The sequence below is a fragment of the Bos grunniens genome, chromosome 1 (genome assembly GCF_055505025.1).
Source record: "Bos grunniens cultivar Pamir isolate PY7600 chromosome 1, Bosgru_T2T1.0, whole genome shotgun sequence".
Lineage (NCBI taxonomy): Eukaryota > Metazoa > Chordata > Mammalia > Artiodactyla > Bovidae > Bos > Bos grunniens.
Window position 1 is genome coordinate 23,588,341 of NC_141165.1, and position 72,089 is coordinate 23,660,429.

Sequence of the window (72,089 nt, forward strand, 5' to 3'; positions counted from 1 at the left end):
TGTCACTGAAAGGAAAAGTTAACGTGTCTCCTTGCTTTTATCTAACTTTGACTGCATTACTTTTACAGTCTTGGTAATTAAGAAGATTGAAGTGCGTGGCTGAAGAAGTTTGAAAAAAGTTTACTTTTTTTTTTCCATTTTTGTTTGTATCCAGCTTTGGTTAAAAATATGAGGCACTCTCATATATGCTGTGCACAGTTGTGTTTGACACTTTGTGGCCCTATAGACTGTAGCCTACCAGGCTCCTCTGTCCATGGAATTTTTCAGGCAAGAATAGTGGGGTGGGTTGCCATTTCCTTCTTCAGAGGATCTTCCCAACCCAGGGATTGAACCCACATCTCTTGCATCTCCTTCATTGGCAGGCAGATTATTTATCACTAGCACCACCTGGACTCAGGTAGTATTACAAATACTCACAAGGCTCCCTGTCTTACAGATGGAGAAATGTTCACAAGAGTTTCTAGTTCATCTGTTTTTTGAGGCCCAGATTACGTTTCCTATAAGTAAAGGCTTCATTAATGGTGGTTCCCAGAGCAACATCAGGTGAGGTATGGCAGGAGTAGGAAGTTTTAACCTTGAACTAGCCTTGGGCCCATGAGGTCATCTGAGGATGACCAAGAAAGCAAGTGAGTCTGCCAGATCATAGACACTTCTCCAAGAAATCCTGTACTTATACAACCAAGAGGGAGGGGAAACAAGCTAGGCCATCCTCAAGACACCTCGACCAGGAGGGGACATCTGGCATCTGGTGCATTCTCCAGCTGTCCTTGGAGGTGCCACAGCCTGTCTTGAGGGCTGGGTCAAAGCGTGAAGGATAGGACCTGGGAAGACAGGCTGTCACGTCTGCCTGGAGATCCTGGGTTTTCCTGGGGAAGCTTTAACCACACTTTATTTAGCCTGCTCCTCAACATGAAATGAGTCATCATATCTGTACCCCCAGAGTCTAGCTGTTCTTTGTCGCCCAGAATAGTCTGGGAGCGTCATGGTTGGCTATTCCTAGGTACCAGCAAAAGAGAGAAGTGTTTCTAAGATGGGTGTACATCAGTAAATCCCCTCACTTGTTTTTGTACTGCCAATCTCCATTTCGTTCCTCCAGGAGCCCTTCTTTTCCTCAGGTGAGTGGCCCCTTGGGAACTCCCCAGAGAGTGAAACTGGGCTACCTTTAGTCACTATTGTATTAGTTAGGATAAACCAGGTTTTGATCCACCAACAAAAATTTCAAAATCTCAGTGATGTAATACAACACAAGTGTCCCAGGCCCATAGGAGGGTTCTGCTGAGATTAGACTTGGGAAACCAGGATGACAGAGGCTTTATCTTGATACGCGCTTCTGTAACCACTGAGGATGTCTGGCTCTTGAAGTGTTCTACTTGTAAGGAACACAGTTCATACCCACTCATACTGAATTGGCTAAAGCCAGTTACACAGCCCCACATAGAAGGATGTATTGAAGGATATATAGCCCCAGGTAGAAGCCCTCAAAGAAGCATGGTGGTCCTACTGTATGCTCAGAAGGTAGATGGTGAGCTGGAAATTTTAAGTGAACAAGTGCAACCACCATCTCATGGAGCCAACAGTACACCTTCCCAAGCACAATAAGACTATAGGTCCCTCTTGCACTGCATGCCAAGAACTAGACAGACCATGCTGATGCCTCCAGACACAAACCCAGTCTGTTCAGAGACCACATGCTCTCCCATCCCTCTAAGGGGGGATTTAATTATAGCAAACAGTCCTCCCATCTCTGTCATAAGAATCCCAGGATGTCAGGGAGAGTGAAAGGAATCTTTGCATCACATAGTATGCTCTGTAAGCTCCTTGAAGCAGACTTGTGCTTTTTAAGAAAATTATAAAAAGAAGGAAAATCCCCAAGCCTCCTCCCCTCACCTGCTCTAGTGCCAAATAACTATGTCCTTTCTGTCCCTCCCTTCCTGACTGTAGAAAGCACTTGGAAAGCAAAATAGTGAAAAACAAAACAAAACTACAATTAACAAACATTAAATATTGAAAGGAGATATCATAGTGTGTGTGTGTGGGTGAGTGAACAAAATAGATCTCCCCCCACCCACGTACTCTCCCTCAGAAAGGCTGTCTGAGAGACATACCCGGTTGGGCTGCAGGCTATGATATAATTAGAACAATATTGCCCAATTGCAAAGACATGTGCCTGTTTGCATGAAACAGAAGCATCTGCTGAAATTATTTGAGGTGCCCCATCACTAATTAAAAGAGCTTTCATTTATAGAGGATGCACCATATGGATGCTGCTGATTCTTGGGTTGCCGGATGTGAATGAGTGCTGGGGGAGCTGTTGGGGCAGGTGTATGGTGAGGAATATCTGGGAAAACATGACTTAGGCTTCCAAAATTTCTCCTTACAAGGAGGTGCAGGGGCGGGGGAGGAGCTGCTGGAAGTTGTTTCAGTGAGACAGAGAAACGTGACACACCACCCCAAATTGCACCTGGCTGTGTCTACGACCACTGAGGAGCTTTGCCTCTGGAGTCTCGCTACACCTCCTTTACTCACCAAGCCACTGCTTTGTCTTCAATGGACTTTCCATATAAACAGGATGAGCTACAGAATTCGGGTGGCTCTGTACAAAATGAAACCATGGGGCCCCATTGATAAAAATGATTAAGAATTTCCAGGCAGTGACAGCAAAGCGTTAAACTGCATGCAAACCATACTGAGTGCGGGGTCCTGTGCAACTGGAAGGATCACATACTTGTGAAGCTGGACCTGAAGGTAAGGAAAAAGGAAGAGCTGCTAGAGAAATAGGAACCAAGAGGTGGGGTGCTTAAACCAGAGAGCAATGCAAGACAGCAGTCACCCCAGCACATTATAACCCATAAAAGGCTTTCATATCCATGCTCTGCTCTGCAGGCCACACCGCCCATGCTCTTGGCAGGACAGACTCAGAGAGAAGAAAGGACTTGTTCTCTTATCTCCTCACTGTGCAGACTGTGGTGAAACCCAGAAGCTAACTTCTGGCCAAACTTGTCTTCTTCTTTATACCTTACCTACTCAGCAAGTTCTACCCTCTATGGATTCTACTCTGCATCATTATCCCCTAGTACAAGACTACTCTAGGAACTCATGTGCGTCTTATTTAGCACAGGGAACTAGTCTAAATAGGTACCACTAAAAACAAAGTCAGTCCCAGCTGAGCTGGAGACCTGGGCCTCCAGGACACACTGGTAAAAGATGATTCTTACAGTTCTCCCCAGCTAGAAGAGGGTAACAGAGTATTCAGGATGTGATTTCCAACCAACTTGGAATAACTGGTTCAATAACTGGAACATACTTGAAACAATTATAGAATTGGGGGCAAGGAAATAATAACCACTGTTCTAAAATGTCTGGTCTAGGCCTAGCATTCTTTTTTCTAGTTAGAGTACTCCCATTGTAAAATCACTCTGGGGTGCAGCAGTATCTTTGTTTCAGATTCCAGTTTTTACAAACTACTTAAGGAGACAGAAGACCCATAGCATCCAATGGATACAATGATCTTTTTGAAAAACAGCAGAAACACATAACCATTTGTCACATGTAGTAAAGTATTTTTGGAAAGAAAGACTTAAGAAGTAACTTAAGAAGTAACTTGAGAAGTAACTTAAGAAGTAAACCTAAGTTAGTAGAAGGAAGAAAAAAAAAAGTTGGAGCAAAAATTAATGAAATAAAATGCAAGCCGAAAGTAAAGAAAATCAACATGGGAAAAAGCTCGTTCTTTGACAAGTTCAAGACAATGGACAAACTATTCGTAGATCAAGCAAAAAAGAGAGAACACATTCACCAATTTAGTAATGAAAAAGATTGATCACCATAGATCCTACATACATGAAAAGAATAACAAGAAAACTATAAACAAATTTAAATCAATAAATTTATTTAGGTGAAACAGAGAACTTTTTGAAAAATACAACTCTCCACAATTGACAAAAGAAACAGAAAAACTGAATAATGCTATGTCTATTTAAAAAATTGAAAACCACATTAAACCAATCACACACACACACACAAACACACACACTCCAGCCTGAAACAGTATGTTAGGCAGAACAGTGGCTTTCCAAACATGTCTACATCCTAATCTCTGGAATTTGTCTACTTTATAGCAGAAGAGATTAGCATTTCTAATCAGCTGACCTTAAGGTAGAAAGAGTATCCTAGAATAGCCAGATGGGCCCAATGTAGTCATGGGGTCCTTAAATGTGAGTAAGAAAGGCATAAGGGTAAGATTTGTATTATTTTAAGCCACTAAGTTTGTGGTCATTTGCTACAGCAGCAATAAGAAATTAATGCGCACAGATTCCCTGGTGAATTATATAAAACAATGAAGAAAAAAGTAACACTAATATTACACAAGTATTTCAAAAAATAGAGAAAGAAGGATCAATGCTTAACTCATCTTCTGAAGTCAGTGTACCTTCAATTTCAAACTCTAACAAAGATGTAGCAAAGAAAAGAAAATTGTAGACCAGTACCTCTTATGAATATAGATGCAAAAATCCTTAACAAAATAATGGGGTTGAGTCCAACAATCTATAGAAAAGAAAATGTGTCATAACCAAGTAGGGCTTATCCCAAGAATGCAAGTTTAGTTTACTATGTGGTCAATCAACATGATCTATCATGTTAATGAAAGTAAAGAAGAAAAATACAATATTAATTATTAGATGTGAAAAAGAATTTGACAAAATTAAACACTCATTCATAATTTTTTAAAAAATCTCTCATCAAAGTAGGACTATAAGAGAAATTTTTCAGCCTGAGTGTCTATATCTAAAACCAAACAAAGAAACAGTTAACATCATACTTAGTGGTGAGATACTGGATGTTTTACCTCCTAAGCTAGGGATAGGACAAGAATGCCCACCTTCACCACCTCTTTTCAAATTTTTCTGGAGGTAGTTATACTAAGGCAAGAAAATACAATCAATACTGGAAAGATTGGAAAGAAGTAGAACTCCTTATTTGCAGATGATATGATTGTTCATGTAGAAAATACCAGGGAAGCTACAAAAATGAGTACTAAAATTAATGAATGAATTTAGCAATGGTATAAGGTTAATGTACAAAAAGAAAGTTTATTCTTATATACCTACAGAAACTACGTGGGGCTTCCCAGGTGGCACAGTGGCAAAGATCCCCTGGAGAAGGAAAAGGCAACCACTCAAGTATTCTTATCTGGACGAGGAGCCTGGCAGGCTACAGGCCGTGGGGTGCAAAGCCATGACTCAGTGACTAAGCCCAAGCACGGCAACTATGCAGAAAGAAAGTTTAAAAAAAACACATTTAGGGTGTTACCCCCCAAATATGGAATATGTAAGAACGCATAACAAAGAAGTCCAAAACCTTGATACTGAACCTAAAAAACTGCTAAGAGAAATAGAGACCTAAATGAATGGAAAAGTATATTGTTTTATTCTGTGGATTGGAAGATTCAATATCATTACCTGACAGTTCTTCTCCATATTCAATGTAATCTCAATCAAAATTCCTGTAGGCATTTTTGTAGAAGTTCGCAAGTTAAAATATATATGGAAATTCTATATAAATTCATATGAATTCAAAATTTATATGGAAATGCAAAATACCTAGAATAACCAAAACAATTAAAAAAAAAAAAAACATTGGAGGATTTATCTTGCCTGATTTCAGTAATCAAGCTTCATCAAATGAAACAGTCTGATACTGGTAGAAAGATAGACATAGAGATCAAACAAACAGAACAGGTAGTCCAGAAATATACGACACATATTTGATCAATTGATTTATGACAAAGATGTTGAGGAAATTCAACTGGGAGAGGAAAGTCCAGATAGCTATGTGGTATAAAGTAATAAGCATTGATCTTTCCTTTACATCATACAAAATAATTAATTCAAAATGGATTGCAGACCTAAGTATAAAGCCCCAAAGTACAAAACTTGTAAAAGAAAATGTAACATATATTTGTGATCTTGGGTTATACAAATGATTCTTAGAAGACAAAAATTATGACCTATAAAAAAATGACAAATCAGACTACATCAAAATCAAAACTTTCTGCTTTTTGAAAGCCATCATTAAGAAAATTAAAAGGTAAGCTGCTTACTGGGAGAAACGCTCACAGCACCTTTTTTTTTTTCGGCTATGCTGGGTCCTCGTTGTGGCATGGGCTTTTCTCTAGCTGAGACGAGCAGGGGCTACCCTCTAGTTGGGGTGCACAGGTTTCTCACTGTGGTGGCTTCTCCTGTTGTGGGGCACAGACTCAACAGTTGTAGTGCACGGGCTTAGTTGCTTGGTGGCAAGGGGGATCTTCCCAGATCAGGGGATCGAACTGGTGTCTCCTGCATTGGCAGGCAGATTCTTAACCACTGAGCCACCAGGCAAGCCCCTTCACAACACATGTTACAAAGCACTTGAATCCAGATTAGATAAAGAACTTTTACAAGCCAATAAGAAAAAGGGCAAAAATGTGAACATTCACTTCACTGAAGACACCAAAATAGCCAACACGCACAGAAAAAGATGCCCAACATCATTAGTCATCTGGGAAATGTAAATTAAAACCACGATGAAATACCACTAGATACCCACTGAAAGTGAAAGTGTTAGTCTCTGTCATGTCCAACTCTTTGAGATCCTGTGGACTGTAGTGCTTCAGGCTCATCTGTCCATGGGATTCTCCAAGCAAGAATACTGGAGTGGGTTGCCATTCCCTTCTGCAGGGGGTCTTCCTGACCCAGGGATCGAACCCAGGTCTCCCACATTGCAGTCAGATTCTTTACCATCTAAGCCATCAGAGAAACACATTAGAAGGGCTACAATTCAAAGGCTGACCATGCCAGTTTTGCACAGGATTTGGAGGAACTGAAACTGTCATGTACTGTGTGGGGGAATAAAATAGTTTGTCAGTTTCTTAAAAAGTTAAATGTACACCTACCATATGACCCAGCCATTCTACCTCTGTGTATTTACCCAAGAGAAATGGAAACATACATAGACTTATATACAAATGTTCATAAAAGTTTTATTTGAAATAACAACAACAAAAAACACTGAAAGCAACCCAAATATCTATCCACAGACAACTGATTAAACAAATGTAGTACATCCACACAACAAAATACTATTCAGCAGTAAAAACCAATAACTTGTTGTACACATAACACAGATGAATCTCAAAATAATTATGCCGAATGAAAGAAGCCAGATTAAAAGAAGACTAAAATGTATGATTTCATTTATATAAAATCCTAGAAATGCAAGATAATATACAAATAGTGATATGGAACATTTGTGGTTGCCTGGGAGATGAGAGAAGAGGGAGAAATAGGTTACAAGAAGGGAGAGAATAACTTTAGGGGGTGACACCAAATTTGTTATTTTAATTATGGTGATGGTTAAACAGGTGAAGGCAATCGGATCTCAGAGAACTGCAGCTGCCCAGAACGGGTACTCAGAGCTCCAGAGGCAGTCTACTCCTGATCCCAGTCTACAGCCATTTTCCTGTATCACCACACCTCTAAAAAGAGGGATTCTTTTAAAATCACATGCATAGTAATACCCAAGATATATCGACACAGTGAAACAGATCTTCGTGAAGCTTGTTCTTAGAGATCTGAAGTGGTTTTACGAGAGTAACAGGAAGACCAGTGTTTGCATGCTAGCAGAAATTGTGAGTGTGGGACTCAGCTACTTTCTGCAAGGTAGCAGGGGGAATCTTTAAGCAATAATTTCTATCTTTTGGATTCTCTGTTCTCAGCATCATTTTTTGATTACTTACAATGAAATGAAGGTATGTATAAGAACATTTGGAGAAGCACATGGCAACCCACTCTAGTATTCTTGCCTGGAGAATCCCATGGACAGAGGAGCTTGTTGGGCTGCAGTCCATCAGATCGCAGAGTCGAACATGACCGACTTAGCACAGCCTGTTGCCAATTTCATGCAGAAAATCCATGGCAGAATCCAGATTCAAATGCCGGCAGCCTGACCTGAGGGCTTGAGTGCTTAACCGGGATGCTGTCCTGCCTCCCTTCTTCTGCCCTGGGCAGTCTCTCCCCTGGGGCACCCAGTTATGTCTCCTTGGCATCTTATTCAGATTATCAATGCTGACTTTCCAAGAAAATAGACATGTGGGGTCGCACCTTTAGTCGTGCATTTATACAAAGACAGTAACAATATAATTGCAGCAAACAGTCATCTCATTCGTTGGCCATGTTAGTTCAACATATTGAACCAATCTCCTTGGATTGAGTCCCTTCAACAAGGACCCTTTCCCATTAGTGTAAATGCCAATGTCATGGAGGGGCCTATGGACCACTTCTTTATGTACCTTGATGGGACAGAACTTGTATGAATGACCTCAAGGAGTTTGTAAGTGGTTTGGAGTAATATGATTAGCATATAGAAAAAATGAGAGCCAATAAAGGAAGAATAGCTAAAAATGCTTGTAAGAGGTTCAAACAGAATTCAGGTGATTGAAACTGGGTTGGGAAAGAGTCAGAGGCTGTGAGGAGAAAATGGTATAGTCAGAAAGCTGCAGGCTTGATAAATAAAAAGGAACTTGTAATGCATGCTCATCTTCCTGGATTCTGTTTACCTAGAAGATAGTTTCTGATCATCCTTTCAGTGGATCTTCAAAGGATTTGCCAGAAAGCTCTGCCTTCTTCAAATTTCCTGGTCCTGAAATGCTGGAGAAGGAAAAAAGAAAACAAACAAAAAAAAAACAGCACCATTTGTGGGTCTTGAGTCTGAAAAAGAAGCAAATCAAGCAGCTGGGAGATTCAGATTTTGCTCAATAACCATCTTCAGAGATGAGAACAAAGAATCCTATAATCTGTATAGGCAATATAGGAAAAAGATTGTTTTAACCAATGTAATTTTATATATTTCTGAATTGAAATAATTATGTTTCTGAATCAATAAAGATTCCAATATAATCAACCTTGTTGATAAAATTACCCAGACTTATTTAAAGAAAACAAGGAGCACTTCCTTCTTTGAATTTAAAAGTATCAGAAATCAATTTCCAATTTGTCCTCAAAGCTTTCCCAGTTGGCCCAAGCCATTCTCTAGGGAACCAGCACTTCGTTGGAGCCATCCTCATCAACAGATGTGTCAGCTTAGCACAAACCAGCATCTGCTCCCTCCCTGTGAGCCCACTGCCCTCCAACATACACACACTCTCTCTGCCTACAGAGGTAGGTTAGAAGACAAGATCAAAGTGGCAGATGCTAAGAGGGCTTTCAACCACAGGGAAGGTACTAAGTGATCAAGATTTTTGTAGGGCACCAGTCAGGGAGATGGGCAGCCCTGAGGTTGTAGAGACAAAAAACACACAACAGAATTTGTTGAAAAAGAATTAGCAGGGCAAACCAACTATTTGTACAGGAGAGCAAAAGGCAGAAGCAGATCCAAAGTGACAACAAATATCCTTCCTGAAAGATGGGAGAGGTGTCTGCTCAACCAGCACAGTGGCGAACTTGGGATTGTGGAAAGGTAGCTGAGCATCTCTGTTGTCTGTTGGGAGGGGACTTCTGTGTGGGCATCTATGGCACGGCTTTTGAGTTTATATAGGAAACCAGTAGAAAAGAGCAAATGCCTATTGCTGAGTCTGGATGAGGCACATTCCCCTGCAGCAGGAAGCTTTGTCCTGCTGCGTCTTTGAATGACAAAGGGAATTTTTAAGGACAGCAGACTGTCAATGGGTCTCTGTGATTTCCAGAATAAAGCACAGTCTCCCCAGCCTGGCCCTAGAGATCCTCTGTACACTAACAATTGAGGTGATCTTTCACTGACCATTCAAAGTTGGTCACTAGTCATAGTGCTAGAGCATGCTGGACCTGGAGGGCCCCTGTAGTTCTGGGCATTAATCTTTTGTTCTGTGTTTGGGGAACTTCTTGTGGTGGAGATGGTTTGTCCCTGGTTAATGAATGCATGGACAGACTTCAGTACTTCAGTGATGAGTATGGTCTCTGCAGGCCATTCTGCACTTGACCCTCTGCCCAACTCACATTACTGCAGCAGCCCCTCAAGTTGAAACCTTCACTTCTAGCCAGATTGGTCTCCTCATACACACACCCCAACTTATCACACTAGGCCAAGCCCCTCTGACTTTTCTCCTGATATCCTCTTACCTGAAATGCCCTCATGTCATCCTGGGTTGTTGCTTAGAGCAGAATGTACATCCTGCTCCTGTTCTGTCCTTGCCTGAGCTAGTGCAATACCAAATGTCTATAACAGACAAGGACATACTGCATAAAGTGTCTTTTTTTTTTTTCCAGGTAAAGAGCTCCCTGGAGGTGGAAATGATGCCTCATATTCCTTGCTCTTCCTTTTAGTCTTCTATAAAATCTTGCACACTGATTGACACAGCTGGCCCTGTGTAAATGCTTTCTACAAGGAACTGAACTAACAAAAAGGGGTATGACCAAAATGATGAGAGAAATCAGAGATGAAGAAGTGAAAATCCCCTTCATCTCCTCTCCCATCCCTCCTGCTGTGGAGCTACTTTGACACTTACTGCACTTGATCCATGTATTATCAACAATATCTGATAAGTATTCAGCATTTATTGTCTTCTAAATGCTTTACATGTATTTTATCTTTATGAAAAATCTGTGTATTAGCTACTAAAATTATTCCCATTTCACAAATGAGGTATCTGACACGAAACAAAAAGAGATGTCTTGCCCATGGTACCCCCAGAATCCAATCACTTTTTTATATCAACTCTCTAAGATGAGTGAGGCTCTTTCCAGCATAGCTTGTTTCTTGGGTTTTCTTTATAGCTATTCTGGGATTGATGCTTCTTTTCTTCCTCCATCCCAAGATGACACTGATTTCTTCCTGGCAACACTGTAATGGCAGACAAGCCAGCACTCACATAAGATCAATTTCTGAACCAATCGAATTTATCTAAATTTGTTGTGGATTAGTGAAAGTCCAGTTCTTCAAACTCACAAGGGAAGCAGAATATAGATCACGCCCCCTTGCTGAAAATTCCAGACCATTGTCCACACACTTTTTGGGTGTGCTGGGAAGACCATGCTGATTGTGTTGATGACTCATTGGAAGATGTAAGATGCCTGTTGCAACTTAAAAATGTTTGATATTAATATTAATGGACATTTTTGGACACTTACTATGAATTAAGCATTGCCCTAGGAAATGTACATTCATTCTCCTCTTTAATCCTTCCAAGAATCTGATGCATATGTGTTCAGTCACTCAGTGGTGTCAGACTCTTTGTAACGCCATAGAAAGTCATCCACAAGATTTGGAGTCAACTTTTTCCAAATTTCTGTTAATGTTGATATTTTCACTTCTTCCCACAAATCACCAATGTTCTCAATGACATTTAGAATGGTGAATCCTTTCCAGAAGGTTTTTAATTGACCTTTCCCAGGTCAACCAGAGGGATGAATCACTATCTATGGCAGCTATAGCCTTATGAAATGTGTTTCTTAAATAATAAGACTTGAAAGTCCAAATTATTACTTGATCCATGATCTGCAGAATGAATGTCATGTTACCAAGCATGAGAACTTGAATCTAATTATCAGTCTCTATCAGATACCTTGGGTGACCAGGTGCATTGTCATCAAGTAGTGATATTTTGAAAGGCATCATTTATTTTTTCCTGAGCAGTAGGTCTCAATAGTGAGCCTAAATTATTCAATAAACTGTATTGTAAACAGATGTGCTATCATTCAGGGTTTGTTATTCCATTTATAGAGCATAGGCAGAGTAGATGTAGCACAATTCTTAAGGACCCTAGGATGTCTGGAAGGGTAAATAAGCATTAACTTCAGCTTAAAGTCACTAGCTGTATTAGCCTCTAATAAGAGAGTTAGCCTATCCTTTGAAGCTTTGCAGCCAGGCATTGACTTCTCTTCTCTAGCTATGAAAGTCTGGGATGGCATCTTCTTCCAATAGAAAGCTGTTTCATCTACATTGAAAAATCTCATGTTTAGTGAAGCCAATTTCATTATCTTAGCTAGATTTTCTGGATAATCTGCTGCACCTTCTACATCAGCACTTGCTGCTTTGCCTTGCTTTTTGTGTTATGGAGACAACTTCTTTCCTTAAACCTCAAGAACCAACCTCTGTTTGCTTCAAAGTTATCTTCTGCAGCTTCCTCACCTCTGTTGGCCCCAACCCTGGCCTTTAAATACACTTGAGACTGTTTCAGTGCCCTGGTGGGTAGGGTTCTCACCCAACCAACTGTGAGGCCTAGCTGAGGCACAGGGTGAGTGGGCTCTCAGCAGGCCATGTCCACTGGCACTAACAAGTTAGAGGGAGATTTCCAAAATGGTGCTCACCAGCACTGGGATTAGCAGGGTAGCCTGAGACTGCAAAACTGGTTTCCACCAGTATTTCAGTCTCCATGAATCATCCCAACTGGTTCCTTCCTCTCTAGCAAATACTTCAAATTTAGTAAGCATGTCCCCTTTATCTATGGTCCATGTGTTTTTCAGTCTGGAGTTTTTACACTGGTTTTCACATTTAGTGTGTGGGCCTTTTAAGAGTGAGTTTTCTATTCCCTGCAGTTCCTGGGTGTATTCTCTCCTGGTTTTCAAAGCCAAGTGTTTGGGGGACTAGTTTGTCCTGTGCAGGATCTGAGAATTGGGATACCTGTTGTGAGGCTCAAATTCCTTGTTCCTCAGGGAAAAGAGCCATACCTTTGTGATTCCTCCTGATAGTTTACCACTGTGGCTATTGTACGGTTTTTCCCTTGATAAGACTGTGTCACTGCCTCTTCTACCCATCTTGATGCTGTTATTTACCCTTTGTTAAGGAGACTCTGCTCATCCAGTTTCAGCTCCCTTTCCAAAGAAATTATTTCATATGTAGAAGCAGATTTGTGTGTCTTTGGGAGGAGATGAGTTCAGGATCTTCCTACATTGCCATCTTGAACCCTCTCCCAAGAATCAGGCACTCTTCAGATGCATAGTCTGTGACCACTTTGCTGATGGACTGTCACAGGCAAATGTCATGGGAAATCATTAAAAACAGAGAGAGCACTTGTTGTTTGAGATGACCTGAGGAAGTTGTTGCAAATAGTTTTTTTTTTTTTTTTTTGCTCATACGGAGCCTGGCACCCTCTCCTTTAGGGGCACCAAGCAGAAGTTATGACCTGCTCCACATCTGCTCTCTAATGTTGCTTTATGGCCCACATTTGCTTCTTTGAAAAAAGCTACAATTCTGTCCTTATCAAATATCCTTCCATTTGTTCTTTGTCAAACCTATGTTTCTTTATCCTTGAATAGTCAAATGTCAATGGCTCTGGAAAACCCAGCTGGCTGAGCATCTCTCCATCTTCCCGAGGCAAAGTGAATATCTTCCTCCTGGGAAGCCCAGTGTCACTGGGCATTCACCTCATGGGGTTCTCCTTGGTGTGTGGTCATGGCTTTAGCAGCACACAACAAAGGCCCAGGTCTCAAACCCCACTGCAAATAGCATTACCACCTTTATGATAGCAGAATTCTTGGGTTTGATTTCCAGCTTTTGCACTTGGTAGCTAAAGCTAAGTGACCTTGGGAAGGTTATATACATTTGTTGTCTTTGTTTTCTTAATCTATAAAACAGAGTCTTCTCATGAGGACTGAATAAGACAGCGCATTCCAAGTGCTTCATGCATTGTCCATCACAGAGTAAGTCCTCCATCAATGGGAACAAACTTTACATAATCCTGTTGCTGTTTATTATTTCCCTTCTAGCCCATGAACCCCTCTAAGGCAAAACCTTTTCTAATTCATCTCTGTTTCTGCAGAGCCTATCAAGGTGCCTCCACCTTGCATGTACCAGTAGATACATGATAGATGTCTGTGAAGTGACAAAATTAGATGACTTTGATTCTTTGGTATCTCTTGGACTCCCCCTCTTCCAATGCTCAGCCCTGGAGCTGAGGGGCTCCCCGACACGGCAGGCCTTGATCCCCTCCCCAGGCTTGGCAGGTGTTTCTTTGTCTGGCTCCAGCCCATAAGGCACCAACTCTCAGGCTCTCTCATTCCCTCTGATTCATCACACCCCGAGCTCCATGTCCAACATGGCTTTATGTAGCCACATAAGTGGCAGCTCAGTGGTGTGTGCAAGCTTTGCTTTCATTTTGAATCAATAGAAGTTAAAAAAAAAATCTTATCTTCTTCCTAAAAGGTCCATAAAGCCCTTCATTGGGCTCAAGAGAATTGTTCACTGTAAGATTTTAAAATTGCTTCCAAGTTACTTATCATTCATTCAGACTCACACTATTCTTTAAAATTCTTATTGATTTTGGAAACAGTCCTTTAATTGATATCAAAAAGCAATTACATTTTCCAGGCTGTAAATCTGTTTCACTCCCAGTATTAAATTCATCATCTCCGTAAATAATTTTCCCTTATTATGCATACGTATTAACCAAACTATAAATAGCATCATTATCATACCCACGGTTGCCTTAACAGTCAGTGACCCTTGAATTTGATTTAGAAAAATTGATTCCTGCTGAAATTTTCTCTTAAATTAAATTGCCATCCCTGCTGAATGTCTGGGCAAATGAAGGAATTAGAGAGTCGTTACCTTCCATTTCCTCCTGGACTTGAATATAGCAGTTTTAAGCAGGGATTTACATAGACTCACCTGTTGTTGAGCAGCCCTTAAAAATCACTGCTTTAGCAGAGTGCATATTATTTCTTATTTGATGCTCAAATTAGAATTTTTTTTTTAAAAAAGAGAATTCTCAGTCCTTCACTGCCTTCTAAACACAGAGAGGGACATGGAGCCCTCACCTTGAAGTCCAATGTTCAGCTGTGAAGAGGAACTGAAGAGCCTCATGATGTAAGTGAAAGAGGAGAGTGAAAAAGTTGCTTAAAACTCAATATTCAAAAAACAAAGATCATGGCATCCTGTCCCATCATTTGTGGCAAATAGACAGGGAAACAATGAAAACAGTAAGAGACTTTTTATTTACTTCAGCTCCAAAATCACTGCTGATGATGACTGCTACCATGAAATTAAAAGACTCTTGTTCCTTGGAAGAAAAGCTATGACAAACCTAGACAGTGTATTAAAAAGCAGAGATATTACTTTGCCAACAAAGGTCCATCTAGTCAAGTGTGTGCTTAGTCAATCAGTCATGTCTGACTCTTTGTGACCCCATGGACTGTAGCCCTCCAGGCTCCTTTCCAGACAAGAATACTGGAGTGGGTTGTTGTGTCCTCTTCCAGGGGATCTTTCCAACCCAGGGGTGGAACCCAGGTCTCCCACATTGCAGGTGGATTCTTTACCATCTGAGCCACCAGGGAAGCCCATCTAGTCGAGGCTATGGTTTTCCCAATAGTCAGGTATGGGTGTGAGAATTGGACCATAAATAAAGCTGAGTGCAAAAGAATTGATGCTTTTGAACTGTGGTGTTAGAGAAGGCTCTTGAGAGTCCCTTGGACTGCAAGGATATCAAACCAGTCCATCCTAAAGGAAATCAGTCCTGAACATTCATTGAAAGGACTGATGCTGAAGCTGAAGCTCCAATACTTTGGCCACCTGATGAGAAGAACTCATTCATTGGAAAATATCCTGATGCTGGGAAAGACTAAAGGAGGACAAGGGGATGACAGAGTATGAGACGGTTGGATGGCATCACCAACTCAATGGACATGAGGTTGAGTAAACTCCGGGAATTGGTGATTGACAGGGAATCCTGGAGTGCAGCAGTCCATGGGGTCACAAAGAGTTGGACACAACTGATTGACTGAACTGAACTTCAGTCACCTTCCATGGTGATTTTGGAGCCCAGGAAAATAAGGTCTATCACTGTTTCCATGGTTTCCAAGCCTCAGTTCAGTTCAGTTCAGTCGCTCAGTCATGTCTGACTCTTTGCAACCCCATGAACTGCAGCACGCCAGGCCTCCCTGTCCATCACCAACTCCTGAAGTTCACTCAAACCCACGTCCATCGAGTCAGTGATGCCATCCAGCCATCTCATCCTCTGTCGTCCCCTTTCCCTCCTGCCCCCAGTCCCTCCCAGCATCAGAGTCTTTTCCAATGAGTCAACTCTTCGCATGAGGTGGCCAAAGTACTGGAGTTTCAGCTTTAGCATCATTCCTTCCAAAGAACACCCAGGACTGATCTCTTTTAGAATGGACTGGTTGGATCTCCTTGCAGTCCAAGGGACTCTCAAGAGTCTTCTCCAACACCACAGTTCAAAAGCATCAATTCTTTGGCACTCAGCTTTCTTCACAGTCCAACTCTCACATTCATACATGACTACTGGAAAAACCATAGCCTTGACTAGACAGACCTTTGTTGGCAAAGTAATGTCTCTGCTTTTGAATATGCTATCTATGTTGTCCATAACTTTCCTTCCATGGAGTAAGTGTCTTTTAATTTCATGGCTGCAATTACCATCTGCAGTGATTTGGGAGCCCCCCAAAATAAAGTCTGACACTGTTCAAGCCTATTTGCCATGAATTGATGGGACTGGATGCCAGGATCTTAGTTTTTTCAATGTTGAGTTTTAATCCAGATTTAAGTCCCGCCTAATGGCTCAGACGGTAAATCATCTGTCTACAATGTGAGAGACCTGGGTTCGATCCCTGGGTTGGGAAGATTCCCTGGAGAAGGAAATGGCAACCCACTCCAGTCCTCTTGCCTTGAAAATCCCATGGATGGAGGGGCTTGGTGCAGGTTACTATCCATGGGGTTGCAAAGAGTCGGGCATGACTGAGTGACTTCACTTCACTAAATACTATCTAAATCAGATATGGGAGAGATCTGAGGTACAGTTCATCCTGAGGCAAAATTCTTCTCCAGCCGTGAATCTAAAATACCAGATCAGTTATGTGTTTCCAAATCACAATGGCGAGACAGGCATAGTATAGGCACTCTGATTCCAAAAGGGAAAAATCAGAAGAAAGGGGATACTGGGTCCCAGACTAGTCCTAAACTCTGCAAGGCAAATGGATTCCATGAAATCTTAAGGGTCAGGAATAATCCTCATTGATCTTATGCTCTGCCCTCCACACCCACAGGACAGACAGTATTGTGCCCACAGGTTGACAAGGGTGTCCTGCCCTTTCAGTTCCATGGGCTGCTGCACACATGGTTCTATGGGGTGGCTCTGTCCCTGAAGTACTGGCCCTCTAAATCACAGAGTTGGCCCCACCCTTTTAAATTAAAGAGGAGCTAGTCCTGCCCTTTGGGGTCCATGGTGGACGTGACAGATCTGGTGATCTGTGAATCACCTCAGGTATCATTCTCCCTTTTTCTTGAGAAGTAGCACATGTTTACAGTCTTCCTTTGTTCTGTCCTATTGGTCTTGTTTTTTTAGTCACAGTTTTCACTATTTCCATCTGTTTCTGGCTTCTGTTGAAATGGCTGATTAGGTCATTGGTTTATATCCACACTAATCTCCTTATTGGCTAGCCACACACTTAGGGTTCTCTTCCAAACAGAATTTCTTGGAGTGTTTTGTTTTGTTTTGTTTTCAATATGCATAGAGTAAGAATTTTCCAAATATTTAAATTCTTATTCCTTTTTCAATTCATTTCTCTCTTCTTGCATTTTACTATAAGCAGACAGGAGGAACCAAACTCTCTCACTTTGCTCTGAAATCTCAGCTTAATATCCAATTTCATCACTCACAAGTTCTACCTTCCACAAAACACTAGACTACAAACAGAATCCAGCCAAGATTTTTTGCCACTTTATAAGGATCACCTTTCCCCATTGTTCAATAACAGGTTTCTCATTTCTGTTCAAAATCTTGTCAGAATGGCCTTTATTGTCCAGATTTTTACCAACATTCTGTACATGATTGCTTATGTATTCTCTAAGGAAATGGAAAGTTTCCCTACAGCTCTTCTCTCTTCTTTCTGAGGTCTCATCAGAATTACCTTCAAAATCACTTCCTGATAATATTGGGGTTTTTTAGCACGTGCTGCAAAGCTCTTCCAGTTTTCACCCATTACTCAGTTCCAGAGCTGCTTCCATATTGTAGGGAATTCGTTACAGCAGACCCCACTTCTCATTCTGTCCAAATATTGTCTCACTCTGCTCTGGCTGCTATAGCAAAACACCATAGACCAGGTGGCTTAAAAAGCACAGTAGGTGTTTATTTCTCACAGTGTGGAGTTTGAGAAGTCCAAGATGCAGGTGCTGTTGCAAGGAAGAGTCAATTCTGATTTCCTGTTTTATCTGTTTCTCTGACTTCAACTTTTGCTTGCTGTTGCTTTTGTTGTTATAATCATATGTAATAGCCTGCCTTGGAGACTCCTGCCACTCTGCCTGACTGTTAAGCCAAAGTGCCTTTGTTCAATGCAGGGGGAGATAATTTGACCCTGCCTACCTGTGAACGGCTGCACGAAAGAAGAGATTATTAACACATCTCTCCCCCAAGGTTAGCCATTCCAGGAGATACTTGAAAGATAATGGCCTTTTAACTTTACTTCTCACCTCCTCTTCCTCTTGTTCTATAAAAGAACCTAGTATCCAGACCCCAACAAGATGGTTATTTTGAGACATTAGTCTACAATGTTCTCAGTCAGCCTGCTTTCCAAATAAAGTTGTATTCCTTGCCTCAACACCCAGTCTCCAATTTTATTATCCTGTGGTACAGCAAGCAGAATGAGCTTGCACACATTCATTGTCAGTGTATTTGGTTTCTGATAAGAACTTGCTTCCTGGATACCTTTTCTCTATGTGCTCACATAGATTTTCCTTAATGCATGGGGGGTAGTGGTGCTGGAGATTGAGAGAGCAAAATCTGCTGCTAAGTCACTTCAGTCATGTCTGACTCTGTGCGACCCCATAGACGGCAGCCCACCAGGCTCCCCCGTCCCTGGGATTCTTCAGGGAGGAACACTGGAGTGGGTTGCCATTTCCTTCTCCAATTCATGAAAGTGAAAAGTGAAAGGGAAGTTGCTCAGTCATGTCCAACTCTTCGCAACCCCATGGACTGCAGCCTACCAAGCTCCTACATCCATGGGATTTTCCAGGCAAGAGTAGCAAAATCTATTCCTCTTTTTAAAAAGGCACTAATCCTATCATGGGGGGTCCCACCCTCATGATCTCATCTAAATCTATTACCTCCAAAAGGCTTCACCTTCAAATATCCTCACATTGAGAATTAGAGTTTTAGCATATGAATTGTGAGGGATAAAAACATTCAGTCTATATGTTTCCCTGTGCCAGTTCTTTATGCCCTGACTCTGTATACCACAGGTAATGCACAAGGCTCAGGTGAACATCAACAAATATCATTTCAAGAAGGCTAGTATCAAGTAGCTTTTGCTACAGTGAAGCTGTGAAACAGAACCTTAAAATCTCAGAGGCTTCTGTGGGCTGAAAAAGACTGTACAGTGTGAGAGTTGTGAGTTAATGTTTATTCAGAGCCAATTGAGGGTTATAGCTTGGAGACAACCCCTCAGATAGCTCTGAGGAACTGTTCCAAATAGGTAAAGGGGGAGGCCAGTATATACATGATTTTGTTAAGGGCAGTATGTGCAGTCAAGCACATATTTTGGCAGAAGGTTGTTGCTAGTCTTGAGGAGCAGATGTCTTCATTAATGATTTTGCTGCTTTTCTAGATATGAGAAGATGCAAGAATGCTTATAAAATCTTCTGAAAATATCTAACTATCTGAAGGCCAGTCCTGCCAATTTTTCCCAGACTTCTGCCCTGAACTCCTTTCGGGATGTGTTGAAGGTCAGCGACTGCTAGATATACATGCATGCTGTTACTTCAGTCCTGTCTAACTCTTTGCAACCCTATGGACTATATCCCACCAGGCTCCTCTGTCCATGGAATTCTCCAAGCAAGTATACCAGAATGGGTTGCCATACCCTCCTCCAGGGGATCGTTCTGACCCAGAGATCAGACTCACATCTCTCATGTCTCCTGCATTGGCTGGTGGATTCTTTACCATTAGTATGCCACCTGAGAAGCTCCAGTGACTGCAGCGGCCGCAGTCTAACCCCAGCTTCTAAGCTATCTGTGTTCTTGGCTGTGCAGGGAGTTGTCTTAGAAGGCTAGCTTCCAGAACCCCATTCCCTAATAGAGTTACATTTCAGTGGAGGAGGAAGCCATGCCCCAAAGTCTGGTGGGAAGCCTCCATCTGATCCAGCTTGTCACCAGGAAATATGATCAAGACATTGAGAATATTTTGGCTCTAATCTTTATAAGACTCCTCAAAAGAAGGTATTATTGTCCCGATTGTCCCAGCAAAGGCTCAGTGAAGTGAAATAGCTCATGTGGGCTCATACAGTGGCAGAGCCAGGATTAGAATTCCAGGACAGCTTATCTCTCAGGTTGCCCCACTTCCCAGTATATTATCTTTAGTGTTGTTCATAGAGAAAAAAAAATAAAGGGATGAAAGTGCTCCAAATATACTAGCAATTATTATCATCACTGAAAAGAAAACAAGGCAGCTGAAGACGTGAATGTCTTGTGTGCACCACCCTGGATGGTGCTCATGCATCCCTGAGGGGCCCTTCTTGGTACATAAGGTTTGGTTCACACATCTACCTTGTGTTGCAGACTATGAGTTCTTCAGGTTAGGAGCTGGGGTTTGTTCATCACCATATCCTGAAGGATGAGCCCAGTCCCCAGGAAGCACTCAATATGCACCCTTGGAATGGTAATGGGGAAGGGATAGAGGGCTTGCTCAGTGACAACATGCCCAGCGATGATGGCATCCACTGAAGGGATTAGAGGGCCACCCAAGGATGAGGCTTGTTCCTGAGCCTCCAACTCATGATCTCTCACTCTGCTGTCTCCGGTTGTGGGCCAGCTCAGGCCTTTTTCAATAACTATATGTAGTGGGGGTCCCAGCCACGGGGACTCCTCCTTATCCTGGGGGAACATATTCCTGAAAGAGGGGTCAGGAGAACTCATGCTGACATTTTTCCTCCTCTCACTGAAATACTTACAAGTATTAAGTTTCTAGAATCCTGCAAGTTCCCTTAATGACACTGGTTCCTCCAGGGGGTACTAAATGCTGGTCCCCTTTCCTCTCTCTGGGCTCTTTTACCTCGCAGGGTCCTTCTTACAGGAGCAAAGAATGAGTGTGTTTGCCAGGCCATGCTGAGTAATGGGTGGGCCAGGTACTCAGGAAGGCTGCTGAAATTCACCGCTGCCTCTCCCTGTTTGCATTTATGTAGTATGGTCCCTGAAAGCCAGAGCTTTTCCCTTGAGACTTGAGCACTGCTGGGGCAGAAAATGGAAGAGAAGAAGGGTCTGCAAGAAACCCTGTGACAGAGGCAGCAGCAGAAGTGTCAGAAGGGGTGGCGTTAAAGATGCTCAGACTAAAAGATGACCACCTGACCAGACAATAGAAAGCTTGATTCAACCATGAGAGTCGAGGCTCGTGAGCTCTGTATCCATGGGCAGTATAATAACACTCCCTGCTAAACTGCATTCTGTGTTGACAACCACTCACTCCCTCTCTACTCAGGCCATGGTTCCCTGCAGGCAGAGTATTATATGTAATTCCCCACAGCAGTGATTTTAGGTTTGGCCAAGAGACTTGCTAATGAAATGAGAGTGCAGATGGGCTGTAGGCTACATCTGAGCAGAAATTTTTAATACACGTTGTGAATCTGTCTCTGCCCTTTTTGTTCCGACCTCCGCCCTGAGAACAGCTTGTCCCAGAGAACAGCTCAGTCCACCCCAGCAGAAGCTAGAAGAGCTCCCCCAACTGCAGCCCCTGTTGTAAAATGAGGAAGGAAAAAAGTGGTGGGTGGTTGTAAGCCCCTGACAAATGGGGACTGTTTGTCACCAAGATGAAACCTAACTAACATGACACCACCACCACCCCGACCGCCACCCCCGCCCATGAGCATTACAAGGGCTTTCTCAAACAGTGCTTTCTTGGCTAATTCTCAGACAGCTCTGTGTGTGTGTGTGTGTGTGTGTAGGGGGAAGAGCTAGCCCAGGCTTCATTTTCCTCATGATCAACTGAAGAGACTGAGAGTGATTGGAGGGTGAATGTCATGTCACACAGACTTTCAAGCCAGGCCTCATCATTACAACTACAACGTGCTCCCCATACTTCGCAGCTTCTTCCCCACACCAAGCCTGTCCCAGCCTCTGGATGACACACATCTGGGGCCCCCAGACCCAGAGGATGTCAGGATCCCTGGGGACCCAGTTGACAAGCTAGATTCCTATCCTCCATTCTGACACCAAGAGCCCCTACACCATGGTGAGGGCCAGGATGGGGTGAGTCTCAGACAACCATGTTCTTAAGAGATGATAAAAAGCTCTAGGAGAGGCCCTGGTCTGTCACATCAGAAGAAGCCCTGTGCAGCCTCACCTCTGCTCCTCATTAGCTGTGACCATAAGGCAAGTCGCTTAACCTTTTACCAAAAATTGCAATAAGAATATTTGACGTCTCTTCTTTTTAGAGCTCTTGTAAGAACCCAATGAAGTAATTAGTAGGTGTGAACGTGCATCGCCTGTAGCAAAGTGATGTGGAAGAGGCGAGACTGTGAGTATCTTGAAAAAGCAATGGTTTATCATCTCTCCCTTTGAGGTCAGTGTCCCAAGGTGACTCGCTTTTCTGGGCTGCAGCCAGCGTGGCAGCCTTGCCACCACTCCAAACCGCCCCCAGCATAAGCCTGGCCCTAGCGCCATCCCCAGCTCCCAGAGAGTGAAAACAGGAGGGATGGGCGCCATGTCAAGGGGAATTAATTGGACGCCTGGAAAAGGCCAACAAAAAACTGAGCTGAGTAATAGGTCTGAAGGTGCCAGACCAGCTCAGCAGGTTACAAAATCGTTAACTGGGAAGACTAAGCCAGGTTCATCTCTGTTCCCCCATTAATCATTTCAGTATCTCCTTTGGTTTCGGAGAAGCCCTCAGTACAGGACTGATGGGAGTACTTTCTAAGGAAGAGTGAGTCCCTTCCCGCCTCCCCAGAGGCTGGGAGCAAACTCAGTCAATATGTGGTCCAGTGGGTAAACCAAGGCCTGGATAGGTGAAGAGTCTACCAAGGTCACACAGTGAACCAGATCTTCATGTGCCCAGCCAGGAGTCCCCTCCACTCCATTCTGCTCTAGAACAGTATCTTGCCCTTTGGATCACACTTTGAGAAAGTTCATATGTGTATAAGTGTGTGTGTGTGTGTGTGTGTGTGTGAGAGAGAGAGAGAGAGAATGTGTGTGTTTGTGTGCATAATGTACAGTATAAATCATATTCACACATGTATAAAGAAAAGTGCAAGTGTATGTGTGTACATCTGTGTTGTGAGTGGGGTAAGAGGAGGTGAGGGTGTGTCTTGTATGATGAGGGCTGGTAAGTGTCTGTGTGATGGGGAAAACATTGATGAATGAGGCTCTAAAGGGAGACTAAGCCAGGGTGGGGCACCTCCACCTTTTCAGGAATGCCCGGCCCTGAAAATCCTGACTTCTCTCTCTCAGTTCCCTTTAGCAGCCATCACACCTCTCTCATGGATGATAAATACCCGATTTCTGTCCATGGCTTCATCTTCTTCCCATACTCAATTGTCTCTGATTCTAGCACTTTCCTAAAAATACACAGCCTGCCCTACCTGTATCCTGTATGCCCTCCACCCTCCAGTGAGTGGATTATGAGTGTAACCTATGAGACAAAAGACATGTGGCCAAGGAACAACAGTGTCCAAGATGATCCACACCCAGGATCTGGATGGAAAATGGGAAGTTTTGACATATTTTCAAAGTATTCTTTTTAATCTCAGAAGCCTAAAATGGAAATGTTGGCAGGCCCCAGAAAATTAGTAACTTGGATATATGAAAACTACTATGCCACTCTGTTTAACACATGCTCTGGCATATTTAAGATATATTTTAAATTTTGGAAAGGCCAAGAGAGTTTGGCTTCTTTAAGAAAAGGGATGTCAGAAGAAGGCTCTACAATCCTGCATGCTGTGGGCTCTGAGGCTGAGTCCTCAGTGGGTCTGAGGGTGTCTGGTCTTCAGAAAGGCAACACAGGCAGGTGGAGGAACCTTGGCAGGGGGCAAGAGGCAGAGCCTTCCCGAGTCAGTGACCCAGTCATCAGGGAACCACAAACTGATTAGAAGGAGGCCAGATTGTGAACCACAGGAGTTTTCATTTTCTTTGTCCTCTGAACCACCAAAGGAAAAGAAACAAGAAGTCAATTGTCTCCTAAAAGGACTTGGAGAGAGAGGAGGAGGCAGAGACCCCAAGCAAAAGCCAAATCAGAAGGAACATGGGCCGGAGGTTCGCAGACAGGCAGGAGCCTGAAAGAGTGTTGAAAGGATTCCTGGAAGACAAGAGAAAACCTTAGGTCAAGCAGCAATTAATGACAGCTCCCATTCAAAGGCACCAATCTGGGCCTCACTCTTCTATTGATACTTCTCTCTGCACCCCATCAAAACCTCAAACTTACTTCACCTCCTATGGAGTAAAGTTAATTAATGCATAGCAGTTTTTTTTCTTTAACCTTTCTTTTTATAGAAGAATTCTGACTGACTCGATCTTAAGCTCTATCATTGAGATGTCAACTCTTTACACCTGGATAAGAAACTGCAGGGCATCATCCACCCTCAGCTGAACCTTCCCTGTGTGATCAGTGATAATTAGCTGCTCACTAGCAATGGTCCTCATGGTAGGAGAGATGTGGCAGAAATAAGATAGGTGACAGGCCGTGCAGAATCTCCTTCCAGAGCTGGAAACCTACCCCCTTCCATGCCACTGGGGAAAAATTACATTGGAGAGTTACATTGTTATAGAAATAATTTGGAAACTATTATAGGGGGCACATGAATTCCATTTAATTGTTACAGACATGACCACACATCATTGTGCTGTGACATCAAGCTGAGGTCATGGTTGTCAATAAATGAAAGAGGCCCCACTGAGGTCTCAGGCTCCATGTCCCAAAGACACAGAATGCTGGAATCCTTGCCCTACCAGCCTCAAGGACACTTTGATGTGTTCCCAAGTGGGAAAGAAATCACATTTTTATGATTTTGCTGGAGTTCTTCTCTTTGTACAGGTACTCAAACTCAAAATACTTCTGCTATTAATTTGGAATATTCTTATCTCAAAAGAACAGCAAAACACATCCTGTTCTGTTCAGACCAACATTCGGACATTTGTTCAGATGCCAGGGCCTTCTGAAACCTTTACTTTTAGCACTTTTGAGAAAGCACATTTGAGAAGGCACTTATTCCTCACCCAAAAAGGCACTGACTATTTTAGGACACTTGTGACCAATGTTTCACTTTGCCTGTATTCTGATTTAGAACAAAAACTTGTATATGAAGTTTATTTCTTCAGTTAACATTCTCCAGCTAGTTTGTACAATTCACTGTTATGGAATTTTCAAATAGCATTTTAATTATTTGTCTCACCTATTTTTCTCTCCCTTGCCCAGATGATGATCTCTTTGAAGAATGGGATAAAGTTTTGCTCATATCTTTGCATACTCTTCATCAAAAGGTTTACATATAGAAATTGATTAATAAATGTTTGGTTTTGAATGTGAGAATGGACATACAAGTACAATACAATCTGTATCCCAAAATATATGAATGTGATCTGCTTTCCATTAGCGAGAGCAGGCGTATAATTTAATAAAGTTTATATATGCTTCCCTTTTCATTTATAAAGTCTACAGGTACGTGGTCAGTAGCCAGCATCCTAGAAATGGTCTTTGTGTATGTATTTAGTCTCTAGAGTGAGTGAGTGAGTGAAGTCACTCAGTCGTGTTGGACTCTTTGCAACCTCGTGGACTGTACTCTACCAGGCTTCTCTGTCCATGGGATTCTCCAGGCAAGAATACTGGAGTGGGTTGCCATTTCCTTCTCCAGGGGATCTTCCCGACCCATGGATCGAATCCACGTCTCCTGCATTGGAGGCAGACGCTTTAACCTTTGAGCCACCAGGAAAGCATTTAGTCTCTAAGTCATGTCCTATTCTTAGCAGTTCCATAGACTGCAGCACACCAGGAACAGCAACAAGCCTTCCTTGTCCTTCACTGTCTCCCAGAGTTTGCTCAAATTCATGTTCATTGAGTCAGTGATGCTGTCTAACCATCTTATCCTCAGTTGCCCTCTTCTCTTTTTGACTTGGGGAAAACTGTAGTCCCTGTGAGTTGTCCAGGGTCCTGATTTCTGCTAGAATCTCATTCAAAGCAGTCCAGGCATGGAGTTGGAAAGCCTTGAACCGAGTCTCACGATGCTCCCTGCTTGCCTGCAAGGGCTGTGGTGAGCCAGTGGAACTCCACCTGCCTGATTATAACTTTCCTGGTACACTGAGCCAATTGCCCTGTGTTGGTTCCTGGGACTGACTGTGATGACATTTTCTAGACTTAGCCATTTCCTCTCACTCCATATGCCTTTTTAGATCTCCTGGCCAAAAAGTACTCTCTGTAAACTACTGAGAAACTCATTTATTCCAAAGAGTAAATGATTCGCGAGGCTTAGTTTATTACTCCTCCTCGGAACCTTTGCAACTTAAAGGGGACAACGCCTTAAGTCAAAAAAGGAATGGTGGCATTTCAGGCAGAAGCATACCCTCAGTTCTTTCCTCCTGGCATATAGTCCCTGTCCAGTGTTCCTGGCTATCCTTTCTTATCCTCCTTGGTGCTGCCATCTTCCCACTATCTTCATTTGTAGATGACTCCGGTCCCTGAGTCATGTGACTTCAGAATCCACGTGGATGACCATACAACTCTCTAGCCTTTCAGTCTCTTGATCTTCTCATTCCCATTGACCTTATTCTCTTTTACATTGGTCACTTTCTTCCAAAACCATCGAATTCTTGACATCATGATTCATTTTATACATAGGTGTCAACTTCCTCTCCTGCTAGCTTGGTCAACTTCTCCCCCAATGGTTTCTAAGCCTCCTTGGAACCTTCAGTCAATGAACCCCCTTCACTCTCTGCCAACCCATCAGTTCTCTTCTTCCGTTCTCCTCTTTATCCAACTTAGATCTCATGACTCATCACTCATCAGAACTCTACCTCTTCCACTCTGTGCTTTTATCACTTCTCTTTGGCAAAAAGCCAACTCTGAATGGACCCAACTCCCCTTTTGCTGTAAGGCAGCACACAAGCTGATGAGTCTTAATAAGAAAGTACCACATCAGGGCAGATCAATTTCACCATGTATTCTTGATAACTATTCTCTGATGCCTCTCCACACTGCCCAGCAACATGCCCCTTTCCTCTCATCAACTCTGCAGCATGCTTCTGGTCTCATTTACCCTCCTCAGACCTCTGACTCCTCCACTGCTTTCCTCACTCTTGGCTTGCAACCCTGCCTCTTATTTCTCAGGGAACACTGAGTCTGTTACATGGAGCTCTCACCCACTCACTACCAAGTGCTCAAGCCCACCCCCTCCCTCCTGTTCCCTGGCCTTTTCTCCCTCCTACCACCCAAGGCTGGTCCATCCACATGCCTTAAGATCCATGTCTCCTGCTCTGTCAGGAAATGCACATTTTTCATGATCCCTTCTTTCTCCAGCTCCCTCTCTAATGGATTTCTCCCCAGGATATTTACATACCCATAAGTTTTTGTTGTTGTTGTTTGTTTGTTTTTTCTATTTAAAAACTGCCTTCTCTAAAACTTGCAGACCCTTCTAGCCATTGCCTCATCATTCTGTACCTTTTAAGTGAAACCTCCTTGAAAAGGTTGCTTTATTTACAGCTCCTCACTGTTCTTGGTCATTAAAATACCTCTGGCTGGCTTTTGTCCCTTTCATTCCACTGAAACAGCTCTTGCTGGGTTTTGGGCCACCACTATGACCCCAATCCAGTGGGCGCATTTCCAGTCTCATTCATTACATCTGCCAGTTCTCACTGGTCCTGCTAAATGCTTCTTATTTCTTGATATACTCTCTTCCCTTTGCTCTGGTGACACAATAATGCCCCACTCATAGATATCCTGCCAACAGTTTTTTTTGCCTCTGTCACAAACATCTCCCCCTTTTATTGACTACTTCATATTAGAATTCCTCCAGAACTTGACCTAGGCCCCCACCTCCTTACAACAAGCTCACCAGCCTCGTGGCATAAGATTCCACCTAGCTAGAGATGAACCCTGAAACCCACCTTTGACCTTGGCCTTCATTCCCTTCACTCCTTCACACTCCTTATTCTGCCAGGCTCTCCTGAAGCAACCTGGGCATTTGTTTCTTCGTCCAAACATCTTAAGACCAGAGTGTCAGGGAATTCCTAAACCAGTTTACCCAGCATCCAGCAATCCTCCTGACCCCAAGCTCCTGGTGAACATCCTATGACAAAACTTCACTTCAACCTCAGGGCCTGTACTGCTGCATTTCTCCAGTTGACATTGGTGTCCAGCAGAATAGTTAAAGGGCTTCCCTGAAAGCTTAGCTGGTAAAGAATCCACCTGCAAGGCAGGAGACCCTGGTTCAATTTCTGGGTTGGGAAGATCCCCTGGAGGAGGGCATGGCAACCCACTCCAGTATACATGGGCTTCCCTGGTGGCTCAGACAGTAAAGAATCTGCCTGCAATGCAGGAGACCTGGGTTCGATCTCTAAGTTGGGAAGATCCCCTGGAAGCGGACATGGCAACCCACTCCAATATTTTTGCCTGGAGAACCCCTATGGACAGAGGTGCCTGGGAGGCTATGGTCCATGGGGTCACAAAAATCTGGACACGACAGAGTGGCTAAGCACAGCACAACATAGACTGGTTAAAACCTTAGCTCTGCAGTTTGCTTGTTGAATGAGCACAGGGCTGTATTATTTAATGGGATTATGTTATTTAACCTCTCTAAGCCTTGGTTTCCTTATCCATAATGTGAGGAAAATAATACTAATAAAGTCTAAGATTTCTACTAATTATATGAATTATTATGTAGTAGGCTGAAAGTGAAAGAGGAGAGTGGAAAAAGTTGGCTTAAAGCTCAACATTCAGAAAACGAAGATCATGGCATCTGGTCCCATCACTTCATAGGAAATAGATGGGGAAACAGTGGAAACAGTGTCAGACTTTATTTTTTTGGGCTCCAAAATCACTACAGATGGTGACTGCAGCCATGAAATTAAAAGACGCTTACTCCATGGAAGGAAAGTTATGACCAACCTAGATAGCATATTCAAAAGCAGAGACATTACTTTGCCAACAAAGGTTCGTCTAGTCAAGGCTATGGTTTTTCCTGTGGTCATGTATGGATGTGAGAGTTGGACTGTGAAGAAGGCTGAGCACCAAAGAATTGATGCTTTTGAACTGTGGTGTTGGAGAAGACTCTTGAGAGTCCCTTGGACTGCAAGGAGATCCAACCAGTCCATTCTGAAGGAGATCAGCCCTGGGATTTCTTTGGAAGGAATGATGCTAAAGCTGAAACTCCAGTACTTTGGCCACCTCATGTGAAGAGTTGACTCATTGTAAAAGACTCTGATGCTGGGAGGGATTAGGGGCAGGAGGAAAAGGGGACGACAGAGGATGAGATGGCTGGATGGCATTACCGACTTGATGGACATGAGTTTGAGTGAACTCCAGAGTTGGTGATGGACAGGGAGGCCTGGCCTGCTGCGATTCATGGGGTCGCAAAGAGTTGGACATGACTGAGCGACTGAACTGAACTGAACTGAGGTTTAGAACAGTGTCTGCCATATAATGGTAATCTTATTATGACTGTACTTATATTTAGCCTTAATGATTCCTTACTGCATTCTTTTCTGCATAGCCCCTAAAATGTTCCTGACAGGCAGACCCTGACAGGCAGACATTGACCTCTAGACATTGACATGCTCCATTATGAAGATCAAGTCTTCCCGCATGTGCTCCCTCAGCACCCTTTCTATGCCTTAAAGGTCCCTCTATGTAGCCATCCTCCCTCCTGCAGGCCCAGAGGGTGTGTCCTGTCTCCTCACAGGGCAGCCCCTCTCCTTCAGGACATCCTGGCTGTCACAAACTCAGGCACCTCCCTCCACCAGTTATCCATTCTATCTTTCTTATTCAGACTCTCCTACTTCTCCCTCTGTTTCAAATCAGAAAGATTCTCAAGTCTTTTCTAGCCCTAAGCAAAATTTAAAAAAAATAAAAATTCTTTTTTTCTTGCCTTCTCTTCACTAGCAATTTTCTTGAATGGCATCTACACAAGTTTTGCTTCTCATCCTCTTCTCAGCCCTTATCACATGCCCTCTCTGCTCTCAAAGGCCTTCTCCCCCTGCAGGTGGGTCATCCTCCTGGTCAGGCCTTTCTGCCCATGTCATACAACTGACCATGCTCTCCTTTTGAGCCGCCTCTTCCCTAGGGGATACTGGTTCTTGTCCTTCTTGTTCTCCATCTCTATCATGGTCTCTTACAACTAAATGGACTCACACTGGGGATGGACTTCTATTCATGGACTCAAGTTCTCAAGAATTATTGCATTTATTTATTTTCTATTAAGATTTTCAGTACTAAAATCTCATCTGCTTGGGTTGGTAAAAAATTCAATCTCAGTCTTCTTCTTTCTCTGGGGGTGGGGTTGGGGTCTTTACCATGGTTCCAAAGCAAAACACAGGGCTAAGGAAAAGCGAGACCTCTTTGCTAATAAGACATTGATTCTCTCTGACCACCACTGAGAATTCTGCTGGCTTAGGCTCTGAGGCCTTGCGTGCCTTGTTGCTTCTCACCAAGCTTGAGCCCATGAAGCTTTGGCAGGGCCAGCAAGTCAGGCACCATGGACTTCCCACCCTGGGGTCCTGCCAGTGCTTGGAGTAGTGCCAGGACCAAGGAAAGGGAACTAACTGCTGCTGTGCTCCAGGACAACTGAACCTGCCCAGTGAACCCTTTTCCATGACTGAGAAACCTTCCTTGTTTCTACTCCCTCAACTTCTACAGATGGCCTTAACCTCATAAACACTAGAGCCCTGCCTCCTGATGCTTGAAGCATAGAGTCTGTGACCTATCTCAATCAAGTAAGGGAAAACACAAAGAGAAAAGATCAATTTGTGGCTCAAAACAGCATCCTGCCACCAAACTCAAGACTGTGTTTGCCAGGAGTTGAGGGGTTGGAGTTGTAATATTTTTTTTCCAACGTAGCAGACTTGACCAAATTTATTCCTGATGATGTGAATATGAGATTATGCTATATTTTTCTTTGCTTGCTATTGCATTTTTAATGTCTCAAAATGAATAACAAAATTTTAAATCTCCAATAAAAATTTATCTTCCAAATAGGCATTTTCTAGTTTATGCCCTTATACTATCTTCCTTGACAATGACACCTATTTTCATGGTCTCCCCTTTTGCCAAAGCACAGGTGATTCTGAAATTGATATCACAGCCTCTTCATGTCATCTCCTACATGTCAGCATGTCATTTCCAAGTGATCCCTGGACATCTACATTTGCATATCTGACAGGCAGCTCAGGCTTACCTGCCACCATTGACACAGAGCCCCTTGCCCGTGCCATTCCCATCCATCATCAAGCCCATTCAACTCAACCTCAAAACCTCTCAAATCAATCTCCTTCTACCCATCTCCACTGCCACCCTCAACCCAAACCACCCCTGCCTCTCACTTGGAAAGCTGCAACCACCCCTCAAAGTCTCCTACTCACCCTCCAATCTGTGCTCCACTCAGCAGCCTTAAGGAGATTTTAACCCCACACATCGAAGGGGTCTCTCCCGCCTAAAGCCTCCCAATGTTTCCCTGTAATGTTCAGATTCTCTAGTGTGGCTTGCAAGCCCTGATGTGACCCAAGTTCTGTCACCACTTAGCTTGGTCTTCCCCTCATTGCCTGCAGTCTAGGTATCCTCACTTCTTTCAGTGCCTCCAACTGGCCAAATTCTTTCCCACCTTCATGCCTCACCTGTACTAGGTTCTTTCCCAGTGCTGTTCCTCAGTGCAGAATGCCTTTCTCCTTCTTTGTCCCTGAGGCAACCCCTACTCATCCAGGTTTCAGCTGAAAGGTGATGTCCCAGAAAACTCCTTCCTGATCTACCTGAATCTGGGGCCCTTCATCTTCCCAGGGTCCTTAGGATAGCTTGCAATGATGCTTTTATTTTTTGTGATCTTTGGTTAATGTCTGTCTCACACTCAATACAGGTAGAGATCTCTTATACACCCCTCTCCTGTCCTGTCCTCCTAGAGGGCTAGTTCAGCGCCAGGCATATAACAAGTCTCAGTAAATGTTAACTGAATAAACTGATGAATGTTTATGTTTGATGCTATCTTATTTTCTCCTCCTCTTCCTACCATATCTTCTTCTTATAGTGTGTTTCCTCCCAAGTCATTGGTGCTTGAAAACACTTCACCCCTCAGGCTCAAAATCGCAGTGTTCCCTTTGACTCTTTCTATGCCTCACTCCTTCTACTCAACATGAAGTCAAAATACATCAAGTACACCTCTAAATAGGTCCAACACACACCACCTCTCCTCCAGTCCCAGTACTTGGTCCAGGTTTCCTCCCTTTAGATGGTTAAATTTGCTATCCAGCTGCCCCTCCCTCAGTGACTCCAGTCTATTCTTCCCAGAATCTGCATGATTATTTTCCTGAAGTGCAGGTAGACCTCTTCCTCAAAATAACTTACTCTTTCACACAAATAAAATCTGAATAGAGCATTATGCAGCAATTAGAGGCAACAGATTAGATTTAAACATAGCAGCATGAGTGAATCTTAAAAACATAGTGTTTAGTGAGAAGAGTAAGAAAAGGAATGAGATTCTATAACACAATACCACTTACATACATTAAAAATACATGCAGTAAAACAGTAAACCTTTTATAGAACCATAGGGAAGCAAAAAAAGACAAACATCAAATGCAAAAAGACAGCTACACATGGGGAGGAAAGCGATGGGAAAGTAGTAGGGAAGATAAAAGGGAAAAAAATGAAGAAAACAAGAGAAGGGCTTGGCACGTACTAATAATGACAAACTGCCATGAACTAAGGATGAGGATAAACTACCTACTGTGAGCAAGACCATAGGCAATAACAACATAACAACTTGTATCCCAGACAAGTATGATTCAATTCATTTTTGCAACTCTCTTCATAGTTCCTAGGACATTTCCTTGCATATTATTGGAAAGATCAATTAATGTGCAAAGTGTACATTCATTTTAATCAAGTAAATAGCACAGCATGCCTCGGTTCTGAGAAAATAAACCATTCACATCCTCATCTTGTTGTTCAGTTGCTAAGTCTTGTCTGACTCTTTGCAATCCCATGGACTGCAGCCTGCCAGGCTTCCCTGTCCTTGAAAATCTCTCAGAGCTTGTTCAAGCTCATGTGCATTGAGTCAGTGATGTCATTTAGCCAACTCATCCTCTGTCATCCCCTTCTCCTCCTGCCCTTGATCTTTCCAAGCATCAGGGTCTTTTCCAATGAGTCACCTGTTCACATCAGATGGCCAAAGTATTCGAGCTTCAGCTTCAGCATCAGTCCTTCCAGTGAATATTCAGGGTTGATTTCCTTTAGGATTGATTGGTTTGATCTCCTTTCAGACTGAGGGACTCTCTAGCACCATAGTTCAAAATCATCAATTCGTTGCTCAGCCTTCTGTATGGTTCAACTCTCATATGTGTACATGACTACTGGAAAAACCACAGCTTTGATTATAAGGACTTGTGTGGGCAACCTGATGTCTCTGCTTTTTAGTACACTAAGTTTGTCATAGCTTTTCTCCCAAGGAGCAAACTTTTTTTTTTTTCCCATTTCATGGGTGTAGTCATCGTCCACAGTGATTTTGGAGCCCAAGAAAATAAAGTCTGTCACTGTTTCCATTGTTTCCCCATCTATTTGCCATGAAGCATTGGAACTAGAAGCCATGATCTTATTTTTTGAATGTTGAGTTTAAGCCAGATTTTTCATTCCCCTCTTTCACCTTTGGGCTTTGCTTGTGGCTTAGCTGGTAAATAATCTGCCTGCAAAGTGGGAGACCTGGGTTCGAACCCTGGGTTGGAAAGATCCCCTGGAGAAGGGAAAGGCTATCCACTCCAGTATTCTGGCCTGGAGAATTCCATGGACTGTATAGTCCATGGAGTCACAAAGAGTCAGACACAACTGAGCAACTTGCACTGCACTGCACTACTCTTTCACCTTCATCAAGAGGCTCTTTAGTTCCTCTTCACTTTCTGCCATTACAGTGGTGTCATCTGCATATCTGAGGGCTTCCCTGGTGGCTCAGATGATAAAGAATCTGCCTGCAATGCAGGAGACCCAGCTTTGGTCCCTGGGTTGGGAAGATCCCCTGGAGAAGGAAATGGCAACCCACTCCAGTATTCTTACCTGAGAAATCCCATGGAGAAAGGAACGTGGTGAGCTACAGTCCATGGGGTTGCAAAGAGTTGGAGAGGGCTAAGAGACTAACACTTTCACTTTCACATCGCATATCTAAGGTTATTGATATTTTGCCCAGCAATCTTGGTTTCAGCTTGTGCTTCATCCAGCTCAGCATTTTGCATGATGTACTTTGCATAGAAGTTAAACAGGGTGACAATATACAGCTTAGATGTACTTCTTTTCCAATTTTGAATCAGTCCATTGTTCCATGTCCAGTTCTTACTGTTGCTTCTTGACTTGCATACAGGTTTCTCAGGATGCAGGTAAGATGGACTGGTATTCCCATCTCTTTAAGAATTTTCCACAGTTTGTTGTGATCTACACAGTCAACAGCTTTAGTGTAGTCAATGAAGCAGAAATAGATGTTCTTCTGGAATTCCCTTGCTTTTTCTATGATCCAACGGATGTTGGCAATTTCATTTCTGGTTCCTCTGCCTTTTATAAATCCAGCTTGTACATCTGGAATTTCTCAGTTCATGTACTGTTGAAGCCTAGCCTGAAAGATTTTGAGCATTATCTTGCTAGCACGTGGGATCAGCACAATGGTACAATAGTTTGAACATTCCCAGAAACAAACTCCTAGGCTTCTCTTCCTGATCACTTCCTGCTAATGATCACTTCACTGGACCATAGTGATTCTTTTAACAATTTGAGCTACAGCACCACTTTAAAAATTTTTTGATAAACAACTCTGAGCCTCTACCATAAAATTTAAGTACATTAGAGACATCATCTTAATTTTATCAGGTATAGTCACCTATACTGTACAGCCACATATTTCAAAGGAATTAGAAATTATATTTTTATCATTTTGGGTACCCCATGCTTAAGCTCCTTCCTGCTAGAATTATAGATTTCAAAATGAAAGTATAGTCTCTGAAGGCATGAAGTCACTTGGGGATCAGCTTTGCTGGCGGAATTCAGGTTTCAAGGAGAAGTAATAAACACTGTGGACTGACTGGTCTGGTAATCCCCATATGTCCCCTTCCAGCCAGCACAGAATTGAAAAGGATAAATAGTTGATCGTGGATTCCTAATCCCACCTGGGTCTGCAAGACACTGAGAACACCTGCTTGCCTTGGGATGAGCCTGCAATGTTTTCATAAACTTTTATTTAAAAATCTTCAGACGAAATTGATCTTAGTAGGGAAGCCAAGCCTCTCACGGCCCTTGAATCTAGCTAATGAAAGTGTTAATTGTTTCAGTAGACATTGTAAAATAAATACTCATAAAAGTTTGCACAGCACACCGTTATATGGCCCCATAAAATCCACAAGGCAATTACCGAGTTATGAGCTCCTTGCCCACCTCCCCAGGCACCAAGGTTAGCTCAAGAGAAGGGGATGGAGGAAGCGGGCAAAGAGGAGGGGCTGCTAGAGCAGCATCAGGCAATGACCTGGGAGGACCAGAGCTCCCCATCAGCCCTCGACTTCCACATCTGTGAAATGGGCAGTTGATCTCCAGTCCATGTTCCCTTTGCAAGTCCTCATGTCTCTGTGCTCACATGGAGAATACTGGTGTGGATATGCAAGCCTGAGCTCAATCCCTGTTTCATTTCTTGAGGCTCAGTGACCTCAAGCACATCATCTGATCCAGCCCCCCTTCTAGTCACACTCATAGACAACATTCTGTGTTCATGGTGGGCCAAGTGGGGTGCTATTACATCAGTGTTCCATTTAATCCTCAGCCCATGCCTATGAGCCATACGTTATCATTATCCTCATTTTACAGATGAGAAAATATTTTCAACAGCCTGAATGATCAACCACTGCAACACACTGGCCCACAATAGGAAGGATGCAACCTCCCAAGCAATAAAGTACTGGGCCCTCAGTTATGCTCAGGAAGTGTTAACCCCTAACTATGCCTTTGCCATACATCACTCTCACAGCTCCAAAGAGAAAGGAATAAATATGTCACAGTTATGCAGCCACAGAGCACACGTGTGGGTGGAAAACTGAGAGTCAAAAGTGTCAGCTGAATGTTGAAAACTTTCCAACACCTGTGTGCCCATGCATTCCTTGCCTACCTCCATTCCCTCTCTATCCACCTGCTACTCCCAGGGGTCCCTTGTAATATGATAGTCCCTGGAATGGTGCCCCATTCAGGCATCTTCCACACCAGCACAGACTCATCACAGAAAAATCTATAAGAATGATCTGAAATCAGTTTGGTGCTATGCAGTTTACAAAACAGTTGGTTAGAGATTGCCTTAAAATTAATAAAAATTACTAAAGTGATATTAGGGGAAATGGGCTAGTTACTTAGTAGAATTAACCTTGGCTAGGTTTCTTTTGATGTTTCCTCAGCAGTAAATTCAGGTTGTGCATTTTTGCAGAAATGTCGTAGAAGTGATGGTGCGTCCTAAAAAGACACATATGGGGTAGATTTGTCCTGTTGTGGTGTTAAGTTTGATCACTAGGTTAGAGTGGTGTCTGCCAGGCTTCTTCACTCTTTCCTCTGTATAATTGAAGGGATGTATTTTGAGACAGCATAAAATCTTATTTCTCATCACTTTTTCCATCATTAATTTTGCATCCATTGATGAATCCAACTATTACTGTAGTAGGATAAATAGAAAACAAGTGTGATAAAACGATAGCATTTGGAGAATCTGGGTGAAGGCTTTATGAGTTTATTATTTTTACAATAATAAAGTAAATCAATCAATCCTAAAGCAAATCAAGCCTGAATACTCATTGGAAGGACTGGTGCTGAAGCTGAAGCTCCAATACTTTGGCCACCTGATGTGAAGAGCCAACTCATTGGAAAAGACCTTGATGCTAGGAAAGATTGAAGACAAGAGGAGAAGAGAGGGACAGAGGATGAGATGGTTGGACAGCATCATTGATTTAATGGACATGAACTTGGGCAAACTCTGAGAAATAGTGAGGTTCAGGAGGTCACAAAGAGCTAGATACGACTCAGCAACTGAACAACAACAACATTTTTGCAATATTTTATAAATTGTTTCAGGAGAAGGCAATGGCACCCCACTCCAGTACTCTTGCCTGGAAAATCCCGTGGATGGAGGAGCCTGGTAGGCTGCAGTCCATAGGGTTTCGAAGAGTCGGACACAACTGAGCGACTTCACTTTCACTTTTCACTTTTCACTTTCATGCATTGGAGAGGGAAATGGCAACCCACTCCAGTGTTCTTGCCTGAAGAATCCCGGGGACAGGGGAGCCTGGTGGGCTGCCATCTATGGGGTTGCATACAGTCGGACACAACTGAAGTGACTTAGCAGCAGCAGCATAAATTGTTTCAAGATAATTTTTCTTAAAGGATATTGGTTCATTCACAGAATTGACAGGTGGCCTAAAGAGCCAGACTTAGGACCACTCAGCTAGAAGCAATGTTCACAATGTGTTCAAAATTGCAATGTCAAATGGCCCACCCCAGTCCCACTGCCATCCCCAAACCACACACACCCTGCCACACACACCCTCGAGGTCTCTGCTTCCCTGCCACCTATGAGCATCACAGCTGGGTGGATGTGGGTGAGCGGGGCAGCCTGGAGCCCCACTTGGCTGCAGGGGAAGCTGATGGTGATAACTTGCCACTTTCCAACTTCTCCCACCTGGGCTCATGAGATGGGGAAATCTTCAGCATTTAAGAAAGAGGGTTTGGTTTACTGAGTGGCCAAAAAGAATGAAAAAATCTATCATTTGCTAGAAAATATCCTTGCAATCAAACAACACTTGAATTCTCTCTGTTGCTTGGTAATCAATCATTTTATGCTTCTCCTATCATATTAAGCTCTGTAGTTATTTCTGATTATTTTTCAACTTTAGGGAACCAGCCTCCTCACCACTGAGCCTTCACTCTCAGTCTTGTTCTCACTTCCTTCTCTACAGAGATAAGAGCCTCTCCACCATGAAATCTCTGGTCCTGTGGGTGTAAGGTCAGGCTGATGTGGGTTCAAATCCTAACTCCACTAATTACTGACTGGGGACACTGGGAAAGTTACATTCTCTGAGTCTCAGCTTCCTTGCCTGGTGATATTGACTTTGCTGAGCACTGGGAATACCTGTGTGAAGCACAGGTGTAGTGCCTGGCACCTAGTAGACACCCCTGTCTTCCTTCCTTTCCCTTGGCCTCTTATAAAGGACTTGTGGTGTGTTGCCCAAACTGGAACTGTAGGACTCCATTTCCCTGATGAGGGAAGCACTGTGGGGTGGCCTTCCTTGCCGGGAGTTCCCCTGACTGAAGTGAGTTACCTCGCCTGGAGTCACACCCCTTCCTGGGGCAGCCTGCATCCAGTACAGGCTGATGCAAATGTATGAGTGCCCAGCTCCCTTGCCCCAACTCAGGACCATTCTGAAGGGCCATCTGAGTTCCAGATTCCCCTACCCCCCACCTTGCAGTTGCCTGAGGCTCTTGTGACTGCATCACAGCCCAGAACCTCCCTCTGCCCAGTCCTGAGCCCTCCCCGCTCCCTTGTTTATACAGATTCTGAGAACTCATCCTCATAAAGCCCCCACACATCCATCTCCGAGCACTGGCTCCCTGATGAACCCAACCCATGCCAGCCCTCTCCTTGGCTCTGCCTTCAAGCCTTGGTCGGGACCTGCCCCATCAGTCTGGTCCCATCTCTTACCATCTCAAAACCATCTCTCTTCTGCACGGGATGTTATCTTCAGCTACAGTTGAGTGTTAACAGCGCCTCTCCATCTCCCACCCCTAGCTTTGTTGATGAGATCTTCTCCATCCTTTGAGGCCCATTTCAGGTGATGTCTCTTCTAGAGAGTCTTCCATGGCTTTCCCTTGGAAGCATCCACTCCCTCCTCTGGGCTCTTTCACTGTTTTGTCTCCCCCTCCTCATCTGGCCCTGAGCCTGAGTTGGTGGGCCATTCAATTCCCAGTTGGCCCTCAGATCCATCCTTGCCCCTTGTCCCATTGCTTTGTGCCTCAGAGACCCAACACTGCAAAATATATCATCTAGGTGCACGTGCCCAGTGGCCTCTGCCAGTGGGAGGCATGGGAAAGAACTTGGAAGACAGAAGTGGGGAATCCAGGGAATTTCCCCCTCACCCTCTGCTTTGGGGAGGGCATCACTGGCAAGATGGCCTCAGCTCCCATTGGGCAGCCCTAGCTCCTGGGCTCACTCTCTCTATCCCTTCCCTATGCCTCACCAACTGGGGTATGGCAATGGTTTTCTCTTGTTAATCTCTAGGTTTTCTCACTATCCCATTTTCAGTTTTTTCAACCCCACTGTAACTGTTTTCCCTTTAGCAAACTCTGTCAGTTAAGCTATCTGGTCTGGGTTCTGTTTTCCTGGGTGATAAAGATGGTATTTCTGTGTTACCTTACCCTCTCTCAGAAGAGTGGGATGACTTCCTGAGAAGAATGAGACAAGGCTCTGGGGTCAGCAAAACCAGAAGTGGCTCTTCTTGTTGGTAATAAGCCAATCGACAAACAGAAGGATCATATGTGTGAGTCTTTAAAACAAAAATCCCCATGATTAACCAATGCTGCCTCACTCTCTGATGTCATTTGGAAGAATCCAGGAATCCTCTGTCATTTTGTGGAGAATCACCCTTCTCCAACTTAGCTAACTTCAGTGACTGGGGAAAGTCTATCCTCCATACATCTTCTAATATGAGGCTCAGAAACTTTTACTGTTGAAACAAAATGTGTGTTAATCAGCTACTGTCCCAAGGAATTATCTCTAGATCTTGCTTGCTTGAAGATAAATACTTGCAGTAAATCTGTTTGTAAATATTTTGAACAGCTAAGTCTTTAATTATTTTTTGCATTAAAAATTGACAGCAATCGATATTCCTCATTGCTGAGCTATAAGGATTGTGTGTGTGTGTGTGGGTGGGTGTATATTCTTTTTAACAGCAATTATTGCTTGGTGATGACTGGGGAAATTGCTCTGAGGTTTAAAAGCATATTTGCAGCTATACTCAGGGGACTGTGGATAGTAATGCCTTCTGTATCATCCACCTTATTTAAAATATGCAATGGGAAATGCAATTCAATCCAGCACGCTTCTAAAGGCCAGTGGGAAATAGATCGGGAGCCAAGTCAGAAAGTGCAAATCCAGTACTAAACTCCATCCTAAACCCATCTGCCTTGGCTTTATTTCCTTTTTTCTTCCCCAAGGCCAGTGGTACTGACTCAGTAGTGCACTAAACACAAATGTGTGGGTTTGGGCCTGACCAGCCATTTATCAATGCATGGCAGCATCTATGGATTAGCAATCTACTGCAAGGTGCCAGGTATGTGTGGGGAGAAGTTAAACTAGGCTTTCAGAGGTAGACAGGGGTGGTGGGCATGGGCCACTTCTGAAAGGTACTGGTTGATTGTAAATGCCAAAACAGAGTTGTAAATATGTGGTCTATTTTAAAGGGTTACATTTAACAAGTAGACTCTTTTGTGTCAAAAAGAAAACAAGAAACACACACACACACAAGAGTCATACTTGTCCACTTAGCCTCACTTGGAAGTAACAGCACACGTCTACATTTGAGACCTTTTACAAATGTGAACCTGAAGGCCGCTTGCCCCTAATTCCACACCACAAAGGCACCAGTACAGACAGCGCAGGTCCAAAACCCCAGTCACCCCTCACCGGTTCATACAAGAGGGTCTTGTGAGGGAGCCTCCCGAGGAGAGGGGTGGGCTTCCGCTCCTCATGCTGATTTTCCACCATCTACTCTGCTGCTGCTCCGCCCGGAAGGCAGGTGTTCACCCCTCAGAAGCTGCCTGTGTCCTTGGACAAGGGCAGCCTCCTGCCGTCAGAACGGAACTGCTCTTGGGGCCCTTGGAGGATGCAAGATGTGTGCTCAGTTTTCAGGAAGAATTGGGGGGAGAGAAGACTCGGAGATAATTCCTCGATGGGAGTCTCTCGAGGCAGCAACTGCCCTCTTTTATCCCTTCCCACCTCTTTAATCTTGCCTGCAGTAACCACGTGATCTGCACCTCCCGCCGCACCTGGGGAGGTGGGGGAGATGCCCCATGGGCACACACGCTCTCTCTCAACCACACGAGAGACCTTCACTAAGGGCCACGAGGAGCTCTACCCTGCCGCTCCCCTGCCCCTAACATCACAAGGGGGAATCGCAGCACCTCAAGCATGGAAGTCAGAGGAACCTCAGCAACAGTAACCTAGCAACAGTGTCTCAGGATTTGAATGTAATTATACCCCGAGCGTGATAAATACTTGGAAGGGCTCCTTATGTGCAGATCATACTAAACAAGTCTTTGAGATTACCCTCATCAAATATTGATAGAAGAAAAGGTTTTTTGAAAAGGAAAAAACAGAAACCTGAAGTGCATGGACCACCTTTCCCAGTGCCTGGGGCAGTGGGAACACAATGCCAGGGCAGCTCAGAAGCTTCAAGACCCCTTTCATGGGTGACGCGGCAGGTCTGGGAGAGAAGTCTGAGCCAGGACAGTGGTGTCCTTACAAATGAAGAGCGGTGTCTTGGTGCCAAGGGCCATAGTTTGGTGTTGAGGTTGGAAGAACCTAGGGTGGAGTCCCCACTCTGCTCTCAAAACCGAGGTTTCCTCATTTAGAATGAGTGTGTTAACCAGGAGAGGGTACCTGAAGAATGGATCTCAACCCAGATGTGCGAAGGGGGTGGTGCCAGGAAGAGAAGCCCAGGCAGAGGGATCAATAGGCACAGGTTACAGGTTCCGAGGCATCTGCATCCTCAGCTCCACGTTGACCTTGACAGACCCAAGAGGCTGTGCACAGTGTACAAACCAACGCTGAAGAACTGAGTGGCCGCCAGCGTGAAGGGCCTTGTGAGCCTCCCTGAGGAGGCTGGGCTTCATTCTGAGTGGAAACAGAAGTCAGTGCAGTTGTGAGGATGTGAGGCGTGTGTGGGGCGGGGATGGCCGAGTCATCTATGTGTGGTGAGAAGTGATCCCTAGACGCACCAGAGAGCAAGGCCTGTCCAGATGCTGTCGGCAGTCATCCCTGTCAGAGAAGGTGGGGGGAACCTAGAGCAAAGGTCAGGAGCCACCCTGTGACATAGAGCTGACCTTGTGGTATCTTCATTCATGCACTTTGCCAAGACCCCCTAGGACAGAGTACAGGAATGATTCCCCCATCCACCTACTATGTTGCATCAGGGGACCTCAAGCAGGTAGAGCAATGGGATGCTGGGATCAGAGATGACTGACAGGAAGGAGTCTGTAGTGAGAAAGTCCGCCAGAGGGAGAGAGGTGAGCAGAGCAGGGATTTCACGGTGGGGAAGGATGTCAGGTCTCTCCTGGCATTGGGTTATCAGCAGTGCAGAGCTGGACACATTTCTCAGCTCCCTGCAGCGGGAGACTAAGATCTGAGGGCAGGAACGAGAGAGGAATGTCCTTCATAGAAACTCAGCCTGTCTTTATTATTTAGGCAGCCATGCCCAGCTTGGTTGCTCTCCCTCTGTGTGACCCATGCCAATCCCTTTCCCTTGGGGCCAAGTATGCTGTGAGAGCTCCCCCCGCCCCCCACCCCAGCTCGACCTTGAAGGAACCCTGGGATTCTATGGTCCGGCTGTCAGCCTGGGCCTGGGACACACAGCGAGCCCTGGCGCCTGCAGGCCTGCTCCCCCTCCTTCATCCCAGAAAGCCCTCATCACAGGGGACAGCCCCCTTCTCTGATGTCTCTCACTGAGCCTGCCAGTGCATCTGTCTCCTGCCAGTTATAGGAAATCCTCCTCTGTTAGATGCAAGGTCTTTAAAGGGCCTCAGATCTCATCTGCAAGCTCTCTTTTCTGGGCCAGGCTCCCTTGACAGCACTGCTGGTGTCTCCCAGCAAGTGAGGGTGAGGAGGCGGGGCAGCAGGAGGATGAAAGGCCCCCCTTTCCTGCTGTGGGATTCAAGACTGGATCAGGGCCCAATTATACCACCTCATTCATCCAGTTCAGTGTTTCCAAACAATGCTGTATCTGACAGCTCTGCTCTGGGTAATAATGGCCAGATGGACCCTGCTTTAAGGAATCTCTGTTTACAGAAATCCCCTTGAACTAGCTAGCTCAAGGAAGGAGGGACTGTCCTAAAAATCTGCCCAGGGCTCCCTGTTAACCCCAGCAGTCCCAGGGCATCTCCGAGTCCATTTGGAGAGCCCTGCAACAGGGACTGAGTGAAGAGTAGAAAAATAGAAGTACCAAATTTAGGGCCATTTCCTGTTAAAATCAGTGAGAATAAAATAGAATAGTAGGGAGAGGCATGAACATCAGAGCAAAAATTTCCCTGGGTCCCCTGTCGGCAGCAGGAGGATTGGAGAAAGTACCTGACCCATGACTTGGATTGAGACTCCTGAATTTGGGAAACACCTCTGTTGCATGTGTGAGTATGGATGTGTGTTCTCTGGTACAAGAAAGGAATTATTAATACTACGTATCTTTACTATGAGTGCATGTGTGCTTAGTTGCTCAGTCATGTTCGACTCTTTTGCGACCCTGTAGGCTCTAAGCCCCCAGGCTCCTCTATCCATGGGATTCTCCGGGCAAGAATACTGGAGTGGGTTGCCATTTCCTCCTCCAGGGGATCTTCCTGATTCAGCTATCGAACCTTCATCTCCAGTGTTAACTGCATTGGCAGGTGGATTCTTTACCATTGGACCACCTAGGAACCTCTCAATTGCTAAAGTATTCTCATCAACAACTTATAATGGTCCTCATTTCTTCACATCTTCATGATATTGGTGGGTTGATGGTGGTCTCCAAAAAGATATATCCACATCCTAGTTCCTGGAACCTGCGACTGTACTTTATCTGGGAAGTGTGTCATTAAGCTACAGATTTCAAGATGAGATCATCTTGGATAATCTGCTGCTGCTGCTGCTGCTAAGTCGCTTCAGTCGTGTCCGACTCTTCGAGACCCCAGAGACGGCAGCCCACCAGGCTTCCCCATCCCTGGGATTCTCCAGGCAATAACACTGGAGTGGGTTGCCATTTCCTTGAACCCTAAATCCTTTGTAAGAGTCAGGCAAAGGGGAGTTGGGCACAAGAAGAGGCACAGACACACAGAGGAAGGCCGAGGCAGAGAGTGGAGGAATGAAGTTACAAGCCAAGGGACACTGAGGACGGCAGGCAGCCACAAGAAACTAAAATCGAGGCATGCAGTGGACTCTCCCCCAGGATCCCCAGAGGGACCCAGGCCCTGCTGACCCCTTGATTTCAGACTTCTGGATTTTAGAACTCTGAGAAAATAATTTTTTAAGCCACAAAGTTTATTTTAATTTGTGATGGCAGCAACAAGAAATGAATACCTTGGTAAATGTGATTCTCTTTTCTTATTTTAAGAATTCCCTTTAGTAGACAAGAGATTGCAAGAAAAAAGTAATATCAGTGAATTGTAGGGTTATAATATTTGCAGAAGGATAACATGAACACAAAGAACAAGAGAGGAGGAGTAGAGAATTACTGTTGTAAGGAAAAAATTATTATACTATATTTGAAGTCATATAATATTACTTGGAGCTTCCCAGGTGGCATTAGTGGTAAAGAACCACCCTGCTAATACAGGAAACAATGAGCTGTGGGTTTGATCCCTGGGTTGGGAAGATCCCCTGGAGGAGGGTGTGGCTACCCACTCCAGTATTCTTGATGGAGAATCCTATGGACAGAGGAGCCTGGTGGGCTGCAATCCATGAAGTCACAGAGTCAGACATGACTGAAGCAACTCAGCATACATGCACACAGTATTAGTTGAGAGCTTCCCTGGTGGCTGATGGTAAAGAATCTGTCCAAAATGCAGGAGATGTGGGTTTAATCCCTGGGTGGGGAAAATCCCCTGGAGAAGGGAATGGCAACCCACTCCAGTACTCTTGCCTGGAGAATTCCATGGACAATGAAGCCTGGCAGGCTACAGTCCATGGGGTCGCAGAGTTGGATATGATTGAGCAACTAACACTTTCACTTTTTTCAATATTACTTGAAGAGAGACTGTGATAAGTAAAAGATGTATATTATAAATGTGAAAGCATACACTTTGAAAAAAAGAGAGAAGAAAATGAAAGTCAACAAATAATATGGAACTATACAAACTACTTAACATTCATAATTTATAATAAAATACTAAATTATTCAATATTACTAGCTATCTTCCTTTCTTAAAAAAATAGAATTTTAGAGTTTATTTAACTCTGCTATATTGTTTTCTTTTTTTTTTTCTTTTAAATTTTATTTTATTTTTAAACTTTACATAATTGTATTAGTTTTTCCAAATATCAAAATGAATCCGCCACAGGCATACATGTGTTCCCCATCCTGAACCCTCCTCCCTCCTCCCTCCCCACACCATCCCTCTGGGTCGTCCCAGTGCACCAGCCCCAAGCATCCAGTATCGCGCATCGAACCTGGACTGGCAACTCGTTTCTTACATGATATTCTACATGTTTCAATGTCACTCTCCCAAATCTTCCCACCCTCTCCCTCTCCCACAGAGTCCATAAGACTGTTCTATACATCAGTGTCTCTTTTGCTATCTCGTACACCAGGTTATTGTTACCATCTTTCTAAATTCCATATATATGCGTTAGTATACTGTATTTATGTTTTCTATAGTGATCATTTTATTATGTTTATGTACATAGCTTACTATTTTCTGTTTTCCATTGTTTCTCTTGTCCCATGCTTGCTTTTGTGGCTGACTTTCTTTCTCTATTTAAAGTGCTCCTGTTAAGATTTTTGTGTGTTTATTTGCCTATTTTTTATGAGTAGTGAAATGTGTTTGGCGAATTGTCTTCATTTTTGATGTCTCAAAACGTCTCCATTTTGCCTTTTATCTCAAGTGAAAGTTGGCTGTGGTATACAATAAAAAAGTTTGGCACTTCAGTACTGTAAGTATATAATTTTATTCCAGCATCTCTATTTGCTGAGAAGAAATCTTCTGTCAATCTGATTGTTGTTTACCTCTTGCTCTCCGTTTTCTCTTTGTTAAATTCTGAGATTCTCTGCTACCCTCGTGTTCCAGTTTCCTGTTATATGCCTCAGAGTGGACTCTATTTTGAAACACTCTAAAGGTATTCAGTTCAGTTCAGTCGCTCAGTCGTGTCCGACTCTTTGTGACCCCATGAACCACAGCACACCAAGCCTCCCTGTCCATCACCAACTGCCAGAGTTTACCCAAACTTATGTCCACCGAGTCAGTGATGCCATCCAACCATCTCATCCTCTGTTGTCCCCTTCTCCTCCTGCCCTCAATCTTTCCCAGCATCAGGGTCTTTTCAAATGAGTCAGCTCTTCACATCAGGTGGCCAAAGTACTGGAGTTTCAGCTTCAGCATCAGTCCTTCCAATGAACAACCAGGACTGATCTCCTTTAGGATGGACTGGTTGGATCTCCTTGCTGTCCAAGGGACTCTCAAGAGTCTTTTCCAACACTTCAGTTCAAAAGCATCAATTATTCGGCGCTCAGCTTTCTTTTTTTTTTTTAATTAATTTTATTTTATTTTTAAACCTTACATAATTGTATTAGTTTTGCCAAATATCAAAATGAATCCACCACAGGTATACATGTGTTCCCCATCCTGAACCCTCCTCCCTCCTCCCTCCCCATACCATCCCTCTGGGTCATCCCAGTGCACCAGCCCCAAGCATCCAGCATCGTGCATTGAACCTGGACTGGCATCTCGTTTCATACATGACATTTCACATGTTTCAATGCCATTCTCCCAAATCTTCCCACCCTCTCCCTCTCCCACAGAGTCCATAAGACTGTTCTATACATCAGTGTCTCTTTTGCTGTCTCGTATACAGGGTTATCGTTACCATCTTTCTAAATTCCATATATATGCGTTAGTATACTGTATTGGTGTTTTTCCTTCTGGCTTACTTCACTCTGTATAATAGGCTCCAGTTTCATCCACCTCATTAGAACTGATTCAAATGTATTCTTTTTAATGGCTGTGTAATACTCCATTGTGTATATGTACCACAGCTTTCTTATCCATTCATCTGCTGATGGACATCTAGGTTGCTTCCATGTCCTGGCTATTATAAACAGTGCTGCGATGAACATTGGGGTACACGTGTCTCTTTCCCTTCTGGTTTCCTCAGTGTGTATGCCCAGCAGTGGGATTGCTGGATCATAAGGCAGTTCTATTTCCAGTTTTTTAAGGAATCTCCACACTGTTCTCCATAGTGGCTGTACTAGTTTGCATTCCCACCAACAGTGTAAGAGGGTTCCCTTTTCTCCACACCCTCTCCAGCATTTATTATTTGTAGACTTTTGGATCGCAGCCATTCTGACTGGTGTGAAATGGTACCTCACAGTGGTTTTGATTTGCATTTCTCTGATAATGAGTGATGTTGAGCATCTTTTCATGTGTTTGTTAGCCATCTGTATGTCTTCTTTGGAGAAATGTCTATTTAGTTCTTTGGCCCATTTTTTGATTGGGTCATTTATTTTTCTGGAGTTGAGCTGTAGGAGTTGCTTGTATATTTTTGAGATTAGTTGTTTGTCGGTTGCTTCATTTGCTATTATTTTCTCCCATTCTGAAGGCTGTCTTTTCACCTTGCTAATAGTTTCCTTTGATGTGCAGAAGCTTTTAAGTTTAATTAGGTCCCATTTGTTTATTTTTGCTTTTATTTCCAATATTCTGGGAGGTGGGTCATAGAGGATCCTGCTGTGATGTATGTCAGAGAGTGTTTTGCCTATGTTCTCCTCTAGGAGTTTTATAGTTTCTGGTCTTACGTTGAGATCTTTAATCCATTTTGAGTTTATTTTTGCATATGGTGTTAGAAAGTGTTCTAGTTTCATTCTTTTACAAGTGGTTGACCAGATTTCCCAGCACCACTTGTTAAAGAGATTGTCTTTTCTCCATTGTATATTCTTGCCTCCTTTGTCAAAGATAAGGTGTCCATATGTGCGTGGATTTATCTCTGGGCTTTCTATTTTGTTCCATTGATCTATATTTCTGTCTTTGTGCCAGTACCATACTGTCTTGATAACTGTGGCTTTGTAGTAGAGCCTGAAGTCAGGTAGGTTGATTCCTCCAGTTCCATTTTTCTTTCTCAAGATCGCTTTGGCTATTCGAGGTTTTTTGTATTTCCATACAAATTGTGAAATTATTTGTTCTAGCTCTGTGAAGAATACTGTTGGTAGCTTGATAGGGATTGCATTGAATCTATAAATTGCTTTGGGTAGTATACTCATTTTCACTATATTGATTCTTCCAATCCATGAACATGGTATATTTCTCCATCTATTAGTGTCCTCTTTGATTTCTTTCACCAGTGTTTTATAGTTTTCTATATATAGGTCTTTAGTTTCTTTAGGTAGATATATTCCTGAGTATTTTATTCTTTCCGTTGCAGTGGTGAATGGAATTGTTTCCTTAATTTCTCTTTCTGTTTTCTCATTATTAGTGTATAGGAATGCAAGGGATTTCTGTGTGTTGATTTTATATCCTGCAACTTTACTATAATCATTGATTAGTTCTAGTAATTTTCTGGTGGAGTCTTTAGGGTTTTCTATGTAGAGGATCATGTCATCTGCAAATAGTGAGAGTTTTACTTCTTCTTTTCCAATTTGGATTCCTTTTATTTCTTTTTCTGCTCTGATTGCTGTGGCCAAAACTTCCAAAACTATGTTGAATAGTAATGGTGAAAGTGGGCACCCTTGTCTTGTTCCTGACTTTAGAGGAAATGCTTTCAGCTTTCTTTATAGTCCAACTCTCACATCCATAAATGACCACAGAAAAACCATAGCCTTGACTAGATGGACCTTTGTTGGCAAAGTAATGTCTCTGCTTTTGAATATGCTGTCTAGGTTGGTCATAACTTTCCTTCCAAGGAGTAAGCGTCTTTCAAATGAATGGCTGCAATCACCATCTGCAGTGATTTTGGAGCCCAAAAAAATAAAGTCAGCCACTGTTTCCACTGTTTCCCCATCTATTTCCCATGAAGTGATGGGACCAGATGCCATGATCTTAGTTTTCTGAATGTTGAGCTTTTTCGCTCTCCTCTTTCACTTTCTTCAAGAGGCTCTTTACTTCTTCTTCACTTTCTGCCATAAGGGTGGTGTCATCTGCATATCTGAGGTTATTGATATTTCTCCCACAATCTTGATTCCAGCTTGTGCTTCCTCCAGCCCAGCATTTCTCATGATATACTCTGCATAGAACTTAAATATACAGGGTGACAATATACAGCCTTGATGTACTCCTTTTCCTACTTGGAACCAGTCTGTTCCATGTCCAGTTCTAACTGTTGCTTCTTGACCTGCATACAGATTTCTCAGGAGAGAGGTAAGGTGGTCTGGTATTCCCATCTCTTTCAGAATTTTCCACAGTTCATTGTGATCCACACAGTCAAAGGCTTTGGCATAGTCAATAAAGCAGAAATAAATGTTTTTCTGGAGCTCTCTGGCTTTTTCCACGATCCACTAGATGTTGGCAATTTGATCTCTGGTTCCTCTGCCTTTTCTAAATCCAGCTTGAACATCTGGAAGTTCACAGTTCAAGTATCGCAGAAGCCTGACTTGGAGAATTTTGAGCATACTTTACTAGCGTGTGAGATGAGTACAATTGTGTGGTAGTTTGAGCATTCTTTGGCATTGGCTTTCTTTGGGATTGGAATGAAAACTGACCTTTTCCAGTCCTGTGGCCACTGCTGAGTTTTCCAAATTTGTTGACATATTGAGTGACTTTAAAGGTATATTAGCTCTTATGACTCATATCTTTCTCTGATTCTGAAGATGTCTTAGCCCTTTTCTCCTCAATGATTGTTTCTCTGCTCTGACTTCTATTTTCTCCTGAAATCACTATGAAATGTTCATTGAATAATATTAAACTGCCATGTCTTTTTATTATACTTTTCTTATTTTTGCATACTTTTTTTCTGTGTTCTGGATTTGGATACATTCCTCAGTGCCATTTCCATTCATTTTATTTTTCTTCAGATATCAATACTTCCAGTTTAGAACTTATCTCATCCATTGAGTTTTATTTCATTGACTATATATATATATATTTTTTTAATGTTTGCATTTGATTTTTACCATATACATCTGTTCTTGTTTCACTTTACTGGCTTTGTTTCATAACGTCTTATTTCTAATGTAATTGTGTTTTTATTATCTCGCTTTTTTCCTTTTTTTAAGTATAGTTGATATACTACATTATATTAGTTTCAGGTGTACAGTATAGTAATTCCACATTTATGTACATTCGAAATTGATCACTATAGTAAATCTAGTAACCATCTGTCACCATATGATGTTATTGCAATATTATTGACCATATTCCCCATGCTGTGCACTACATACTCATCACTTTTATTTTATAAGCAGAAATTTATGTTAATCTCCTTTGTCTGTTTTGCCCAACCCCCTACCTCCTCCTCCCTTGCAACCACCACTTTGTTCTCTATGAGTCTGTCTTTGTGTTGTTTTGTTTGTTCATTTGTTTTGATTTTTAGATTCCACATGCAAGTGAAATCATATGGCTTCTGTCTTTCTCTAACTCATTTTGCTTAACATAATAGCCTTTAAGTCCATTCATGTTGTCACAAATGGCAAGATTTCTTTTTATGACAGAGTAATATTACACTCTGTGTGTGTGTGTTATATACACACACCACATCTTCTTTACCCATTTATCTATTGATGGACACTTCCATATCTAGGATACTGTAAATATTGCTGCCATGAACTAAGGATGCATACAAACAAGTCAGTCCTAGAGGAATCAACCCTGAAGATTCATTGGAAGGACTGATGCTGAAGCTGAGCTTCAATACTCTGGCCATATGATGCAAAGAGCCAACTCATAAGAAAAGAGCCTGATGCTGAGAAAGACTGAGGGCAGAAGGAGAAGTGGGTGACAGAGGTTGAGGTTGTTGGATGGCATCATCAACTCAGTGGACATGTGTTTGAGAAACTCTGGGAGATAGTGAAGGACAGGGAAGCCTGGCACGCTGCAGTCCATGGGGTCGCAAAGAGTTGGACATGACTTAGTGGCTAAACAACAATGATGGCTTTTAAATTATTAATTTTTTGTTTTTCAAATAAATGCCCAAAAGTGGCATTTCTGTGTCATAAGGCAGTTCTATTTTTAATTTTTTGAGGAACCTCCATACTGTTTTCCGTAGTAACTACACCAACTTACAGTCCCACCAACAGTGCATGAGGCTTCCCTTTTCTCCACATGCATCATCAAAACTTGCTTCTTAGTCTCTTTTTAAAGATGGCCATTCTGACAGGGGTAAGGTGGTATCTTGTAGCTTTGGTTTATATTTCCCTGATAGTGGAGCACCTTCTCATGTGTCTGTTGGCCATCTGCACGTCTTCCTTGGAAAAAGTCTACTCAGGTTCTCTGCCTATTTTTTTAATTGATTTGATGTTTCTTATGTTAAATTGTATGTGTTATTTATATATATACAATATTAAGGGCTATTAACCCCTTATTGGGGTATATCTTCTCCAACACAGTAGGTTTCTCTTTCATTTTGTTGATAGTTACCTTCACTATGCAAAAACTTTTTTAGTTTGATGTAGTTTCACTAGACTATTTTTGTTATTGTTCCCCTTGTCTTTGCAGTCAGATTATCAAAAACTTCTCTAAGACCAGTGTCAAAAAGGTTACTGCCTATATTTTCTTCTAAGACTTTTATGGCCTCAGAGTTTACATTGAAGTCTTTAATCTATTTTGAGATCATTTTTGTATATGAGAGGGGGCTGGTTTTGTTCTTTTGCATATGGTTGTCCAGTTTTGCCAACACTGTTAATTGAAGAGACTATCTTCTCACCGTTGTATGTTCTTAACTCCTTTGCCATAAATTAATTGTCCATATATATGTGGATTTATTTCCAGACTCTCATTTCTGTTGCACTGCTCTGTGTGTGAGTGTGTGTGTGTGTGTGTGTGTGTGTCTGTGTCTGTGTCTGTGTGTGTAGCATACAGGTTTGATGCAGGATACAGGAAGCTTGGGGCTGGTGCACTGGGATGACCTAGAGGGATGGTATGGGGAGGGAGGTAGGAGGGGGGTTCAGGATGGGGAACACGTGTACACCCATGGCGGATGCATGTTGATGTATGGCAAAACCAATACAATATTGTAAAGTAAAAAAAAAAAAAATATATATATATATATATATAAAATAAAATAATTTTTTTTTAATTTTAAAAATAAAAATAAAATAAGGGAGTGTAATACCTCCAGTTTGTTTTCTTTCTTAAGATTGCTTTAAGTATCTGCGATCTTTTGTGGTTCTGTACAAATTTTAGAATTATTTCTTCTACTTCTGTGAAACATGCCATTGCTACTATGATTAGGGATTGCACTGAATCTGTAGATTGCATGGGGTAGTATGCACATTTTAATAATATTAACTCTCCAGTTCATTAGCAATATATATCTTTCCATTTATTTATTTCCATTTATTTCTCTCATCAATGCCTTATAGTCTTCAGAGTACAGGTCTTTCACCTCCTTGCTTAAATTTTTTCTGGGTATTTTTTATGCAATTTTAAATGGGGCTGTTTTCTTAATTTCTCTTTCTGACAGTTCACTTTTAGTGTATAGAAACTCAACAGATTTCTGTACAATTATTTTGTATCCTGTGACTTTACTGGATTCATTTATTAGTGTGCTAACAGTTTTATTGGCACAATCCTTAGAGTTTTCTATATATAGGATCATCTGCAAATAAGGACAGCTTACTTCTTCCTTTCCAATTTAGATGACTTTGATCTCTATTTTTTATTTGATTGCTGTGACTAGGACTTTCAAACTATGTTGGATAAAAGTGGCAACCCTGGGAATCCTTGTCCTGTTCCTGATCCTATAGGCAAATCTTTCAACTTTTCACTGCGAGTGTGATGTTAGCTGTGGGTTTGTCATATACCACCTTTATTATGTCGAGGTGTATTTCCTCTGTGCTGACCTTGCTAAGAGTTGTTAATAGATGTTGAATTTGTCAAATGCTTTTACTGCATATATTGAGATGATTATATGATTTTTATCCTTCAATTCCTTAATGTGATATAAACTGCTTATTGATTTGTGGATTTTAGACCATTCCTACATCCTTGGAATATAGCCATTTAAATCATGGTGTCATTAATCTTTTTAATATATTGTTGAATTTCTTCGCTAATATTTTGTTGATGATTTTTTGTGTCTATTTTCATTACAGACATTGGCCCATAATTATTTTTTGGTAATGTCTTTATCTGTTTTTGATATCACAGTAATGCTGGTATCACAGAATGAGCTTAGAAGCATTCCTTCCTCTTAGATTTTTGTAGTAATTTGAGAAGGACAGGCAATCATTCTTTATATATTTGGTGGAACTCATCTGTGAAGATTTCTGGTCCTGGACTTTCGTTTGTTGAGAGTTTTGTTTTCTTTTTTCTTACTGATTCAGTTTATTACCAGCAATTGGTCCATTCAGAATTTTTATTTCTTCCTGATTCAGTCTTGGAGGGTTATATGTTTCTAAGAATTTTTCTATTTCTTTTAGGCTGTCCACTATTGGTATATAACTGCTCAGAGTGGTGTTGGTTTTAACTTCTCCTCTTTCATTTCTGAGTTAATTATTTAGATCCCACCTCCCTGAATCTTTTGATTAGTCTGGCTAAAGTTTTGTCAGTTTTGTTTATCTTTTCAAAGAACCACCTCTTAATCTCATTGATCTTTTCTATTGTTTTTATTAGTCTCCATTTCATTTATTTCTACTTTGACATTTATTATTTCCTTTCTTACATTAGCTTTGGGCTTTCTTTGTTGCCCAATTACTGTAAGTGTGAGGTTAGATTATTTATTTCAGATTTTTTCATTTCCTGAGATGGGCTGGTATCTCTATAAACCTCCTTCTTAGAATAGCTTTTGCTGTGTCCCATAGATTTTGGATCATCGTGTTTCCATTTTCCTGTGTCTCAAGGTTTATTTTGATTGCTCCTTTCATTTCTTCAGTGACTCATTGGTGTTTAGTAGCATGATGCCTCCACATGTTTGTGCTTTTTATGGTTTTCTTCTTATAATTGATTTCTGGTTTCATACTGTTGTAGTCAGAAAAGATATTTGGCATGATTTCAGTCTTAATTTTAATGAGAATTTTAATGGCTTAATATGTGTTCTAGCCTAGAGGACATTTCATGTGCACCCGAAAGGAATGTGTATTCTGCTCTTTTAGGGTGGAATGTTCTGTAAGTGTCTATTGAGTGATGGTATGTGTCATTTTAAGATTAATGCTTCCTTATTAATTTTCTATCTGGGTGATCTATCCATTGAGGTAAGTGGGGTATTAAAGTCCCCTATTATTATTGTATTATATTGATGTCAGTTTCTCCCATTGTGTCCATTAATATTTGCTTTATGTATTTAGGTGCTCCTATATTGGATGCATAAATATTTACAAGCATTACATCCTTTTTTTGGGTTGATCCCTTCACCATTTCCACGTCACTTGTTATAGTCTCTGTTTCAATGTCTTCTTTTGCATGACACAGTATGATATGAGTATTGCTACTCAAGCATTTTTTAATTTCTATTTGCATGGAATACTTTTTTCATCCCTTCACCCTCAATCTGTGTGTGTCTTTAGATCTGAAGTGAGTCTTTTGTAAGCAGCATATCAGTTCAGTTCAGTTCAGTCTCTCAGTCGTGTCCAACTCTTTAAACCCCACAGACTGCAGCGCCCCAGGCTTCCCTGTCCATCACCAACTCCCAGAGCTTGCTCAAACTCATGTCCATCGAGTCAGTGATGCCATGCAACCATCTCATCCTCTGTCGTCCCCTTCTCCTCCTGCCTTCAATCTTCTCAAGAGAAGACTCTTGAGAGTCCCTTGGACTGCAAGGAGATCCAACCAGTCCATCCTAAAGGAAATCAGTCTTGAATATTCATTGGAAGGACTGATGCTGAAGCTGAAACTCCAATACTTAGATTGATCTTATTTTTTTTAATCCATTCAGCTCTCCTATGTGCTTTAATTGGAACATTTAGTCTATTTACATTTTAAGTAACTATTGATAGACAGTTATTGTCATTTTGTTAATTGTTTCGTGGTTGTTTTTGTAGTGCTGTTTTATTCCTTCTTTTGCTCTCTTCCCTTGTGATTTGATGACTTTCTTTAGTGTTATGTTTATATTCCTGTCTCTTTATATGTTGTATATTAGCTGTTATTACTATGAGATTCATATGCAACAGCCTATGTATATATCAGTCTATTTTAAGTTGGTAGTTGCTTAAGTTTAAGCTCATTTTTTTAACTTTTTGAGCTCATTCTAAAATCACTACATTTTATTCTTCCACTCATATTTTATGTTTTGATGTCATAATTTACATCTTTTTATTTTATATATCTCTTAAGTAATTGTTTTAAGTACAGATGATTTTACTACTTTTCTCTTATAACCTTCATACCACCTATATAGGTGGTTGATACATTGTCTTCATGTTTATTTTTACCAGGGAGGTTTTTCTCTTTCATGATTTTCTTGTTTATTGTTATTATTTTTTCCTTTTCCACTTAAGGAAGTTCCTTTAACATTTTCTGTAAGATCAGTTTAGTGGTGATAGCTCCTTTGTCTTCTGTTTTTCTGAGAAACTCTTTGGCTGAGTTGAGACATTCAGTCGTGTCCTACTCTTTGTGACCCCATGGACTATACAGTCCATGGAATTCTCGAGGCAGGAATACTGGAGTGGACAGCCTTTCCCCTCTCTAGGGAATCTTCCCAAACCAGGGATTGAACCCAGGTCTCCCCTGCATTGCAGGTGGATTCTTTACCAGCTGAGCTTCCAGGGAAGCCCGAGAAACTTTTTATCTCTCCTTCAATTCTGAATTATAATCTTGCTTATTTGAGTATTCTTGGTTGTAAGTTTTTTTTTTTTTTTTTCCTTTCAGTGCTTTGAATATATCATGCCAGTACCTTCTGGCCTGTAAAGTTTATGCTGAAAAATCAACTGATAGACTTAAGGCGGTTCCCTTGTATGTAACTAGGTTGTTTCCTCTTGATGCTTTTAAGATTATCTCTTTAACTTTTAACATTTTAATTGTAATGTGTCTTAGTGTAAGGCTCTTTAGTTTCATCTTATTTGGGGCTCTGTGCTTCTTGGACTTTGAGTCTGTTTCTTTTGCTAGATTAGAAGAATTTTTAGCCATTCTCTCTTCAAATGGATTTTCTGGTAATTTTTCTCTTATCCTTCTGGGACTCCCATAACTCAAATGTTAGCATACTTGATGCTATCCCAGACGTCCCTTAAACTGTTCTCTCTTTTTTTTTTTTCCTTTTTGCTGTTCCAACTAGGTGATCTTGACTACCTTGTGTTCCAGATTTCTGATCTGTTCTGCACCCTCTAATTTGCTGTTGATTCCCTTTGGTATATTTTTTTCATTTCAGTTATTGTATTCTTCACTTCTACTTGGTTCTTATTTGTATTTTCTATCTCTTTGTTGAAGTTCCCACTGACTTCACCTATTCTATTCCTGAATTTGGTGAGCAAATGTATGCCTATTACCTTGAACTCTTTATCTGATACATTACTTATCTCAGTTTTGTTTAGTTATTTTTATGAGGTTTGTCTTATTCTTTTTTTTTGAAAAGTATTCATTTGTTTACTCATTTTGATCAACTATGTGTTTGTTTCTACTTAATAGGTATATCAGTTACATCTGTCAGACTTGATGGAGTAGTCTTACGTTAAGGTGTTATGTGAGGCCCAGTGACACATCCCCTCTTAGTCACCAGTGCCAGGTACTCCAGGGATATACCCTATGCAGGCTGTGGGCACATGCCTGCTGTTATTGGGCTTGGATTGCAGCGGATATGCTGCTGGGAAGGGCTGGCTCCAGGCTGGATGGCTCTGTGGATTAGCTGTGACTGCTCCTTATGCCCTGATGTGCATGGTCAGCCCTCAGCTCAGGTGGCTGAGAGGTCTTACTGTGATTGCCGCAGGCATGCTGGTGTGCAAAAACGGTCTCCCAGAGCAGGAGCCACCTGGGAGGGTTACCAGTGTTTGTTGGGGCTGCCTGCTGGGTATACGGTGGGATGGAAGCCACTTCACAAGTTCCAGCCTGAATGAACAGGTTTAGCAAGGCTGGTCCTCAGGCCAGATCAGAGCACACAGTTTTATGCAGGTTGATGGAGAAACACAGGAATGTTGCTCTCCAGTGCTGGGCCAACTGGGTAGAAGGAGAGTTGTGTTTTGTTTTGTTTTAAGGATATCCTACAACTCTTCTATCCCTAGAGAAAGTTACACCAAACCCCTGCCTTTTGACATACATCTTACAATTAGTCAAAAATCTCCTCTATTGATCCAGATACTTTTCAAAGTGCTGCCTCTGTGTTGAAATCCTGAGTAAATGAGTTTATGTGTGAACCCTTCAAGAGCAGAGCCTCAGTTTCCCACAGCCTTCCCCCTCTCCTGGACTCACTGGTTTCAAAGCCAGATATTGTGGGGGCTCATCTCACATTACAAGCCCATGGGCTAAAAAACCCAAGCTGGGGCTTGGACCCTTGACTCCCCAAAGGGAATCACCATGGTTTTGAAATCCCTTCTTGTGGGCCACTGCACCAAGGAAATGGGTTCTGACTAGACTGTCTCTGCCCCTCCCACTTATCTTGATATGGCTTTTTCTATTCTTAATTGTAGAAAAACCGTTCTGCTCATTTTCAGGTCATTCTCAGATATACTTGTTCTATATGTAGTAGTTTTGATGTGTCTGTGGGAGGAGGTGAGCTCAGAATCTTCCTACTCCACCATCTTTCTAATTATCTAGGATTTTTAAGCCTACTTTTCAAATTACTTTTTTCAGATTCTTAAAGACATTTAACCTGGAGTAAATATCTGTTCTTATAAATATTTTTGGCAATCTTTATTAGCTTTAAATTTCTTCAAGTGGTTTAGAATTGTGTATTTTAGACTCACTCTAGGAAGACAACTTTGGGTTGTTAAACTTTTTTTTGCCTCTCTCCCTTTGCTCTGTGAGCATTCACTCTGTGCAGCAGTTCTATGGCTGCCTTCATTCAGTACTCCCATTGTGGGAATTCCAACACAAACACTCTGGTCTTATATTGAAAGCTCAGTGCCCCTGCACCAGAATGGTGTTGTAGATAAAGAAGATCTAGTCATAAGGATGATGGGTGGCTTGGTCATTTTCTGGCCAAGTCTGGGTTTGAACTCTCACCCTCAGGTTCATAAGCTGCTGAGACCACCAGTCTGGGCAAAGGATTCTTGGCATTTTTTTCTTCAGAACTTTTCATGAGTTAAGACGTCCTTCCCTAGGTCCTAGCATCACATTCTTTTTCTTTTTTTTTTTTCTGGCCCCTCCTCTTATATGGGGTACCAATACGTAATGGAACTACCTTACCCCTGGCTGCAATGGTTGATTTATGCACTTTCTGAAAGACCCAGAGATGAACAAGCATGTGCCTTGAACTTTCACTGCGTTTGTATTTTATTCCAGATCTACAGAGATGGTTATCTTATGTTTGAGCCTGTTGGTGCCTTTTTTTCATCCAGTCATAGTTCATCTTCATTGCTATTAATTTGCAGCACTGGGGATATCAATCAAAGTGTGAATTCGGCAACAATCTTAACAAAAGAAATAGATATAGTTCCTAATCTACTAATGTCCAGTTTATCATTTGGCCTTCTGAAACTTAGGAATAATTCTTAAACTTGAAACTTTACATCACTTAGACCCAAGAATCTGAAGCTATCAGATTTATAACAACTGGCATAAGGTAAACAATTTGAGGAGTTTAGAATGGTCCTTGCCTAAATATCTGCAGCGTAGTCTGGCAAAAATGCATCAATTTTAGTGTAAATCAAACACACAGTTAATCTGCTGACTGTGTGGAATGTGGAAAGATCTTAACTGAAACCCTGAAACTATTAATACCTTAAAGTTTATTTTGTTTCACTGACTTTCGGTACTGGGCTAACAGTGGTGTCCCATGAAATGAGACGATATAGCTGAATCAAAGAAGCTGAGGGCAGAATTCATGAAGAGTCAGTCACAGATTCATCGTGACAGACTACAACCCATCCAAGTCCTCCAGAAATGGGCAACAACCAAAAGTCAGGGTCATGGTGCACGTCCTGGGCCTGTCAGGGGCACGGTCATGGTGTATCTTCATGCCCTTGCCCTCCCACTATGTACTCGATGATTCCTAGTGTTTATTCATCACCGACATTGATAAATAATGGCATTTTATTTCTCATTTTCCCAAAGATTAAGTTAAGGGGGGCCGTTTCTTTAAGTTTACATTTTTCTCCCATAACATTTGCTTAACCTTGAGGCATGCTATTCTTTTCAGCCACCAGTCACTAGAAGCTAAGGTAGCCAGCTGTCCTCCAATCTTTATGCCTCCTGCCAGCCTCATCTCAACATTATATGTGATCAATGAGCTTATGTTTATAACTTTTATCTGCCCAAGTGGGATTTCTAAAAATGTCTTATGTATTTTTGGTAAAGACAAACCTGCTTTAACACAGCCTCGTTCTGTATTTCCTAAATAATTTTTCACAAAATGTCAATTCCATTGGTTGTTAATGGAATTACCTAGAAAAAGATTTTGTTTTTTAAAAAAAAACAAGGGAGAAGTTACTGAATTTAACAAAGTTAAACTTTTTTATATTTTATGTTTACTTTAGGAATTATCTAATCTCATCACTCTCATATGCAGTGTGATTCCTCAATACAGGGATTGGGTATTTGATTTTTCTAGGAGTATCTGATCAAAGAAACTTATTTTTCAGTGTATGTTCAGGAACTTCTATTTGTGAATGCTCTGTAGGAAATGCCAACCAAAAGGATCTAATGTTTCATGGTCTTATTAAGGAGAACAATATTTCATGGTATTCTGTGGAGGGTAAAGTACTTACTTCTAGGTGCTCCACAATTTTGAGCTATTATTTTTTAAATTACTATCATTTTTTTAAATCAGTCTGGTGGCAGTGCAGAGTGTAGGCTGCTGCAGACTTGCCTGGCAGGGGTTCAGGAAGGGAAAACCGTAGGAAAACTATGCAGCCTGAATTATGAAAGGACGATTGAGCATGAGAAGGAGGACATGGGCTTAGGGTAGAACTGAGAGAACTTGTGTCTCATGGGATGTAAGCAGTGATGGAGAGGGGCACCAAGAATCTGTTCATTTATTCATGCAGCAAGTATTTACTGAGCACTTGTCACATGCCAGACACTGTTGTTCCAGGTACTGTGGACGCAGTGGTAAACAAGAGATAAAATCCCAACCTCTTGAAATTTATATCCTTCCCATTTACATCTTATCTATATACTTCCCATGCTTTAGGGGGACTGGGTGGGATGCTGTGCATGGAGAGAGGGAACGCTTCACTTCAGGGAGAAGTAGCCCTGAGCCCTGATGGGCAGAGCAGGGACCCTCACACTCTGGAGGGTGCTGGGCACCTGATGTCCTGGTGGAGATATTGGCGGGGATGAGTGAAATGCAGTTGGATGTAGAATTCCATGTGTGGGTGAGTACTGAAGCCCCAAGAACATTTACAGTTCTCAAAAGGGAGTCAGTGTCACAAAAGGGAAAACTTAACGAGCCTTTGTGGAGAAAGGGCCAGGTGCACAAAGAAGTTTTTCAATAAATATTTAGTGAATGTAAATACATGAGACCAGCCTGAGAGACCATCAGTGAACCAGAAAGGAATAGTGCTGGGAAGACAACAAAGAAAAGAGTTTCAGAAAGGAGGGTGGGACTTCCCTGATGGTCCAACGGTTAAAACTTCACCTTTCAATGCAGGAGGCATGGGTTCAATTTCAGTTTGGGGAGTTAAGATCCCACATGCCTCACAGCCAAAAATCCAAAACATGAAAAACAGAAACAATATTGTAACCAATTCAAAAAAGATTTTTTAAATGGTCTACATTAAAAAGAAAAAGTCTTTTTTTAAAAAAAAGGAAGTTGAGGTCAGTCAAATGTGGCAGTCTTACAGCTACCCGCCACAGCAAAAAACCCAGTTGGGGCATATCTTTCTCCTGATTTAACTGCTAGCTTCACTTCTACTCCTCTGGGGAGGCCTCTGGAACCCCCAGCTTATTATAAACATATTTTCTCGTAGCCTCAATCTCTTCACAGTCAGTCCATGCTTTCCCTGTCTCATCTAAAATATGCACCTCTAGCTTCATACAAAAATACAACACCCCAGACATTTTCTCTAGGGAGGCAGCTCATCCTCCCACATCCTAACCAACTCTCTTGGGGTCCAGAGCCAGTCTTGGGAATGGATTTCTTACTTATTCTTACTTTACAACAACTCTCCACCATGGAAATTTGTGGACAGCTGGGTCTCAGTTACTTCTTACTCTACACTTCCTTTTGCTGCTGTCCACTGACCCAAAGGTCATTAAGATATCAACACCTGACTTCCATTTTGTATTTCTATTTCAAGTCCACCATTGTTCTGGTGATTTCTATGTCTCTGTTAATGAAACATCTAGCATCAGCTTCAAAGTCCCTTCTTCTTTTTCATAACTTCTTTCACACTCCACTTCTGCAGCCAGTTTTGTGGCCCCACCCTGGATTTTGTGATGACTGAGAACTTTCCCATTTATGATCTCCTAAACTCCAAGCCCTGAATTCATAGCCTCTTTCCCCCTCATTCTCTTGACTCCCCCCAGGAAGCTCCCCAGGCTTATGGCCTGAGGTCCAGCATACCCTGCTTGAACACTGGTCCCTTGATCATTCCCCTGGCCTCACCTCCTCACTCTGTGATTCATCTTTCATATTGCTCCCTTCTGAAATTTTCTATAACCTTCATTGGAAGATGGCATTGCTGTTAAAAATCCATTCAGTGATTCCCTCTCCTTATAGAGTAAAATGTAAACCTCACAGCAGGTCAAGCCCTCCCAGCAGGACTTGGGAGACCTTTCATGGACTGGTCTCCCCCTGCTCCTCTGGCCTCATGCCTTCCATGGCCCTCCATCCATGCCCCAGACACACCTATACCACACACAAACCATTCATCAATGCCAAGTTGACAGTGCTGCCAGAAAAGCCCCCCATCCCCATCCATTAGCTTTACCCCTCATCACTTCCAACTCAGCCTTCTAAACCCATATCCAGCTCCACCATCACTGACTTGAGTCAATAGTTACAGTTCATTGATTTGGCCTCCATAGGCTCTGCTGCTGCTGCTAAGTCACTTCAGTCGTGTCTGACTCTGTGCGACCCCATAGACGGCAGCCCACCAGGTTCCCCCATCCCTGGGATTCTCCAGGCAAGAACACTGGAGTGGGTTGCCATTTCCTTCTCCAGTGCATGAAAGTGAAAAGTGAAAGTGAAGTCGCTCAGTCGTGTCTGACTTTTAGCGACCCAATGGACTGCAGCCCACCAGGCTTCTCCGTCCATGGGATTTTCCAGGCTCAGCGTCCCCTAAACCCTAGGCAGGCCTCCATCACAGATCCTGTGAAGTTACCATGCATTTGGGTGACTGTTTCTCTGTCTCTCAGATATAAACCTTTCTAAGAATGTATCTTTGTTTACCTCATCTCTTTTCCCACAAGAACCTGGCCAGTATAGTCAATGTTGTCAATAAATGTTTGATGAATAAATAAAGATTTCAAAAAACAAGAAGTGAGAGGGACAGTTGAGATTAGAGAATTCTAATTACATATGTTAGCTAAACATTTTTAAATTAAATTATCCAGATTCAAATTCCACCTTATCATCTACTGTTATGTGACCTGGGACAAACCCCTAGGAATAATGCAGGACATTCATTGAGTGTTTTTCCAAGGTCAGGCACTGTCTCATTCAAGCCTGATAATAGTCCTTTTCATGCCTGTTTTAGAGAGGTGGCTACATAGTTGAGTGACTTGCCCCAAATCACACCTATAAAAGGGCAGAGCTCAGACTCAGATTTAAGCCAACGTCCAGAAACCTATGGTGTTATCACTCTGTCCTAATGCTGCTGTGTCCTGACTCTCACAATACCTTCCAGCCGACGTTAGTGGGTGTTGCAAGGGTGCAAACGAGTTAACATGCATCACAGAAAAGTACATTGCAAATGTGAGTTTTTCTTATATGTTAAGTCATTAATTCACCAGCCCTCTTCCAACACTCTCCCCACAAGGTAATCATTTGAACACCTTTAATAGCTTAAAAGTAGCTGTTACATAGAATCTGAATTCAGCACAGGATTGGAGTCAATTACAGTTTCTGGTAAAGTTATTTTCTAACTTATTATGACTATGATTAGACAAGAACCAGAAATTATTTCTGGCTCAGAGACAGAGAGAGCAAACTGTTTCTTGAGCCCAAGACAAAAAGACCATCCTCCCCAAGGCTTGAAGGTGGCATAATAAAGAGCTCCTGGAGTAATCTTTGCTGAGTTGCACTGTTAACATTCTCCTAAGGGACACCCTTGGCTCTAATTGCTCCAGTCTGACTCAGCCTGTAGAGCTCCCTGAATTAAGTGGGCGAATTGTAGTTTTCAGTGGAACCATCTGGGATATCACCTTTAACTCTCCCCAGTGTGCATCCCAGCCCACTGTTCATTACAGTGGGGACCCTGTCACCTCCTCCCACCTCCTCTTATGAGCGTGAGAGTCTCCTTCTTCCACTGGAACCTGGCAGAGCATTTAGTGAACAGGTAGGAGGAGTGGGGCACTAGACAATACTCTCTGCACCTGAGCACTAGAACCTCAAAATCCAGCTTTTTAATGTCACAACCTGTCAGAGAAGGTGCCAACTTTTGAATTAACCATCACTGGGGCTCCAGGTTAGAAGCCCAGATTCCAATCCCCTTCTGCCAATTATTAGTTCTATGGAATTTAGCAAACCATGTACACTCTAGGGCAAGTGTCCATTAGGAATGAGGGTAGGCATCCTGTGAGCCAATAAAGAGGAGGGTTCCCTCATTAAGACAGAGCAGGGGGGTTGAGGGGCTTCAGAGAAGACTGACTGAATTTTATCCAAATGAACCAGAATTTGGGAGAGGGGAAAGACAGTGTCCATGAAACACGGACATGTGCAAGGGGACCTGGGAGTTGGGGAGAGTGTATAAGTGTGAGGAGATACTGAGGGACTGGAACATCATATGTAGGCAAAGAAAAATCAATAGGTAGTTTGGAGTAAGCGTGTTCTGTGAGCTCTGGACTTTAGAATGATCACCCTTGACACTGCAGACAATTGGAGGTGATCACAGCTGGAGGCAGGGAGATAAGTTAATAAGCCTGTATCTTAACTAAGGTAAGAGATGATGAAGGAACTGTATAGGAATGGAATAATGTCTTTCAAATTAGAAAAATTAAAATAAGCAGCCAAAATAAGACCATTAAATAGAGGAACAAACAGAAGGAACCAGCTGAACAGTCCAGATTGGTCTGTAGCATTGTAAAATGGTCCCTGTAGAGGCTTCTCTGCAAGTGCCTTCATGTAGTCTCCTGGCCAACAGCAGGTAACTCTTGAGCTGCATCTCTCTCTCTCTCACACACATACACACTTGCACATTCATGCACACACAAACATACTTGTGTGAATGCACATTCATATACATGAGCACATGAAAATATGTGAACATGCACACATACACACAAGCGCACACGTATACACAAATATACTGCATCACATACATGAATACACTCATGCACAAACATGCTCATGCATGCACACACATGGACCCCCTTGCACATGCACTTAATCCATTAAAGAAAATATCTCTATTAACCCTACTTTATGGGTAAGAAAATATAAACATAAGAAGTTAAGTAATTGCCCACAGTTGTACACATATTAATTTCTTATTAGAAAAGGACATTAAGATTCTGTTTAAAAAATGAGTAAACACATTCACCATTGCAACAGAGAGAACCAAATATCTAGGAATAAACTTACCTAAGGAGACAAAATAACTGTACACAGAAAATTATAAGATACTAATGAAAGAAATCAAAGATGACAAAAACAGATGGAGAGATATTTCATGTTCCTGGGTAGGAAGAATCAATATTGTGAAAATGACTATACTACCAAACACAATCTACAGATTCAATGTGATCCCTATCAAATTACAAATGGCATTTTTCACAGAACTAGAACAAAAAATTTTAAAATTCATATAGAAACACAAAAGACCTTGAATAGCCAAAGCAGTCTTGAGAAAGAGGTATGGAACTGGAAGAATCAAGCTTCCTGACTTCAGGTTACACTACAAAGCTACAGTCATCAAGACAGAACGGTACTGACACAAAAACAGAAATACAGGTCAATGGAACAAGATAGAAAGCCCAGAAATAAACCCATGAACCTATGGGTACCTTATTTTTGACAAAGGAGGCAAGAATATATAATGGGGCAAAGACAGCCTTTTCAATAAATAGTGCTGTGAAAACTGGACAGCTTCATGTAAAAGAATGAAATTAGAACACTTTCTAACACTATAAACAAAGATAAACTTAAAATGGATTAAAGACCTAAATGTAAGACCAGAAACTATAAAACTCTTAGAGGAAAACATAGGCAGAAAACTCAATGACATAAATCAAAGCAAGATCCTCTATGACCCACCTCTTAGAGTAACGATTACAAAAAAAAAAAAAAAAAAAGAAAACAAATGGGACCTGATTAAACTTAAAAGCTTTTGCACAGCAAAGGAAACTATATGCAAGGTGAAAAAGACAACCCTCAGAATGGGAGAAAATAATAGCAAGTGAAACAACTAACAAAGGATTAATTTCCAAAATCTACAAGCAGCTCATACAATTCAACACTAGAAAAACAAACAACCCAATCAAAAAGCGGGGAAAAGACCTAAACAGACATTTCTCCACAGAAGACATACAGATGGCTAACAAGCACATGAAAAGATGCTCAACATCGCTCATTATTAGAGAAATGCAAATCAAAACTAGAATGAGATATCACCTCACACTGGTCAGAACAGCCCTCATCAAAAAGTCTACAAACAATAAATCCTGGAGAAGATGTGGAGAAAAGGGAATGCTCTTGCACTGTTGGTGGGAATGTAAATTGATACCACCACTATGGAAGATGGTATGGAGATTCCTTAAAAAAAAAAAAAAAAAAAACAACTAGGAATAAAACCACCATATGACCCAGCAATCCCACTTCTATGCATATACCCTGAGGAAACCAAAGTTGAAAATGACACAGGTATCCTGTTGTTCATTGCAAAACTATTTATGATAGCTAGAACATGGAAGCAACCTAGATGTCCATCGACAGATGAATGGATAAAGAAGTTGTACATATACACAATGAAATATTACTCAGCCATAAAAAAAGAACACATTTGAGTCAGTTCTTACGAGGTGGATGAACCTAGAACCTATTAAACTGAGTGAAGTGTATCAGAAAGAGAAAGATAAATACCATATTCTATGCATATATATGAAATATAGAAAAATGGTACTGAAGAATTTATTTGTAGGGCTCCAGTGAAGAAACAGACATAGAGAATAGACTTATGGACATGGGGAGAAGGGAGGAGAGAGTGAGATGTATGGAAAGAATAACATGGAAACTTGCATTACCATATATAAAATAGATAGCCAACAGGGATTTCCTGTATGGTTCAGGAAACTCAAACAGGGGCTCTGTATCAACCTAGAGGGGTGGGATGGGGAAGGAGATGTTAGGGAGTTTCAAAAGGGAGGGTATATATGTATACCTATGGGTGATTCATACTGAGGTATGACAGAAAGCAACAAAATTCTGTAAAACAATTATCCTTCAATAAAATAAATTAATTAAAAAAATGAGTAAACAAAATACTATGCTTTTGAGAATCATCCTTAAAACAAAAGTTATAGAAAGCTGAAAAGCAGAAAAGTGGGCAAAAATCTATCTATCTATATATGTATATACATGTAAATTCAAATCTTAAAGAAATACTGTAATATTAATATTTAACAAAGTAGAGATCAATAATGGACAAAATAGGCCAAAAAGGCATTTAAAAATATAAGTTTAACCTTAAGGATAAGAATTTAATATTATACAATATGCAAAAATATTATTTTAATATTAATAAACATAATTTACAATAAAAGTAGTCATCAATCTTTGTTTACTAAAAAATATTGTGTCAAAATATGTCAAGCATATACTACTAAAAATACAATTTGCAACAAAGACCTACTGTATAGCAGAGGTACTATATATGATATTTTTAAATTAATTTATTTATTTTAATTAGAGGCTAATTACTTTACAATATTGTGGTGGTTTTTGCCATACATTGACAATGAATCAGCCACAGATGTACATGTGTCCCCCATCCCTAACCCCCCTCCCATCTCCCTCCCCATCCCATCCCTCTGGGTTGTCCCAGTGCACCAGCTTTGAGTGCCCTGCCTCATGCATCAAACTTGGACTGTTCAACTATTTCACATATGGTAACATACATGTTTCAATGCTATTCTCTCAAATTATCCCACCCTCACCTTCTCCCAGAGTCCAAAAGTCTGTTCTTTATATCTGTGTCTCTTTTGCTGTCTCGCATATAGGGTCATCATTACCATCTTTCCAAATCCCATATATATGCATTAATATACTGTATTGGTGTTTTTCTTTCTGAATTACTTCCCTCTGTATAATAGGCTCCAATTTCATCTATCTCATTAGAACTGATTCAAATGTGTTCTTTTATAATAGCTGAGTAATATTCCATTGTGTATATGTATCACAACTTTCTTATCCATTCATCTGCTGATGGACATCTAGGTTGCTTCCATGTCCTAGCTATTGTAAACAGTGATGTAATGAACATTGGGGTATATGAGTCTCTTTCAGTTCTGGTTTCCTCAGTGTGTATGCCAGGCAGTGAGTTTGCAGGGTTGGTCCTATGGAAGTTCTATTTTCAGTTTTTTAAGGAATCTCCACACTGCTCTCCATAGTGGCTGTACTAGTTTGCATTCCTACCAACAGTGTAAGAGGGTTTCCTTTTCTCCACACCCTCTCCAGCATTTATTGTTTGTAGACTTTTGAATAGCAGCCATTCTAACAGGTGTGAGATGGTACCTCATTGTGGTTTTGATGTGCATTTCTCTGATAATGAGTGACATTTAGCATCTTTTCATGTGTTTGTTAGGCATCTGTATGTCTTATTTGAAAAATGTCTGTTTAGTTCTTTGGCCAGTTTTTTGATATGGTCGTTTATTTTTCTGGTATTGAGCTGCATGAGCACTACATAATGATCAAAGGATCACTCCAAGAAGATGATATAGCAATTATAAATATATATGCACCCAACATTGGAGCACTGCAATATGTAAGGTAAATGCTAACAAGTATGAAAGGGGAAATTAACAGTAACATCAGCGATCAATGCAAAGAAATAGAGGAAAACAACAGAATGGGAAAGACTAGGGATCTCTTCAAGAAAATCAGAGATACCAGAGGAACGTTTCATGCAAAGATGAGCTCAATAAAGGACAGAAATGGTATGGACCTAACAGAAGCAGAAGATATTAAGAAGAGATGGCAAGGATACACAGAAGAACTGTACAAAAAAGATCTTCATGACCCAGATAATCACGATGGTGTGATCACTGACCTAGAGCCAGACATCCTGGAATGTGAAGTCAAGTGGGCCTTAGAAAGCATCACTATGAACAAAGCTAGTGGAGGTGATGGAATTCCAGTTGAGCTATTCCAAATCCTGAAAGATGATGCTTTGAAAGTGCTGCACTCAATATGTCAGCAAATTTGGAAAACTCAGCAGTGGCCACAGGACTGGAAAAGGTCAGTTTTCATTCCAATCCCAAAGAAAGGCAATGCCAAAGAATGCTCAAACTACCGCACAATTGCACTCATCTCACACACTAGTAAAGTCATGCTCAAAATTCTCCAAGCCAGGCATCAGCAATATGTGAACCGTGAACTTCCTGATGTTCAAGCTGGTTTTAGAAAAGGCAGAGGAACAAGAGATCAAATTGCCAGCATCTGCTGGATCATGGAAAAAGCAAGAGAGTTCCAGAAAAACATCTATTTCTGCTTTATTGACTATGCCAAAGCCTTTGACTGTGTGGATCACAATCAACTGTGGAAAATTCTTCAAGAGATGGGAATACCAGAACACCTGATCTGCCTCTTGAGAAATTTGTATGCAGGTCAGGAAGCAACAGTTAGAACTGGACATGGAACAACAGATTGGTTCCAAATAGGAAAAGGAGTACGTCAAGGCTGTATATTGTCACCCTGTTTATTTAACTTATATGCAGAGTACATCATGAGAAACGCTGGACGGGAAGAAGCACAAGCTGGAATCAAGATTGGCGGGAGAAATATCAATAACCTCAGCTATGCAGATGACACCACCCTCATGGCAGAAAGTGAAGAGGAACTAAAAATCCTCTTGATGAAAGTGAAAGTGGAGAGTGAAAAAGTTGGCTTAAAGCTCAACATTCAGAAAACGAAGATCATGGCATCTGGTCCCACCACTTCATGGGAAATAGATGGGGAAACAGTGTCAGACTTTATTTTTCTGGGCTCCAAAATCACTACAGATGGTGACTGCAGCATGAAATTAAAAGATGCTTACTCCTTGGAAGGAAAGTTATGACCAACCTAGATAGCATATTGAAAAGCAGAGACATTACTTTGCCAACAAAGGTTCATTTAGTCAAGGCTATGGTTTTTCCTGTGGTCATGTATGGATGTGAGAGTTGGACTGTGAAGAAGGCTGAGTGCTGAAGAATTGATGCTTTTGAACTGTGGTGTTGGAGAAGACTCTTGAGAGTCCCTTGGACTGCAAGGAGTTCCACCCAGTACATTCTGAAGGAGATCAGCCCTGGGATTTCTTTGGAAGGAATGATGCTAAAGCTGAAACTCCAGTACTTTGGCCACCTCATGAGAAGAGTTGACTCATTGGAAAAGACTCTGATGCTGGGAGGGATTGGGGGCAGGAGGAGAAGGGGATGACAGAGGATGAGATGGCTTGATGGCATCACTGGCTCGATGGACGTGGGTCTGAGTGAACTCCGGGAGTTGGTGATGGACCGGCAGGCCTGGCATGCTGTGATTCATGGGGTCACAAAGAGTTGGACACGACTGAGGGACTGATCTGATCTGAAGAATAGTGGGAGACTTCAATATCCCACTTACACCTATGGATAGATCAACCAAACAGAAAATTAGCAAGGAACACAAACTTTAAATGATACAATGGACCAGTTAATCCTAATTGATATCTATAGAACATTTCACCCCAAAACAATGAATTCACATTTTTCTCAAGTGCACACGGAACATACTCCAGGATAGATCACATCCTGGGCCATAAATCTAGCCTTAGTAAATTCAAAAAAATTGAAATCAATTCAAGCATCTTTTCTGATCACAATGCAGTAAGATTAGATGTCAACTACAGGGGAATAAAACTATTAAAAATGCGGACATATGGAGGCTAAATAACATGCTTCTGAATAACCAACAAATCATGGAAGAAATCAAAAAGGAAACCAAAATATGCATAGAAACAAATAAAAATGAAAACACATCAAGCCAAAACCTATGAGATTCAGTAAAAGCAGTGCTAAGGGGAAGGTGCACAGCATTACAAGCTTATCTCAAGAAACAAGAGGAAAATCAAATAAATAACCTAGCTTTACACTTAAAGCAACTAGAAAAAGAAGACATGAAGAACCCCAGGGATAGCTAAGGAAAGAAATCATAAAAATTATGGCAGAAATAAATGTAAAAGAAACAAAGGAGACTATAGTAAAAATAAACAAAACAAAAAGTTGGTTCTTTGAGAAGATAAATAAAATAGGCAAACCATTAGCCAGACTCATCAAGAAAAAAAGGGAGAAGGATCAAATCCAAAAATTAGAAGTGAAAATGAAGAAATCACAACAGACAACACAGAAAAACAAAGGATCATAAGAGACTACTATCAGCAACTATATGCCAATAAAATGGACAACTTGGAAGAAATCAGCTCTTAGAAAAGTATAACCTTCCAAAACTGAACCAGGAAGAAATAGTAAATCTTAATCAAAAATCTTCCAACAAACAAAAGCACAGGATCAGATGGCTTCACAGGTGAATTCTACCAAAAATTTAAAGAGTTAACACCTATCCTACTCAAACTCTTCCAGAAAATTGCAGAGGAAGGTAAACACCCAAACTCATTCTATGAGGCCACCATTACCTTAATACCAAAACCGGACAAAGATGCCACAAAAAAAAGAAAACTACAGGCCAATATCACTGATGAACATAGATGCAAAAATCCTTAACAAAATTCTAGCAAGAGAAACCAATAACACATTGAAAAGATCATATATCATGACCAAGTGGGCTTTATCCCAGGGATGCAAGGATTCTTCAGTATTCATAAATCAATCAATGTGATATATCATATTAATAAATTGAAAGAAAAACATATGAGTATCTCAATAGATGCATGGAAAGCCTTTGACAAAATTCAACATCCATTTATGATAAAAACTCTCGAGAAAGCAGGCATAGAAGGAACATACCTCATCATAATAAAAGCCATATGATAAATCCACAACAAACATTATCTTCAATGGTGAAAAATTGAAATCATTTCCCCTAAAGTCAGGAACAAGACAGAGGTACCCACTCTCACCACCACTATTCAACATAGTTTTGGAAGTTTTAGCCCCAGCAATCAGAGAAGAAAAAGAAATAAAAGAAATCCAGTTTGGAAAAGAAGTAAAACTCTCACTGTTTGCAGATGACATGATCCTCTACATAGAAAATCCTAAAGACACCACCAGAAAATTACTAGAGCTAATCAATGAATATAGTAAAGTTGCAAGATATAAAATTAACACACAGAAATCCCTTGCATTCCTATATACTAACAATGAGAAAACAGAGAAATTAAGGAAATAATCCCATTCACCATTGTGATGAAAAGAATAAAATACTTAGGAATAACTCCACCTAAAGAAACAAAAGACCTATATATAGAAAACTATAAAACACTGATAAAAGAAATCA